Source organism: Zea mays, chromosome 2 (assembly GCF_902167145.1).
Source record: "Zea mays cultivar B73 chromosome 2, Zm-B73-REFERENCE-NAM-5.0, whole genome shotgun sequence".
Taxonomy (NCBI): Eukaryota; Viridiplantae; Streptophyta; class Magnoliopsida; order Poales; family Poaceae; genus Zea; species Zea mays.
The window spans coordinates 88,025,926-88,098,014 of record NC_050097.1 but is presented as its reverse complement, the minus strand read 5'-3'; the positions used below and the strand labels follow the sequence as shown (position 1 = coordinate 88,098,014).

At 44.6% G+C, this 72,089-nt stretch overlaps 1 protein-coding gene and 1 long non-coding RNA gene across 4 annotated transcripts; one reads left to right on the top strand and one right to left on the bottom strand.

Moving 5' to 3' along the window:
• Nucleotides 1-38,401: 38,401 nt before the first annotated feature.
• Nucleotides 38,402-39,337, bottom strand: LOC103646657 (uncharacterized). The gene is made up of 3 exons (XR_002750011.2): nt 39,296-39,337; nt 39,052-39,116; nt 38,402-38,963 (listed from the first exon to the last, which is right to left on the bottom strand). It is a non-coding gene; the product is annotated as an uncharacterized lncRNA (long non-coding RNA).
• A 2,679-nt stretch (nt 39,338-42,016) lies between these two features.
• Nucleotides 42,017-68,918, top strand: LOC100285241 (SNARE-interacting protein KEULE). 3 transcript variants are annotated; one of them, XR_002266960.3, is made up of 22 exons: nt 42,017-42,484; nt 43,930-43,985; nt 44,070-44,151; nt 44,774-44,852; nt 50,601-50,651; nt 50,733-50,829; nt 50,916-50,948; nt 51,096-51,224; nt 57,393-57,584; nt 57,663-57,746; nt 57,862-57,960; nt 58,036-58,109; nt 58,493-58,589; nt 59,067-59,192; nt 59,274-59,372; nt 65,549-65,665; nt 65,762-65,839; nt 66,572-66,774; nt 67,179-67,245; nt 68,206-68,296; nt 68,384-68,473; nt 68,554-68,918. XR_002266960.3 is itself a non-coding variant. In XM_020547796.3 (22 exons), exons 1-21 carry the CDS (start codon nt 42,412-42,414, stop codon nt 68,605-68,607), a joined length of 2,004 nt encoding a protein of 667 aa, XP_020403385.1. In that variant the 5' UTR covers nt 42,017-42,411; the 3' UTR covers nt 68,608-68,643; nt 68,722-68,918. The 3 variants fall into 3 exon arrangements, 2 of the variants coding, with proteins under 2 accessions (XP_020403385.1, NP_001151607.2); XM_020547796.3 differs by lacking the exon at nt 67,179-67,245 and having other exon boundaries at nt 68,554-68,643; nt 68,722-68,918; NM_001158135.2 differs by lacking the exon at nt 67,179-67,245 and having other exon boundaries at nt 42,173-42,484.
• The last annotated feature ends 3,171 nt before the right edge of the window (nt 68,919-72,089 follow it).

Here is a 72,089-nt window from a genome sequence, read left to right as displayed (position 1 = left end):
CAGACCGAAGGTAGTTTGGCCGGCCTCAGAATGGTGTCAACAAGCTCCTGTAAAAATTTCATATTTTTTGGACACCCGAGCGAAAAGTTATGCCCGGTTTAAGGAAGGTACCTCAAGTTATGTTTTAAAACGACCGGGATGAGACAACCGTATCCTTTCTCCTTCGTTTTCTTTTTTTTCTGTTTTTTTACGTAACCGAAGGAGAAAAACAAGGAGACGGCTGTTGACTCGGTTTGTTTTTTTCTGTTTTTTTTCGTAACCGAAGGAGAAAATCAAGGAAACGGCCACTGATTCGGTTTGTTTTTTCTGTTTTTTTTATGTAACCGAAGGAGAAAAACAAGGAAACGATGTTGACTCGGTTTGTGGCGTGATCAAACGGGAGATGGTGGCGGCGCTAGGGTTTGAATGGTGGAAGAACACAATGCAACCAGCAACAAATAACGCGAAAGCACACAAATTCAACAATGCAGATTATTGAAAGAAACTGCGAGGCTCAAAAGGGTGCTGGGATAAGGTCTAACCTGAATTTTTATGTGGTTTTGTGGACTGTAGGAAAAAAACACTCGATAAACTCACCGATCAACCTGGAAATCTGATACCACTTGATAGAGCTGGAGTGCCCGATCTTTCGGTGAGTGGAGATAATTCCGATTTGGTGGAAGTAGACCCTCACGATCCGACTACGACGAGCGAACCCGAAGCGCCAATGCAATCGCTGAACCAACTCCCAATGGTTACCGACCTTGCTGCTGCGAGATCGGCCTGATCACGAAGATCGTTTCCTGTGCGCAATCGAAGAACGAACAAGAAAAAGATGTGAGCAATCTTAATATCACTCGAGGTGGAGTTCTGAATCACAGAGGAAAGCACGTATTTGTGCGTGTTCTGGGGTAGCTAAAGCTAGATCTAAAACAAAACTCGGAAAATAAAGGAGGCGCAGCTCCTGGATAAATAGAGAGGGGGTGCAGCCCCTAGGGGCGGCCAACCCTAGGTCGTCCATTATGGGCCGCAATTAGGCTGGTCGTCTATTCTTCCGGGCCTTCGTTCTTTAACAACATGATGTAGTTCACTTCTCTTGCACGGGCCCGAGTCACTGGCCCAGGTGGAAGGGGTAGCGCCTGGACTGGGGAAGATGGTGCCTGGGCTGGAGAAGGTGCTGCTGGTGTAGATGTGCTCGTGTTGGTGTTGATGTCCTCATCAATGATTCAAAAAAATCATCCAGTGGATCAGATTCTGGGTGATATCAGCAAGGGAGTAACAACTCGCTCACGTCTAGCTAATTTTTGTGAGCATTACTCGTTTGTTTCTTCTATTGAGCCTTTAAGGGTAGAAGAAGCCTTGTAGGATCCGGACCGGGTGTTGGTCATGCAGGAAGAGCTCAACAACTTCAAACGAAATGAAGTATGGAGCCTGGTGCCATGTCCAAAGCAAAATGTTGTGGGAACCAAGTGGGTGTTCCGCAAGAAGCAAGACAAGCACAGTGTGGTGACAAGAAACAAGGCTCGACTTGTGGCAAATGGTTATGCCCAAGTCGCAGGTTTGGATTTTGAGGAGACTTTTGCTCCTGTGGCTAGGCTAGAATCAATTCGGATTTTATTGGCCTATGCTGCTCAGCACTCTTTTAAGCTCTTTCAAATGGACGTGAAGAGCGCCATCCTCAATGGACTGATCAAGGAGGAGGTATACGTGGAACAACCCCCTGGATTTGAGGATGACAGGTATCATGACCATGTCTACAAGCTCTCTAAGGCGCTCTATGGACTTAAGCAAGCCCCAAGAGCATGTTATGAATGCCTTAGAGATTTCCTTATTACTAAAGCTTTCAAGGTTGGGAAAGCTGATCCTACTCTCTTTACTAAGACTTGCAATGGTGATGTTGGGGGCCTTCTTCTCCGCCGAAGGTCCTCTAAGCAAAAAACACCTTCGGCAGGACGATATGCAAGCAGGCACATGAAGATATATGTCGAAGCTAAAATTGAAGGAGCTTCGACATAGTGGCATGCCTAAGACGAATGATGGCACTGACTTAAAGAGGAAAAGACTACATAGTCCCTGATAATTTGTATTATGATTGTAATTAGTTATTAGGGACACAAATGTAATTTTGTCTGGGCTATGTCCCGTGCCTATAAATAGATGAACAATATCCTCGTACTGTTCACGCTGACTTGTAATCACTCACGCGTCACTCCCGCTTTTTCACCTTCTATCAAGCTGAAGGTACAAATGTAATTTAAATATCGTTGATGTTTGTTCATGTTTATATAATAAATATATGAATAGTCTAATGATTTGAAATGATTATTCTTATTCCCTTCGCGTTTCATGTCTCTGTTTACATCCTTGCTTATTGAAATGATGAAGGTACGTCCTTCAAGACCTTCGTTCGAAGATCATTATATCCTAAGGGAGATAATGTTTCGAAGGACGAAGGTCTTTAACCATTAACACTTGTGTTGCCTTGTTCTTGATTCATAGCATTTGAGAACAAGTGACCAACATTGGTGCCCACCTCCGGTGAACTCACTTCCACTGTTGTGACGATGGCTTCGTACAACAACCATGTTGTAGCACCTTCGGTCATGAAGTTGGTGCTCCCAATCATAGGTGGTTCAAGCTTAGAGCCAGCCAACAAGAAGCAGAAGAAGGAAGCACAAAGAAGAGTACAACATGTTGGGGTGCAAGGACCCTTCATCAGATCTAAGTGGCCTCACATCCCAATTACCTTCTCCCAGGAAGATCTTCAGCTTAAAGATTACCCTCACAATGATGCCATGGTTATATCTTATGTCATCAAGGGATTTCTGGTCCACAATGTTATGGTTGACACAGGCAGGGCAGCGGACATCGTCTTTGCAAAGGCTTTCAGACAGTTGCAAGAGACAGAAGACAAGATACATGATGCAACAACACGCCCTCTTTGTGGCTTCGGAGGAAGACAGATTGTGGCACTTAGCAAAATAACAATGTGAGTTACCTTTGGTTACGTCCATAACACAAGAACTGAAAAGGTTGTCTTTGACATTATTGATATGGACTATCCATACAATGCAATCATTGGTCAGGGGACGCTCAATGCCTTCAAAGCCATTCTTCATCCAGCATATTTATGCATGAAGATACATTCGGAACAAGGGCCCATTGCTGTTCACGGGAGTCAGGAAGCTGCCAGGAAGGCCGAAGGGAGCTGGACGGATTCAAAGGCTATCCATAACATAGATGAAGCCGAAGCTTATCAGCAGTATAAGCACAAAAGAGAGAAGGCTTCTTCAGCGGATCAGCCGAAGCCTATGCTTCTATGTGAAGACATAACAGACCAAAAAGTACTGCTGGGATCTCAGTTATCTGGTGAACAAGAAAAGACTCTGCTAAGGTTTTTGTTCAACAACAAAGATATCTTCGCTTGGACAGCTAACGATCTCTGTGGTGTTAATAGAGATGTCATTGAGCATTCACTCAATGTGGATCCATCTTTCAAACCAAGAAATCAGAGACTTCGGAAAATGTCTGAGGATAAAGCCGAAGGTGCACGAAATGAAGTAAAGAGACTCCTCAGTGCCGGTGTTATCATAGAAGTAACATATCCAGAGTGGCTAGCTAACACTGTTATGGTGAAGAAGGCTAATGGGAAATGGAGAATGTGTATTGATTTCACAGACCTAACAAGGCATGTCCGAAGGATGAGTTCCCTTTACCAAGAATAGACTCGCTTGTAGATGCAGCAGCTTCTTAGAAACTCATGAGCTTATTGGACTGCTACTCGGGCTATCACCAAATTTGGATGAAGAAAGAGGATGAGCCAAAGACAAGCTTCATAACTCCTAGTGGTACTTATTGCTACCTTCGGATGGCCGGGGGGCTCAAAAATGCTGGAGGAAGCTTCAGCAGAATGACTGCCAAGGTTCTTCACTCCCAAATAGGCAGAAATGTGCTAACTTATGTTGATGACATTATAGTAAAAAGCACAAAACAAGAAAATCATGTTGCCGACTTGCAAGGGACGTTTGCCAATTTTAGGCAAGCTGGTATCAAGTTGAATTCAGAAAAGTGTGTTTTCAGAGTGAAGAAAGGCAAGTTTCTTGCCTGTCTGGTATCAACAAAGGGTACTGAAGCTAATCCAAGCAAGATCGAAGCTATCCTTCGGATGGAACTGCCAAATTCAAAGAAGGGGGCTCAACAGTTGGCAAGAAGGCTGGCATCGTTGAATAGATTTATATCAAGATCAGGAGAGAGAAACTTACCATTCTTTGAAATATTGAAGTCAGTCGAAGTTTTTCAGTGGGGTCCGGCTCAACAGAAAGCCTTTGAAGAGTTAAAACAATATTTGATAGATTTGACAACTCTAATTCCACCTTCATCAGGAACTCCGCTACTCCTGTATGTGGCTGCCTCCCATTCTATAGTCAGTGCGGCACTTGTACAGGAGAAGCAAGATGGCTAAGTAAAAAGACAAGCACTGGTATACTTCGTCTCCGAAGTACTCAGTTTATCAAAGAAAAATTACACAGAATTGGAGAAGGTATTGTATGATGTGTTGATGGCCACCGGGAAGCTTCAACATTACTTTCAAGCATATCATATAATAGTGCCTTCATCACAACCTCTGAAGGACATAATGAGGAACAGAGAAGCTACATGAAGGATTGGAAAATGGGCTGCAGAGCTTAATGAATTCACCATTGATTACGTACACAGATCCTCAATTGAATCTCAGGCATTAGCAGATTTCATTGCTGATTGGACGCTAGGGGCTCAGGGAGAAGAAGCAACAAAAGATGCCGAAGCTTGGACGGTATTCTGTGACGGCTCTTGGGGAATCTTCGGTGTAGGAGCAGCTGCTATTCTAGTAGCACCTCTAAAGTCAGGACATGTTATACAGTAAAGTTAGACTTTAGTTGTACAAATAACATTGCCGAGTACGAAGCTCTTCTTTTAGGGTTTTGGAAGCTAAAGGCAATGGGAATAAGAAGGGCAACCCTCAAAACTGATTCCCAAGTTACTTCTGGCCACATGGACAAAAGTAGCAAGGCAAGGCATACGAAGCTTGAAAAATACTTGGATGCAGTCCGAAGATTGGAAGCTTCTTTCGAGGGATTTTCTGTAAAAAATATCCCAAGGGGGGAAAATGAGCATGCAGATTTGCTAGCTAAGTCAGCGGCACCGAGGCTCCCTTTGCCTTTGGAAGTATTCTTTGAAACAATAAAAGCACCTTCAGTCAAACTTATGGTTAGAGCAGTGCTTACAATATCATCTGTACATAGTGAAGATTGGAGGACTGAGATTATATCTTTCCTCCAAGGCAACTGTCTTTCGGATGACGAAGTTTACAATAAAAGAATGGAAGCAAGAACAAGAACATATGTAATCATAGAAGGGGAGTTATATAAATATGGAGTCTGCTCTCCATTACTCAAGTGCTTGTCCAGAACTGAAGGTCAAGAATTGATGAAAGAAATACATGCAGGATTATGTGGGTCTCATATTGGGTCTAGGCCTTTGCTGGGGAAGGTTTTTAGACAAGGATTTTACTGGCCGAAGGTAGCTTCGGATGCAGCAGACTTAGTTCAAAAATGTGAAAATTGCCAAAGATGCGCAAGAGACCAGAAACAACCTTTGTCTTTAACCCAGCTAATACAGCCAACTTGGCCACTGCAAAGGTGGGGTCTGGATTTGTTAGGTCCACTTCCACCAGCACAAGGAAATTTGAAATATGTCGTTGTAGCAGTGGAATATTTCTCTAAGTTGATCGAAGCAAAGCCCTTAGCCACAATAACTTCAGCCACAGTACAGAAATTCTTTTAGCAAAATATTGTTTGTCGCTTCGGTGTGCCGAAGGCAATAACCGTTGACAATGGCACTCAATTTTATGCTGAAACGTTCAAAGATTTTTGTGACCGAATTGGTACAAAAATTCATTTTGCATCAGTAAGGCATCCAGAATCAAATGGGTTAGTGGAGACAGCAAATGGAGTTATAATGACAGGAATAATGAAGTTAATCTTCAATCAGCCTAGAGGAAAGTGGCCAGATGAGTTGATCAAAGTGGTGTGGAGCCATAAAACAACTATCTCAAGGTCAACTGGTTTTACACCTTTCAAGCTCCTGTTTAGTGACGAAGCAATAACACCAGAAGAAGCAAAGACAGGATCAATAAGAACCACAACTTCAGCGGAGGACGAAGTTGATTCTCAAATAACAAAAGACACTATAGAAGGGACCAAACTTCAGGCCATAGAACACATCAATAAGTATCAGGCCGAAACAATAAAATGGTGTGATAGGAAAGTTCGATTGAAAAATATCAAGTCAGGTCATTTGGTGCTTCGGAGAGTAGCCAACCCAGATACAGCGGGCAAGCTACAACTGAAATGGGAAGGCCCTTTTCTGGTAGTATATTTGTGAAGATCCGGTTCTTACAAATTGAAGGATATGGACGGCAACGACATACCCAAATCTTGTAATGCGGATGAGCTTCGGCGGTATTATGTGTAATTGATGTAATCTTCTCTATTTTTCCTATGGCACCCTTTTCCTTTCAGGAGGGGAGAAAGGTTTTTAACGGGGCCATAGTTTGTAATTTTTTATTCTTATTTAGCCCTATGCAATACAAGGGCCAAAATCCCCACAAAAATGTAACATGTAATATCAGAGCCTGCACCATCGAGTGCAAAAAGAGAATAGGGAAAAGCTCAAAAGTCGTCCCCAAGGGGATGCAGAGCTGAAATCACTCCAAGAATGACGAAGCTACAAAAAGTCGTTCCTAATGGAGCACAGAGTAAGTTCCAAAGCTACAAAAAGTCATTCGTAAGGGAGCGTAGAGTAAGTCCCGAAGCTCAAAAGTCGTTCCTAAGGGAATGTAGAGCCAAATACCACCGAAATACAAGGTGAAGAAGCTCCAAAGTCGTTCCTAAGGGGATGCAGAGCTTAAATTCCACCGAAATAGAAGGTGAAGAAGCTCCAAAGTCGTTCCTAAGGGGATGCAGAGCTTAAATGCCACCGAAATATAAGGTGAAGAAGCTCCAAAGTCGTTCCTAAGGGAATGCAGAGCTTAAAGACTCCAAAGTCATTCCTAAGGGGATGAGAGTCTGGGTGTGGCTTCGTGTGCGTTTGGGTCATACATTTGCATGTTACATTACATCATTCATTGCATTCATACAGACATTCATTAGACATTCGTAGGATCATCATCATCATGACATAAAGCATGAACAGAAACAGTCCGGCTTCGACGACAAAGTGCTTCGTTGAACACGAAGAAGCTTTGTTTCAAACATAAATACATGCAATCTATGCAAGGAAATGCTTCAATGTGTACGAAAAGAAGGGAAGGTGTTTTTCGCGTTCAGCTCAAAAGATACACGAATTTCGTCCACAACAAAGCAATACATACATGGATGGAAAAGGTAAAATTATATTACAAGGTATGGACAGATATACACAGTACTGAGTTCAACTCTCGACTACAATTTTTTGTAAAAATAATACAAATGTTCCCTAAGCTCTATACAGGAAGGCATAAAAGGAAGCTTCGGGCCAGCAACCTTCGGAATGTGATGTGGGCTATTAACCTTCAGCACCACCATCCTGCAGACAAACGATGGTATAAGGTAAAACTGATGATAAAAATCAAGGCAGACAAGAGGTAAAAGTTTCTTACTGATTTAAGTAGATTCCAAGCTTCGTCTCCATCCAACTCTTGTCCGCCTGTAGCCCAAATTTGAGTGATGAATCTATTTCCGATAATTCGGGCTTCATTAGGAGTATCAATCAAATCTGACGGCAACAGGCTGAAGGTTGGCCTGTTTATTGTCTTCGCATGCATGCATCCGGCCTTCAAGAATGCAGCAGCTGTGCCGCAAGAAGCTAGCAGAGCACAGAAGTCACCATGCCCAGCTATCACTTCATCGAGTGAATCAACTTCATTTTCAATATGCTTGAAGGTATTTGATATATCTTCAGTCGAAGGGGCAATATCTTCAGAACTGGACCCAACCGAGCTGAAGACCCCTTTTAACCGTTGCACGCAGCGGCTGCCAAATTCCAAGCATGTATTCCGAAGGTTCTTCGGAGATTTCGGCAACTTTGTATTTTTATCAGCTTCATCTTCATATTTTGCTTGCAGTTCCTTCTTCTCTTGTTCGAAGCTCTCTGATTTTCCTTTTAACGCTGTTTGAGTTTGGAGAAGCTCCTCGCTTAACCTAGCATTTTCAGCTTGACTCTCTACAAGCGAACCTTCTGTTGCTTGAAGCAGGAAGTCCTTTTCAAGAGAAGCTTCGTAATATTTAATCTTACTTTCCAAGCCCTCGATTATGATCTCATTTTTCTTGTCCTCGAGATCTTGTTGCATCCTCAATGCTTTACTTAGCAGCATACTCTGTGGAAATAGGCCGACTTCAAAAAATTCTAATATCACAAAGATAACAAAAGTTTAGGCAAAAAGAATTTAACCTTGAAATCGGAGTAGAAGAGACTTCCGACGATATGTTGCCGCCGGTAGCCGCTTATATCAGACTCAAGCTTCAGAAAACCAACACTCTTTGATAGAGTGCCGATTATTTTCGCCCCGACATGATCGCGAATACATCCTAAGGCTTCTTCGTCGATTCCACCAAAAAGCATAGCCCCTGGATGGTAGCCACATGATATCCCATATTCCTGTAGCTCCTTCTCAGCCTCGGACAATTCTTGACCCACCAGGTTCTGAAGGTCAAAATCTTTTTCTTCTGAAGTAGCATCAGCAATCTTTTTTCCTTTGTCAGGCACTACGGCCATGACCTTCTCTGCAACTGCAGCTGTCTCTTTTGCAGCCATATCCGAAAGAAGTTTGTCAATTCCTGGCAGTGTACTTGCAAGATTGGTAGCTTCGGTATCAACTGCAGCTTCAGCAGAGGTTTCAGCTTCGGCAGTGGCCTCGACACTTGCAACAGGCACTATTTTGGACGCCGAGGCCAGCGGTGGTGTCTACTCAATAGCTTGCATAACATTAATGATTCTTCGTTTTTTCTGACCTTCAGCCTTCTCCTTTGTAGCCGAAGGTTCATCCTTCTTCTATAAAAGTTTTGTCAGTTCTCGTCTCAGATGATTTAGCAGCTGGATGGGCAAGGATTCAGTCATTACCTTTAGAATTTCTGCTATTTCAGCAGCAGAGGGCATTGGAGTTTCTTCTATTGCCTTAGCTACCTTCGGCTCCGGTACCTCAGGCTTCCTCTTTTTTGACACTGCCGCCTTCAGCTCAGGAGCAGTTTTTGTCTTCTTTGAAGCCTTCTCATCCTCCTTAACCATTCTGGCAGCTTGTCTGTTTAGAATACTAACGAATCTTTTTCTTTTCACCCCTTCGGCACCTTTGTCAAGCTTCTCATAATTGGGGTATTCAAAATTAAAGGCGTCCATTACCCGGTTCAATCTTCGTTTAGGCCAGGTACCGAAGGCTGCGGTCATCAGCTGATCTTCCTTTTTGGTATAATTCCCAAGTATTTCATTGCACATGGTCTCAATCATGTCTAGCCATTCTTTGCAAGGCTTCTTGAATTGTTTTTCAAACTTAAAACGGTAAGCAAGTCGAACAAGTTCATGCTTCTCCCCCACTTCTTTCCTCTTCGGCATTCCCCAGCCACTTGATGTCGGATATGTCCTATTTGCCAAGTATTCTTGCACCAAGTCCCTAGTACTGATCTGCTCAGCTAACACTCTAAATTCTACTTCAGCCAGCTAACAGGGTGACCCTAGTTGCATATTTCACAAGGGCCTGGTCATTCCGAAGCTCAAAGTCAGCGAACTCATAACCATGGTCATCAGCTTCTCCCTCTTTTTCTCGTCAACCTTCATATAGAACCACTCACTCTTACAACCAGTTGGCCACTTCGTGCGGTAGCTGAGAACTGGTGCCTTTGTATCCTTTCGATATGCAAAATTGTAATAGCCAAAATTTTCGTGAAGGCCATCTGCCCTGGCCTTCGTCTGATAATGCAGCTCGTGCACTCGGCCGAAAGCTTCGGCATCTAGACTCATCCCTTGGCTTCGGAGGGCCCAGATATAGACGATGAGTCTAACAATAGCGTTGGGAGTCAGCTAATCAAGATATATCTCAAAGTTCTTTAAAACTACCCCTATCATTTCATTCAGGGGGAATCGCAGCCCTGCTCTGAAGAAGCTCATGAAAACGACAACTTCATCCTTCTTCGGCTCTGGGATTACCTCTTCTCCAGCATATCGAAAAGTTTGCTCTCAGTCTCTCCAAAATAGCCCAATTTCATCATCATAGGCATGTAATCTTCCGTCACAGTAGATTTTTCAAAATCAAGATGACTAGGCTTTGTTGGGATCAGAATGCTATAGTCTTCTTCACTCTCATAAACATTTTCACCCTCAACCACAGTTTGTTCAGCTTCGGCATTTGAAGCACCTTCGTGAGCCTCAACCAGACCTGATCGTTTCATTACTTCTGAAATCGGTGCTATTTCGGCGGCTTCAGTCTCGTCCCCCCTCACGAGACACTCTAGGAGTTGATTGCACTCTGGCCATTTCAATGATTTCACCGTTTGACGAAGCTAACCTTAAACGATGAAGCATTTGCTCGAGAGTGCAATGCAAAAAGCTTTGGCTATGGTCAAATTTTTTAACAGCACAACAGTGCAATGGCAATGAATGTTGTGGTAACTCCTCACCAACCCGTCTATTTATATAGTGTTGCAGGGGGGAAGGTGAACCGCCAGGCTACTCGCACTCGCTGAATGGTGGAACGTTCGATGCCTAGAATTATAATCGTTTCTCAGCAACGAGCTCAGGGAAGGTGTTTTTCGGACCTTCGGCATTCTGAAGCCTTCGAGTTTTTCACGGATCGAGGTCGTTACGAAAAATGATCTAGCACCGCGAAGGGGCTACTGTTGGGGGCCTTCTTCTCCGCCGAATGTCCTCTAAGCAAAAAACACCTTCGACGGGACGATATGCAAGCAGGCACATGAAGATATATGCTGAAGCTACAATTGAAGGAGCTTCGGTATAGTGGCATACCTAAGACGAATGATGGCACCGACTTAAAGAGGAAAAGACTACATAGTCCTGATAATTTGTATTATGATTGTAATTAGTTATTAGAGACACGAATGTAATTTTGTCTAGGCTGTGTCCCGTGCCTATAAATAGATGAACAGTATCCCCGTACTGTTCACGCTGACTTGTAATCACTCACGCGTCACTCCCGCTTTTTCACCTTCTGTCAAGCCGAAGGTACAAATGTAATTTAAATATCGTTGATGTTTGTTCATGTTTATATAATAAGAATATAAATAGTCTAATGATTTGAAATGATTATTCATATTCCCTTCGCGTTTCATATGTCTCTGTTTACATCCTTGCTTATTGAAATGATGAAGGTACGTCCTTCATGACCTTCGTCCGAAGATCATTATATCCTAAGGGAGATAATGTTTCGAAGGACGAATGTCTTTAACCATTAACACTTTGTTGCCTTGTTCTTGATTCATAGAATTTGAGAACAAGTGACCAACATTGGCGCTCACCTCCGGTGAACTCACTTCCACTGTTGTGACGATGGCTTCGTACAACAACCAAGTTGTAGCACCTTCGGTCACAAAGCTGGTGCTCCAAATCACAGGTGGTTCAAGATTAGAGCATCAGGGGAAGTAAGTATGGTCTTGTTATTGTAGATGATTTTTCTCGCTTCACTTGGGTTTTCTTTTTGCAGGATAAATCTGAGACCCAAGGAACCTTAAAGCGCTTCTTAAGGAGAGCTCAAAATGAATTTGAGCTAAAAGTGAAAAAAGATAAGGAGCGACAATGGATCGGAATTCAAGAACCTTCAAGTCGAAGATTATCTTGAGGGGGAAGGCATCAAGCACGAGTTCTCCACTCCCTACACACCACAACAAAATGGTGTAGTAGAGAGGAAGAACAAGACGCTAATTGACATGGCAAGGACTATGCTTGGGGAATACAACACGCCTGAGCGGTTTTGGTCGGAAGCTGTGAATACTGCCTGCCATGCCATAAACCGACTCTATCTGCATCGCTTCCTCAAGAAGACGTCTTACGAACTCTTAACCGGTAACAAACCGAATGTTTCATATTTTCGTGTATTTGGGAGCAAATGTTACATATTGGTGAAGAAACGTAGACACTCAAAGTTTGCTCCCAAAGCTGTAGAAGGGTTTTTACTAGGGTATGACTCAAATACAAAAGTGTATAAGGTCTTCAACAAAACATTAAGATTAGTTGAATTCTATAGCGACATTGTATTTGATGAAACTAATGGCTCTCCAAGAGAGCAAGCTGATCTTGATGATGTAGATGAAGATGAGGTTCCGACGGTCGCAATACGAACAATGGCGATAGGTGATGTGCGACCACAGGAACCACAGGAGCAAGATCAACCTTCTTCCTCTGTGTTGGTGCAACCCCCAACTCAAGACGATGAACAAGTACCTCAAGGAGAGAGGCAGGATCAAGGGGGAGCACATGAAGAACAAGATAAGGAGGAAGAGGCGTCACAAGTTCTTCCACCTCAAGTCTGGACGATGATTCAAAGAAATCATCCAGTGGATCAGATTCTAGGTGATATCAGCAAGGGAGTAACAACTCGCTCACGTCTAGCTAAATTTTGTGAGCATTACTCGTTTGTTTCTTCTATTGAGCCTTTCAAGGTAGAAGAAGCCTTGCAGGATCCGGACTGGGTGTTGGCCATGCAGGAAGAGCTCAACAACTTCAAAGAAAATGAAGTATGGAGCCTGGTGCCACGTCCAAAGCAAAATGTTGTGGGAACCAAGTGGGTGTTCCGCAACAAGCAAGTCGAGCACAGTGTGGTGACAAGAAACAAGGCTCGACTTGTGGCAAAAGGTTATGCCCAAGTCAAGAAACAAGGCTCGACTTGTGGCAAAAGGTTATGCCCAAGTCACATGTTTGTTTTTTATAAAAGCTTTTTCTTATATTGTTTGCTTTCGCGCATTTTCAATACGTTTACGCAGTTCAGGGATGTCGAGAACACAATATACTCTATCAGTCGTGGTCCTGGGGTTGTTGATGTCAGGGCATCACAGCCTATTGTTGTATGTGTTGCGCATGGTGGTTCGACCAGTTATGTTAGAGGAAGTCATGGTAGAATTCGTTGAAAGGCCACCACAAACAGGGACAGGAGACCACCAATGACCATAGATGAGAGGCAACCATCTGGATCAGCTGATACAGACCGAGCCACAAATACTAAAAGAGGTATCCCATATGGGGTTTATTCATTGGAGTCATCATTGGTTGTGTTTGTGTCGTCACTCCCTGATAAATCTTTAAGGGAGGCATTTAGAAAAACATTGATAGAGCATGACAATTCAATAAGGGTGGCGCTGACCAATATTGAAGTGATAGAAAAGCAAATTGTAGATTTGCAGGTTGAGCTGAACAAAAATAAGGAGGTCATTTGCCAGGCCCGGAACAAGCTTATTGAGGTTATTAAGTCAATTGTTAACGCTGCAACATCAATGACGACTCCTTTATGGACATTCAAAACAGAGAGGTCAAGACATGGCAGAGGCAAAGATGCCGACAAGCATAAGACATGTTTAGCACCACTGCCATCACCTAGGCCGGAGGCTTAAACGTCACCTCCACAAGAAGCGGATCAGCCACCACTCTCAGAAGCCTTCGAAACAACTGAAGGAGGCACAGACCTGCAGTAATATGATAGTGATCCTGTGACACCAGAGGAGGAAGCTCACACGGAACAGGCTACAATAGGTGAACCTATTGAGTTTGCTGTAGTGGAGCCACTGCTAGAACACGTCGTACAGATGGGAGGAGTCATTTATGTCTAGCAACATGAAAGTGCACAGGCACTAGCTGAGGAGGCATTGATGTCCACGGATTAGGTACCATGGATGTTGAGTTGACTGACCTGGCCATGAATATAGAGACCTGCCGCAGTGCACAATCCTTGGCGCAAGTAGAGGAGGCACTAGAACAAGAGGGCACCCCAAATGCCTCCTCAGTTAGAGGCTTAGAGCACACACACCTCATGCAAAGGTGGGACAATCAGATGTTGTTCAACCAACAATAGACATAGGGCACGTAAAAGATTCAAAGGAGCAAGAACCAAACGAGTGCTAGACAACAACACAGGTAATAGTTACTCGCTAAAAGTCACTCATTAATAGTCAGAAATAACACAGTAATAGTTACCAAGTAGATGGCATGGATCATCAGTAACATTCTCACTAATCATGTCTAGATAACAATTATATTTTTTTTTTGATAAGACAGGAGGGGCGAGCCCCTACTGAAAATTTTATTAAAACTTTAAAATAACAGAGTTAGAAGCAGACAGAAAAGAAGATTACAAAGGATAAAACAACCTAACTACAACGGGAAAAGAAAAAGAGACGAGGTCTACTGCCAGAGCTGAAGCCATGCAGGAATTGTCGAATCAAAACGGCCTTTAGCCCTCAGCATGACAAGATGAAGTTCCCTTGCAAACTCATTTTTGCAATGTTGCACAGTCGGGGCTTTATTCTGAAAAAACCATGCATTACGGGATTTCCAAATGCTCCAGTTCATGAGAATGACAATTTCCATAGAGAATGGAACATTGAGTTGTTGCATTAGGTTTACTGCCGCGGCCCAGGATTAGCAATTCTGGGAGACGTCAAACCAATAGAAGTCCAGCAAGCCTTTGCAAAGTTACACTTGAGGAAAAGATGGTAAAGAGTTTCTTCCTTTTGCCAGATGCAGTTCTCACAAGTGTAGGACTCGAGGTTCATATTCTTCCTTTTCAGCATATCTCTTGTATTGAGTCTGTTTTTTAGCCAAAGCCAAAAAAAGACCTTATGCTTTGGTTGACACTTGTTTTATATTACTAATATATAGATAATAATGTGTTTGTACTACTAGATAACTCCTCAGTAATAACACAGTATTAATCATTGTACACTTATATATCGACCATTCAATAGCACTCACTAAGTATATACAATTTTAAATGTTTTTATATCACAGGTACACGTAGTTGTCGAGATTGTTTCTGGTTTTCCCGAGAGCCAGTTCAATCTTGAAGATTGGAATGAAAAGGGATTGCCATGAAAGGGTTTGCGAACGACGACCCAATGACAGAGATCCAACAGGTGACTATCAGTTCACGGACAAAAAAAACTCCGAGATTTTAATTCATCAATTTTAGTTTTCATTAAATGTGTACATCATTTTTTCTTGTATGAACACATAGACTATCGAGTATGTTGGAAACAAAAGCGAAATAACTAAACCACCTACACCAGTCCCTGAAAAACGCAAAGGCACCGATGATTATGATCTTGGCGACATTCGAACAGAACTTAGGAATGACCCCACACAAAAGGAACTAATTGTCGAAGTTGAGGCTACAGAAAAGGTAGCTGATGTAAAGGGCAAAGAAGGAACGACATCTAAGGCAAAGTTGTCTGAATAAAAAACAGACCAAAAGGACGTCAGGAATTTGGAAGTAAGTTTTTCTATCAAGAGTTTTTTTTGTTAAATAACAAGGTACCGATTGTATATTTTATTATGTTACTAAAGATGCAGGTAGAGCTTGATATTGAGTACACCCCACCGATCCCTCGCCTCACCCGTGCCAGATCCAACCAATTAAAGTCACCTTTGCGTATGGAAGAGACAAGACAGATTAGGAAGCAAAAGAAGCAGAAAAACAAAAAAGAAAAAGAAAGATGTTCAATATGACATGGATGGATTCGAGATATTCGATGAATCTTTGATTTCAGCATTCGTCCCCACCCGCGCCGTGTCTTGGATGTGCACAAGAGTGGTTCACTAGTCTAACAAAGAACATGGGTACAAGGTCTGGTCTCACCTTTTGACCCTAAAATGCGTCGTAAACTTGCTGATCAGACGAACGCAATGAAGTTATTAACAGAAATAATTGAGAATAGATTCAATTTTCCAAGTAAGGGCAAACTTTGATATTTTCAGTGACTCATTTATAACATTATAGAAAAAATCAGTAACATACTTTTTATGACATTTTTTCCCGGTGTTTTCCACGCAGATTGACATATGTTCAATATCTCGAAAAATTACATCCAGATGATGTAGGACAAGGTTTGTCGGGGATTGAGTATGCAATCAGAGACAACCAAGAGATACATGACGGTTTTGCTGATGGGCAGATGGTAAGCCAAGATCACATCGATTTCTATGCTCTTTTTGTTCGATACGAAGACCAGAAGCTTACGTTTACAAAGTTTTCTTACCTACATGCTTATCTGTTAGTAACTATTTTTCGATTTTCAGACAACAACAGATGCAGTTCCTATTTTTATCAAGCTAATGTTTAGAATTTTTCACGTTTTACAGTTGCTTCTAAAAGCTCAAAAGAAAATGAAATTGATTTTGGCCTGGCATTTAAATACATAAAGATGCGTAATTCGAAAGAAGATTTATTACGTGCATCTTTAGTGAGTAATTTATTTTTCTTGCCAGCATTTTTTATTCAATCAGTGGATCAAAAATAATCAGGCAATAAGTGATATGCAATACTCACCTAGTAGTACTGACTCAGTAATATATAAACAACGTAATGGTAATATATATATTCAGTAATTCTGCCTCAGTAATAATAATACTTACTCTGTAATACGGACTCAATAATAGTAATATATGCTCAGTAGCAAGTACACACGCAATCGGTCTGTAATATATGCATTCAGTAATAATGATCTAGTAATAGTATTTTTTATATTAGTAACTTTTAAGTAGTAAGTACACGTGTCACACTCGGTTTTAGAAGGTAAACCGAATGCGAACCTATACGTTTCAGGATCAGAAATTCACATACACAACGATTACATAATTGGACATCATCACACATTGCTCAAAATAATAGTGGAAATAAGTACTTTATTACATCCTGATGTCCAAAACATTCAAAAAGTCATTAAATTAAACCATCATCAAAGTGTTGAACGAAACACAGTACGATAAGGCCTTCATAGGCAGCTCACTAGGGGTTTGCCACTAATCTATTATATAACTCGTCGAAGTTCCGAAACTCCTGAAAGTCCTCCATGTTGCCTTTATCTTCTCCTGAGCACTGGTTGCAATGAGGACAACATGGGTTTTGGTGTTTCTAAGCAAGGGTGTGTACACATCAACGTACTCAACAAATGTTCTGTTTGGCTAAAGTGGGCTAGCTATATGTGTGGTTAAGCTTAAAGTAGTTGCTTTTAGTTGGTCAGATATTTATTATAGTAGAGAGCTAAGTTTTAGTAATAATCCCACGTTATTAACCCAGGTAGTACTCCCTCCAAGAGTAAATACCAAATGCCATAAATATAATCATTATCGTTAACCATCATCATAAAAGTATACAGAGTAACTCTAATTAAAGGAGCTCCCAAGGTTGCTCATAACCGTGAGCATGGATGATATGCCAGTTTCGAACACTCTTTACCCATGAGTCGTGATCCCTTCCCAGCCTGGCTTTGCAAGACCTGATCTTCACTACCGAGGTGAATGACCGAGGATACACTACGTAGCCTTCACAGAGATTCTCCTGGTGTGTAGGGGTCGGTTAGGTTTCACTAGTCGTACAAACACAATACTCCTCCCTAAGGTGGGTGACTAACAAAACCAAATCGACTGAACCTCAGCACCCACCCTTAGCAAAGCAAGCACTATGCCCCGACCCCCATTAACGACACAACTGCGAAGCAAACTACACCCTCAGATTCATCCAATTAATCAGCTAAGGGCATCCTATTCCACCCTCATGGTTGTTTTCTCGAGTTGTCATCCAACGAAAAGGTCCTTATAGAGAGGTACTCGGGAAATAGCCCGAGTCCCCTAAAGTATCACATGTTCATCATCATAATCAATATATCATCAATGTATCATAAATGTTCATTGATTAAAGTAAAGCAGTAGAATGATACTAATCATAGTAATCAATTCCCATAGGGTAATTAAGGATAGGAAAAACAGAACACCAGTCAATCCTTAGGTTGATCATGGTATGTGGGACAATGAATTATAAATTAAGTAGAACATAATGGGTCAGAGGACACTTGCCTTCACTAGGTTGCTGCTCAGGGAAGTCTCCTGCAACATAGTAGGGAACCTTGGACTGTTCGTTGTCTACGCACATCAATCATTCATTCAACACACTTGGAGAATGGCAAAAGAACAGTACACCAAACATATGCAACCGAGTGAACACGAGTTCAATAAAAAGGGGTAAATACACACAGGTGCTTTAAAGGTTTTGGTGGTAGATCACTATGCCCAGTGGTTTATCTAAGTAAATTACTTGCCTAAATAAACTTATTCCAAGGATGGGGTCATACATTAAATAAGGTTAGGTCTACAAATTTAAGCACTTGAATATTTACTAGGGTTTCATCTTTTTATTTTACCTTTAATAAATATTCTATAACCTTGCACTAACCTAGAGACTAACCACAAAATTAAGACATGGAAACAGTGGGTGAACATAATTTAAACATATAGGGAATAACATTATGAACATTTTGCAATTTGAACCACCCAATTTAGAGTTCATATGACAAAGTTACGGAATTTACAAGTTTTGGGATTCAAAACCCTAAATTAAACCTATTTTGTGATTAAAATAAAGTTCAGGGGTCTCTCTGCAAGAAACCAGGGACTCAGGCGCAAGAAACCAGGACAACAGGTTGATTTCTAAGAAACCAGGGGTCTCTTTAACAAATTTACCACGCGAAGGGGTATCAGGCATTCTCGCCCATCCGATCGCAGATCAACTGTCAAGATCAAATCTGCGGGCGAGCGCTGACAGACGGGACAAGGCAGTTAGTGGTAAGGGCGGGCTGACCGGTTGGGCCCAGCGCCAAGGGCGTAGGCTACCGACGAGTGGAACCCAGGGACAAGAGTGCGCGCGCGAACTGGTATACGGTGACCTGGGTCGCTGGATCAGGGATGTGCGGCTGAGATCAGGTGCATGGGGGGGGGGTAATGGCACGGCGATCGGCACTGCTGCCTTTCACGGCGGTTAAGTCGCTAGAGACGAGGCAGGCGAGGGTAAGGTCTGAGGTCGCCAGAGCTGGCCAGGACTGGTGAGGGGGATCCAGCGAACCCGATGGCGGAGTTTTGGTCGTGAGAGCGGGGCTAGAAGCGGGCGAACGGTTGAGGGGGGCGCTCTAGGCGGGTCGGGGTCACTCCGGCGAGCAATCCCGGCCGCGGGGATGGGTGATCGGTTGTGCCGAGGCCGACGCAAGCTTCGGTGAGGGGTGTGGGATGCCTAGGGCCAAAGCACAAGCACGGGGCGGGGCTAAATCGACCAGACGCCGAGCGGGCGCGGTGGACCAGCGCGTAGCGACTTTGGCAAGCACTAATTCACCGTAGAGGGAAAGGAATCGGGGCAAGAAAGGTGCATGGATGGTTCCTTACCTCGTGACGGTGCTCGGGGACACTTGGCACGGCGTTTGGAGTTCCAGGTGGTCGGCACGTCGGGGGTGGGTCACCGGCGAGCTTGGGCGGCGACGGCTGAGCGCGAGAGAGGCTGGGAGCAGGTGAAATAAGGTAGGGGTGAGAGAGCGTGTGCGGACCGAGGCTCAAAAAGGAGTTGGGGGACGTGGGGTGCGACATGGCCGAGCTTCTCGGCGTGTGTGTGCGGGCGGGGTTAGCGGCGGTTGCGGGGAGGACGGAGCTGACAGGACGGGTCCACAGCATAGCGACTCAGGCGCGTAGGGCGAACAAGTAACGGCGCTGACGGGGCGGGCCCACAGCGTAGAGAGAGCAGCGCACACGTGAAGAGAGCGGTCCCGACAAATCGGCCCCACCAGGTAGAGGGAGAGAGGGAGCGGGCGCGGGCTGGCTGGACTAAATGGGCTGAAAGGCTGGGAGGGGAGGAGGTTTGGGCTGCTTTGGCTTTTCTTTTTAAATCTGAATTTCCAATCTCTTTTCTTTTGATTTTCTTTTGAATTCCAATCCAACCAAACCACAAATTCAATTTTGAATGTTCCAAACATATGCATCAAACGAAAGTAAAGTCTAAGCAACGGGGCGAGGCCAACAAAGTGGTGGAACCGTGGGCTGTACGACTGGTCAGGTGTTGGGTGCGTGGGGGAACGCAGCGCGCGGCTGTGCGACGGAGCAGGCCGAGGGGGTCTGTCTAGGTGAAGCTTCACCCTAGGTTACAAATAACGCTGGCTCACACACGTGTGTATATATATATATTTATACATATATTTGTGTATTTAATCTTGAACTGTTTGAGTAACTGAACATTTTCTAAACCCTAAACCCTAAACTAGTTATAGGATGTTATTGATATTCCACATATCATCAAAATGCGTCCTTACAATGATGGTCACACTGGTTGTAGAACAAAATACAACGAAATCTGTAAAAATGAACACAAGCATGCCCATTTTTAATATCTACATATCAAATGTGGACTCCTCTCATGTTTCCCATGTTTACATCTTATTGTGATACTATTGATTTACAATGTGTACGGAGAAACCCTGATTTTGTGTAATCAGGTCACTCTACGGTATAACACTTCAGTTCACTTCCCTAAAAGACTATTTCCTCTAACCCACCGTAAGAAATCACATAAATGTCAAGCATCTAATTACTTCTCCCGACTACTGCCCAACAAAGACTTTCAACATTTCATTTTATCAAAGACAGCATGCAAATCTTTCTACCAAGTCAATCATTGCAATGTGACTGAATACTCCAAATGTGCTAACTTAGCACCCTTTTAAGAAACAAAATCTATGCTACTTAAACAGAAAAGAGTTCGCTGACTGATGCCAATGTGGTTAGCAAAATTTAGACCTTGCAAATGCCGAGAGGGCACAACTGGTGATGGTCAGGGAGATGGCGTGGCGGCTCTGCTGAGAGATGGTTGCTGAGCAGAGAGCTATCGTGAAGAAATATCTGCAACCATCAGTCAGCAAACATATATAGGTAAAAAAACACTCTTACCTTTGTCTCACCAGCTGTTCTCTCGCCTCGTGGAGTTGTTTCCTCATGACAGCCTCATCATCAAGTACTAAAAAACCAGAAAAAATCAAATCAAAATTAGCACGATCTACCCCAGTGTCATTACAACCACTTAATCCCTGAAGCATAGTAAGAACCGAATGCAAAATTAAATAGCAAAAGGATTTTAGCTCATCGAATATCGAATTACTTTCGATGTTCTTGTTCCCAAACAAGCTCTAAGATAAATCTATTAAACCTAATTATTACGTAATTCACTTAAAAAATTTATCTGATCATTTAGTATTTAGTTATATAATTAGTTTTGTAATTAGATTAAACATCCTATATGTTCTACAACCAGTGTGACCATCATTGTAAGGACGCATTTTGATGATATGTGGAATATCAATAACTTTGCCTATGTCCTGCATGTTAGTGAAATTTATTAGAAGATGTTAAGCAACTTCAATTCAATAGACTCGACAGGTGGATTCAACTGATAGGTTTTATTCTTCTGTTTGTTCTCTAACACACGAGTTTATTGGTTGTGAACAACATTCAGTTGATCTTCATCCAGTCTTAAATCTTTTTTTGTTCTTAGCTGATATCTGAATATAACATATACAATAACCTGAACTCAGATGGTCTGAAAAATAATCAGGGTGGTGCCACAGTATGTTTAACATTATCGCTAAGCTTATCAGTATTCCATTTTGTTTCTGAGGTTTGATTGCCCATCTTCTCTTTTCCTACATAACAGTGTTCTTGTCACACATAAATGTTTTTTTAATCCCACACGTAGGATGAGCAAGGGATAAAAATGAGTTTTTTTTCACTGCACCACAATTGGCTACAGTTGCTAGATGGCAAGAAGACATATCTCTGTGGTTTTAAGATCTATGGTTGTAGTTCCACCACTGCATTTTTTAAAGATTTTTTTGTTATCAGTTTCTTACTCAATCGTTCAGCATTTTCTGTTAAGGGTGTCTTCATATGTACCGTTCTGGGCAACCGACATACATTTCTCGTATTGTTAAATCTGTAAATGACTTCTAAATTACTTGAAAGCAGAACCGGCAAACTATTCTTGATCAATTTTCCAAGTTGTATTTGTATATATATGTGGCTCATGCTGTTTACCATTGATTTGCTGCAACTTGAGATTCTGTAAATAGAATACAGTGAGCCTACACCAAATTCATTAAAGTACCTGATTAAAAATCTCCAGTATGATAAAGCACCACAGCAAGAAGGTTGTATGCATTAGCCGTCAGTCGATGGTATGGACCACAAACAACTATAATTTTGGACAATGCCTTCAGTAAGGAAAACAAACAAACTTATTTAGTAAATAAATACATGATTTCAGTAAACAAAATGTGGACATAATTCTAAAACAGAAGTTAATAATGAAAAGACATAAAGGTTGACCATATGCACATTTGTTCCATAGCTCACAGCATCATCTAATTTTCCTTTATCCAATGCCATCTTCGATGATTCCAGTAAATTTCGACCATCAATAGATGAGTAGACCACATGCTGAAACAGAACACACCAAAAAAAGTAATGGAATCAATAATTTATCCAAGAAACAGACAATAAGCAGTTTCCTATGTTTCAGTAATGTACTTGTTGGGGACTTGTTCTCAAATGCTATGAGTTAAGAACAAGGCAACACAAAAATGTTAAATGTTAAATGCCCTTCGTCCTTCGAAACATTATTTCCTTTAGGATATAATAATCTTCACACGAAGGTCATGAAGGACATACCCTCATCATCGCAGCATACGATAGTAAAAGGAGAATCATATAAAATGTAAGAGGTAACATGAACAAGTATGTAACATTATCATCTCATTTCTATTTTATTATCATGGAAAAATAGAAATGAAATCAAATTACAAGTGTACCTTCGACTTGATGGAAAATAAAAGTACAAGTGTGACGCGTCCGCAAATACAAGTCAGCGTGAACAGTACGGGAGTACTGTTCATCTATTTATAGGCACGGGACGCAGCTCATGTAAAATTACACCCATGCCCTTTACATGTACTAATGACTCTATAGTGACCCATCGAGGTCTAAATAGCCTTTTCCCTTTTAAGTCGGTTTCCTTTTCTGCTGTCATGCTGAAGCCCCCTTGCGCGTAACTTCGGCGCTGCATCAACCTTCGTGTTCTTTGTGCTTCTCCCACTGTGGTTCTGATTCGAATCCGAAGATACATGTTCATATATCACAACTCCAGAAATATTGTTAAATCATGTTTTTGAGGACCTTCGGAAGACGAAGGCCCCCAACAGTAGCCCCTCGCAAGGTTAATTTGTTAGAATAACAAATTCAGGTTGCGATATGGACGAAGGCCCTAAGCCGAAGGTCCGAAAAAACACCTTCCCTTTGCTAGAATAGCAATAGTTAATGACAGACGGGGCCCTCCAACTTGGAGCGCACTGGGCGTATAAATAAGAACCCACCCCGAGCACATTTGGTACGCTACTTGCCGCCTGTTTTGCTTGCTCAAATTTTTAGCTCTTGTCTACCAACTCTTGCTTGGTTTTTTAGACTTTCTAAGCTTTGGCTTTAAGGACACATTTTCACCATTTCCGAAGAGAAGATGTCTCAAAACAAAAAAGTTGTTGCTAAGACGAAGCTGAGCGAAGAGGAGAAGCTCCTTGAGGAGAAGACTGCTAGATTTATTGAATCAATAGCAAAGACAAATACAGAAAAGATTACTAAGGAGATTCTAGAAGGCTTATCTGAAGATATTAATGACAGCGACAGTTATGATGCAGAAGTGGGGGCGAAGACTCCGAAGATCGGCCCTGGCGACCAAGTCATGCAGTTTTCGGGAAATCGACTATCAGACAGAGTCATCTTGATAATATGAGAGGAAGGTATTTTCGAGATATGTCTATTGTGAGGGCTGACAATGGAGACAGGAATGTTCCTGTTCACGAAGAAAATGAAGTCGTAATCTACCGAAGCTTCTTCAAGGCTGGACTTCGGTTCCCCCTAAGCAGATTTGTGGTTGAAGTTTTAAAGATATATCAGATTTTCCTTCACCAGATTACTCCCGAAGCAATTATCAGAATGAGGATCTTCGTCTGGGCCGTGAGGAGTCAAGGTTTGGAGCCAAGTGCAAAATGTTTTTGCAGCATGCACAAACTTTTGTATGAGACGAAGCTCTGGGGTAAAGAACAATATCATAACAATTTTGGTTGCTATAGCTTCGTCGCTCGTTCTGGCTCAAGCTGCCCAGTGCCAACTTTTCGGAAGAGATGGCCCGGAGACTGGACGAAAGAATAGTTCTATGTGAAGAATGATTTAAAGGCGAGGGAAGACATTACAGAGATCATCATGTGCGCCATTTGGTCTCGCTTCGGCCTTCGGAAACCAAAGGTAGAAATTGATGAAGCAGCCGAAGGATGCCGAAGGGCCTTCGGCACAGTTTGCTCTTTCATCGGGATAAGGGATTTAGTCCAAGAACATGTGGCCTACAAGATATGGCCATTGATAGACAACTGGGAGATGCCAAAAGAGACCATCAGTAACCCTAGCGAAGGTGGTTTGGTTCGATTAAAATATACCTTCAGGTTTAGAGACCAATTTATCGAACCAGACGATGACTGGCTGAAATGTGTTGAAAATACTAGTGATGAACTACTTGGAGCATACTCCAAGTCTGAAGATAATGCATTATCCGCGGCCTTCGGGAGCCGAAAAAAGAAAAGACTAAATAGGGTTTTTGACGCTATTGGAATTGTGTACCCTGACTATCGGTACCCGCCGCGGGGGCAGAAAAGAAAGGGTGCAACTTCTGGGAAGGATGTTGCTTCAGCTGCTCCAAGCGAGCCCGCGCCGAAGAGGAAAAAGGTGAAGGTTCTTACTCACCGACCGTGCTACATTGAACCGGCCACAGTGCCTGAATTTGGCGGTGAGACCTCTTCGGCTACTAAAGCCAAAGGACCTGCTCTTACGCAGAGGATTGAAAAGTCGGCTACAATGCCGAAGGCTGACAAAATTGAAAAACCGAGAACCGAAGAGACGAAAACATCATAAGTTCTAAGCCCTTCGGTAGGAGTGGAGGCGCCGAAGACACAAAAAGATCTGGCAGCAACCCCCAAGAGAAAAAGGATGGCTAGTGTGTTAGATGTGCTGGAGACGATAAAAACTTCAAGCTCTACTCCAGGAAAAATTGCCAAGGCTTCGAAAACACAGGTTTAAACCGAGACAAAGCTGACCGAAGCTGAAGCTACAATGAGCCGGGCCGACGCCGAAGCTGGGCCTTCAGAGCCCACCAAAGAGAAATCCTCGGAAATTGGAGAAAAGGCAGCGGAGGAAGAAGCTATAAAAAATTTTTGCCTGAAAAAGCTGCCGCTCCTACTCCCGAAGCTTTGAAAGAAAATACTGAATATATTATCCGTCATGCTTCGGGAAAAAATCTCTCTAAAAAGAAGAACGAGAAGCTCAACACTATGCCCAGAAGCTGAAATATCCAAAGGGGGCATTGGTATTCACGACAGCGGAGAAGAGGATTTCTTGTATTGTCTCCCAGACAGCAGGGAGATTTCTGTCTGCCGGGAGATGAGCAGAAGCTTCGGATTCCCGACATTAGAAGACGGGCTTTCAGTGCTGTCGAAAGATGAATTGGCCGACAGTTTAGCATATAATAGTATAAAGGTGTGAAAATGAATTTTTTGTACTTAAAAACGAATTTTTTTATTTGCTTATACTCAATATCGTACTTCTTTTGCAGGGCCTGATTCTTAGCAATGCCCTCAGGGCGCAGAAAAGTGCCGAAGATGAAGGATGCACTATAGCTCTGAACAACCTTCGTTCCAAAGTAATTGAACTAAGGAACGAAGATCTTGAAAAAGATAAAATATTAAATTCATTGGTGAGCAAAATAAAAGAAGACGAAGCTACTTCCAAAGCTCAAGCTGAAGCCCAGAAATGTGAAATTGAAGACCTTCAAAAACAGCTGGCTGAAGCCAAATTAAAATGCGATGTTGCCGAAGCTGAATGAGATGCCAGTGATTACTGGAAAAATTACTGGGAAAAAACAGTTGTAGAACTTCGCACATCAAAAGAAAGATGTTTTGAAAAATCTATAGAATGCGTGAAAAAGATAAAAACTAGCTTTGCCAACGTTGGCGCATATTCAAGTGAAGATAACTTCATACGGGGCGACCCCGAAGGCCCAATTGAGTGGATCAGCAACGAAGCCGAAGCTTTTGAAGAAATTTTGAGCGACCGTGGGGACATCTGTGCCTTCTCTGGTGCGATAGGAGTTGCAGCTATTTTGGAGAAAGCAGGGTGCGAACATGTGAAAATTTTGGCCCAAGCCGAAGCTGCTTTCTCTGTTGACGATACGAAGGACCCCTCGGCCGAAGCAAGCTTAATTGGCTGAAAAATTTTCACTGACATCTGGGAAAATGGCGGCCGAGGGATGGTCCACGAAATAATAAAGAAGAGCGAAATAGATACTCATGACGCTAGGGAAGCAACGAAAAGAGCTGAAAAAGCTGCGGAACTCGAAAGGCGTATAGGTATTACTTAATAGCTTTTAACTTTATTGTTTATTTTTGTGACTTCGAACTGATTTACGTTTTCTACCGCAGCTGAACTATCTCCTCCCCTAGAGCCCTTCGAGTCACTGGCCGACCCAGAGGCAAAGGAGTCAACAAAAATTATTAGCATGGCCGAAACTATTATGGACGAAGTCATTACCCAACTGCTGACCGAAGCAGCAGATAAAGTTTTGAAAGAAGAAGAATAGCTATTGTAAAAACATTGCTAGATTATTAATGTAACATTTGCTGGACTATGCTTGTAATATTTGGTGCTCATGGGTTTTGAATGTAATATATGAAAGGCTTTGTAATTCATTTCTTTGTGATGCATGAAACTTTTATGTACATACCGTTTTTGAGCCTTCGGCGAAAAAACACCTTCCCTTCTTTTCATGCTTCGTAAAAAAACCTCCAATCGTGGCAAAAACATTACTGCTTCGTCAACAATAGATTTTTTCCTCCACATCAGAGCTGATGAAGTTGTATTTCTTCAAAACTTATTTTGTGCCTTAGCACAATTTCACTTTTTCGAAGCATTCTCCGAAGGTCAACATTGTACCCCCTTCTTGTGCCATTGATGCAATATGATGTATGATGTTATGTTATGCGAAATGATGTGATGATGTTATGCTATGCAAAATGATATTTGTGCCGAAGACACACACTCACACCCCCATAGTGGAATACACAATCTCTTTGTCGTTTATTTTTCGGCTTCACCGTATCAGCGCTGACTTCTCGCTGTAAGTTCTGCATTCCCTTAGGAACGTCTTTTGAACTTCTTCGCCTTCTATTTCGGCGGTATTCGCGTTGACTTTTCGTGCTTCGCCTTATATTTCGGCGGTATTTGGCTCTGCATTCCCTTTGGAACGACTTTTGAGCAGAAAACTTACACTGCGCTCCCTTAGGAACGACTTTTTGTAGCTTCGGCAAACTTACGCTGCTTTCCGTAGAACGACTTTTTGTAGCTTCGGAGATACTTGTAACGTGATTTTTAGCCGTGCATTCCCTTAGGAACGACTTTTGTGCTTTGGCGACTTTTTGAACTTCGTGAGTCTGTGGAGAAGATATATTTCACTATGGCAAGAACGAAGTTATTACAAAAAATGGAAAATGACAAGAGAACTAAGTTTTCAATAATTGTTCCTTATTAAAAAAAGAAAACGGCAATAAATGTGAAAACTGTTTCAGGGGTAGGATATCTCTCAATAGATATGCTTCGATTCTGGCACAGTACTGTTGACTGTACGAGCTTCGGACTCCTCCCTGAAGTCTCGCTGTTGATAGGTCTGTTGGCTCCCTTCTGGCTGCTGGCTTCGTGAATATACAGGTTGCAGTGGTGGTGGAGGTGGAGGTTGTTGCCAAGATGCCTGTGGCTGGCTAGCCGAAGCAACAGAAGCTGCAGGATGGTTACCCACATACTCTGGTATGTAGGGTGAGTGATACGAAGCAGTGTGCATGACCTGCTTCGGCTGGTTCTGTTGAGCTGCGGCTTCTGCTATTTCCTTCTGTTTCTGAATGGTGACATGGCACATCCTTGTAGTATGGCCCTTGTCCTCACCACAGAATAAGCAGTAAATTTTCCTAGGTTGATCCCCAAACCTTCCTCCGAAGCCCCTGGCGCCTCTGCCTCTTGGAGCTGGCGACCGAAGATAGCTTTGTTGCTGCCCCGAAGCTTGCGAGGAATATTGTGGCCTCTGTTGTTGACTATCTTTGTAGTCACTCTGGGTGGAGTGGATTGACCTGACATGCCTTGGGTGAATTCTCCCTCCGAAGCCCCTGGTCATCTCAGAGAACCTGTAGGCTTTCTCCCTTCTTTGACGAAAGTCATTGTCAGCGCGGATGTATTCATCCATCTTTTGAAGCAACTTCTCCAAAGTATATGGAGGCTTTCTAGCAAAGTACTGGGCAGTAGGTCCTGGACGAAGCCCCTTAATCATGGCCTCAATGACAATTTTATTGGGCACTGTAGGCGCTTGTGCTCTCAGGCGCAAGAACCTTCGGACGTATGCTTGGAGATACTCCTCATGATCTTGCGTGCATTGAAAGAGAGCCTGAGCTGTGACTGGCTTCGTCTGAAAGCCTTGGAAACTTGTCACCAGCATGTCCTTGAGCTTTTGCCATGAAGTGATGGTCCCTGGCTGAAGAGAAGAATACCACGTTTGAGCCACATTCTTGACTGTCATGACGAAGGACTTGGCCATGACAGCTGCATTGCCTCCGTATGAAGATATAGTTGCTTCATAGCTCATCAAAAACTGCTTTGGGTCTGTGATGAGGACATCACTATGAGTACGACTACACCAGCAGCACCTCCACATCAAGCGCCACTTCCTTCATTAGCTGGGCCAATCACTCGGGCCCGTGCCATAGATCTTAACTTCGTCATGCTACTGAAGAATGGGGGCCCAGAAGAATAGACGACCAGCCCAACTGCGGCCCATAGTGGACGACCTACGGTTGGCCAACTCTAGGGGTTGCGCCCCCTCTCTCTATTTATATAGGAGCTGCGCCTCCTTTGTTCTTTGAGTTTTGTTTTACATCTAGCTTTAGCTACCCCAGAACACGCACAAATACGTGCTATCCTCTGTGATTCAGAACTCCACCTCGAGTGATATTAAGATTGCTCGCATCTTTTTCTTGTTCGTTCTTCGATTGCGCACAGGAAACGATCTTCGTGATCAGGCCGATCTCGCATCAGCAAGGTCGATAACCATTGGAAGTTGGTTCAGCGATTGCATTGGCGCTTCGGGATCGCTCGTCGTAGTCAGATCGTGAGGGTCTACTTCCACCAAATCGGAATTATCTCCACTCACCGAAAGATCGGGCACTCCAGCTCTATCAAGTGGTATCAGATTTCCAGGTTGATCGGTGAGTTTATCGAGTTTTTTTTCTCCTACAGTCCACAAAACCACATAAAAATTTAGGTTAGACCTTATACCAGCACCCTTTTGAGCCTCGCACCTTCTTTCAATAATCTGCATTGTTGAATTTGTGTGCTTTCGCGTCACTTGTTGCTGGTTGCATTGTGTTTTTTCTCACCATCCTTCTTTCTTCCTTGTTTTTCTCCTTCGGTTACATCAAACCCTACCGCGCCGCAACCATCTTCCTTGTTTCTCTCCTTCGGTTACATCAAACCGAGTCAACGCCACAAACCGAGTCAACGCCGCTTCCTTATTTTTCTCCTTCGGTTACGTAAAAAACAGAAAAAAAACAAACCGAGTCAACGTCGCTTCCTTGTTTTTCTCCTTCGGTTACGTAAAAAAACAGAAACAAAAAAAAGAAAACGAAGGAGAAAGGATACAAAGCGGTTGTCTCATCTTGGTCGTTTTAAACATACCTTCCTTAAACCGGGCATAACTTATCGCTCGGTTGTTCAAAAAATCTGAATTTTTTACAGGAGCTTGTTGACACCATTCTGAGGCCGGCCAAACTTACCTTCGGTTTGTTTGGGTTCGACAAAATTGTCAAAAAAATTCAGGAAAATAAAGAAAAATAATTCGTCAAAGTTCTCGCACGCTTTTCAGAGAACTTCCTGATTTTCTGTAGACCACATCTGAACTCTGTTTTAGGTGAAATTTCGTGTAGCTCCTAGTTGTTGCTCCTTGTGCTGAGAAAAATATCAAAAAAAATCATACAAAAAAGAAAAACAAAATCACCTGTGATTCCTACTAGTGCCTTTTTGGCCTCGCTAGTACAATATTTACGGTACTGCCATTCTGCTAGTTCCATCCATCCTTTGCACTTGTGGCCAGCAATATAGTTTCGTGTTTTGCACTATAATTCAACTTTGCATTATTGTTTGATCGTGCTAATCCTTGACTTGAGTGCAGCCTACCCAAAACTCCACATATTTCTACAACGAGAAGGTTTCTGTTTCTCCAGGCAATCGCTCATCCAATCTTTCACCGGTTCCACCTGTTGGTTGCAGTTCACCACTGTAGCTTGGTAAGAACGGATAAGAATTTGATAAAAGCATTCCATTGAGCGAGTTGTCACCACCATTTCCCTGTTGTCGTCGGTTTTTCTCCTTTTGGTGTTTTGGTGTTTGCGCTAACTATGGCAGGAGCACACGACACGGTGGATGCCCAGTTGCTGGAAGTAAGGGGACAAGTTGATGGACTTGCTGCTGACATTAGGACGATGCATGAACAGCTTGATTCAACGGACACTTCGACGACCGAGCGTTTCAACCAGCTTGACCTTGCTCAAACGGCGACTCGCACCGCACTCGACACCATCCTAGCACGCCTTGATGCGTTGACCACAAAGATGGAGCAGGACTACGACGGTGACACTGAGCAGGACGATGGAGATCGCCGTGGTCGTGCACGCCGTGTGGTTCGTCATCCCCCTAATGACTTATTTTCTAAGATTAAATTTAAAATTCCACCTTTTAATGGCAAATATGATCCTGCTGCATATCTTGATTGGGAGTTAGAGGTTGAACAAAAATTTTCATGCCATGATATTGCTGCACATTCTCAGGTTAAAGCTGCTATTAGTGAATTTACTGATTTTGCTTTAATTTGGGGGCGTGAGTATAAAATGAAACATTCCACTGCCATTCCAACCACTTGGGATCAGTTGAAAGCTGCGATGCGACATCGATTTGTGCCTTCGTATTATGCTCGTGATTTGCTTAATAAAATGCAGCGTTTTCAGCAAGGTTCTCAATCTGTTGAGGACTATTTCCAGGAGTTACAAAAAGGTATGATTCGTTGTGGGATATTGGAGGACAACTACGCTGTTATGGCACGTTTTCGTGGTGGTTTAAACCGCGAAATCCAGGATATACTTGATTATAAGGAATATTATGATATGACTACTTTATTTGAATATGCTTGCAAAGCTGAACGTGAAGTGTAGGGATGCCGCTCGAAGACATATTCTAACCCTTTTGCAGGACGAAGCTCGACATCCACCTCAGCACCAGTTCCCCCTGCGCCATCCACGTCCACCACTACTCCACGCGAGAAGACGACCAAACCAGCCAGCACTGTCCCACCCACAGGTCGTACACGGGATATTCAGTGTCATCGCTGTAGAGGATTTGGCCATGTGATTCAAGACTGCCCAAACAAGCGCACTTTGCTCATTCGTGACGATGGTGAGTACTCTTTGGCTAGTGATTCTGAAGAAATTGAACATGCACTACTTGCCACTAACCATGCAGCTCAGGCAGAGGTACATGTCAACCCGGGCGACGCTGATAGGTATGAAAGACTTGTTGTGCAGCGTGTTCTTAGTACATAGGTCGCTTTGCCCGAGAAGAATCAGCGACACACTCTGTTCCATACAAAGGGTGTTGTGCAGGAGCGGTCAATTCGCATCATTATCGACAGCGGCAGTTGCAACAATTTGGCGAGTGCCATGTTGGTCGAAAAGTTGTCGTTACCCACTCGTAAGCATCCAAACCCATATCACATTCAATGGCTTAATGATGGTGGTAAAATAAAAATCACGCGTTCCGTGCGTGTTCTTTTCTCCATGGGTGCTTATTCTGATTTTGTTGATTATGATGTTATTCCCATGGAAGCATGCTCTTTGTTACTTGGTCGACTTTGGCAATATGATACTGATAGCTTGCATCATGGTCGTTCGAATCATTATTCTTTCATTTTTAAGGGTCAGAAAATAATTATACATCCAATGACACCTGAACAAATTGTTAAAGATGATCTTGCCCGAGCTGCTATAACTGCTAAACAACTTGATCCATCGCCCTCTGTTCCTTCTGAAATCAAGTTGAAGGCTCCTGTTTTACTTGCTACACGTGCTGATTTTGATGATCTACACGGTGCTCATTTGCCATGCTATGCACTTGTATGCTCTAGTGTCCTCATTTCACTTGATGATGCACCATCTTTGGCTATTCCCCCTATGGTTGCTAACCTTTTGCAGGAGTACGCTGATGTCTTTCCCAAAGACTTACCACCGGGTCTCCCACCGCTTCGTGGCATTGAGCACCAGATCGACCTCATCATCGGCGCACAGCTTCCGAACCGCGCACCGTACCATACAAATCCGGATGAGACGAAGGAGATTCAGCGCCAGGTACAGGCATTGCTTGACAAGGGATACATTCGTGAGTCTCTTAGCCCTTGCTCTGTTCCTGTGTTACTTGTTCCCAAGAAAGATGGGTCATGGCGTATGTGTGTAGACTGTCGTGCTATTAATAACATCACTATTCGTTATCGATATCCTATACCACGCCTTGATGATATGCTAGATGAGCTTAGTGGTGCCATTATTTTCACTAAGATTGATTTGCGTAGTGGTTACCACCAGATTAGAATGAAACTGGGTGATGAATGGAAAACGGCTTTTAAAACGAAATTTGGTTTATATGAATGGTTGGTTATGCCGTTTGGATTGACTAATGCTCCCAGCACTTTTATGCGAGTGATGAATGAAGTTCTGAGGCCCTTCATAGGATTGTTTGTGGTTGTTTATTTTGATGATATCCTTATTTACAGCAAATCTAAGAAAGAGCATTTGGAACATTTAAGTGCTGTTTTTGATGCATTGCGTGCTGCCCAGTTATTTGCTAACATGGAAAATGCATCTTTTGCACATGACGTGTCTCGTTTCTTGGTTATGTTGTTACTCCACAGGGCATTGAGGTGGATAGCAGCAAGATTGCTGCCATTCGGGAGTGGCCTACACCGACGACGGTCACACAAATTCAGAGCTTTCTTGGACTTGCCGGTTTCTACCGCAGATTTGTTCGTGATTTTAGCTCCATTGCAGCGCCTCTACATGAGCTTACAAAGAAAGATGTGCCGTTTGCTTGGAGTGATTCGCAGGAGGAAGCGTTCAGCACTTTGAAAGATAAGTTAACCCAAGCTCCTCTATTGCAATTGCCTGATTTTAATAAAGTGTTTGAGCTTGAATGCGATGCTAGCGGTATTGGGCTAGGTGCTGTTTTGTTACAAGAAGGAAAACCAGTTGCTTATTTTAGTGAAAAATTTAAGCGGTGCTAGTCTGAAATATTCTACTTATGATAAGGAGCTTTACGCTTTAGTGCGCACTTTGCATACATGGCAGCACTATCTTTGGCATCGTGAGTTCATAATTCATTCTGATCATGAGGCTTTAAAACATATTCGTACCTAAACAAATCTGAACCGTCGTCATGCTAAATGGGTAGAATTCATTGAGTCTTTTCCTTACATTATTAAACACAAGAACGGGAAGGACAATGTTATTGCTGATGCTTTGTCTCGTCGCTATACCATGCTGTCACAGTTAGATTTTAAAATCTTTGGTTTGCACACTGTGAAAGATCAATATGTTGACAATGCTGATTTTAAAGATGCTTTCGGCCATTGTATTAATGGGAAACCATGGGGCAAATTTCACATGCAGGATGGGTTCCTGTTTCGCGCTAACAAGCTGTGTGTTCCAGCTAGCTCGGTTCGTCTCTTGTTGTTACAAGAATCGCATGGAGGTGGTCTCATGGGGCACTTTGGCGTCTACAAGACACATGAGGTGTTGGCTGCCCACTTCTTTTGGCCTCGGATGCACGCTGATGTTGAGCGCCTTGTTGCACGCTGCACTACTTGTCAGAAAGCTAAGTCACGGTTGAACAACCATGGTTTGTATATGCCTTTGCATGTTCCTACTTCCCCTTGGATTGATATTTCGATGGATTTTGTTTTGGGATTGCCTAGAACTAAGAAGAGGAGGGATAGCATTTTTGTGGTTGTTGATCGATTCTCCAAAATGGCTCATTTCATACCTTGTCATAAGACTGATGATGCTAGCAATGTTGCTGAATTGTTTTTTAGAGAGATTATTCGTTTGCACGGTATTCCCAATACAATAGTCTCGGATCGTGATGCTAAGTTTCTCAGTCATTTTTGGAGATCTCTATGGGATAAATTGGGAACTAAATTGCTGTTTAGCACCACTTGTCACCCTCAGACTGATGGTCAAACTGAGATAGTTAATCGAACTTTGTCTACCATGCTTAGGGCTGTTTTAGACAAAAATTTGAAACGTTGGGAGGATTGCTTGCCTCATGTTGAGTTTGCTTATAATCATGCAACACATTCTTCTACAAAGATGTGCCCTTTTCAAATTGTTTATGGTTACATTCCTAGGGCGCCTATTGCTTTGTTTTCGCTTGATGTTGCGGATGCCCCACACATAGATGTTGTTGCACATGTTGAACAAATGATTAACCTCCATGAACAAACTCAACAAAACATTGCTGCTACTAATGCAAAAAATCAGGTTGCTGGTAGTAAAGGAAGAAAACTTGTTACTTTTGAGCCAGTTGATATGGTTTGGTTGCACTTGAGAAAGGATCGGTTTCCTACTTTGCGCCGTTCTAAATTAATGCCTCGTGCTGCTGGTCCTTTTAAGGTGCTAACAAAGATTAATGATAATGCTTATATCCTTGACCTGCCTGCGGAATTTGGTGTTTCCACTAGTTTTAATGTTGCAGATTTGAAACCATATATGGCCGAGGATGAGGAGTTGCCGTCGAGGACGACTTCACTTCAAGAAGGGGAGGATGATGAGGACATCACTATGAGTACGACTACACCAGCAGCACCTCCACATCAAGCGCCACTTCATCCATCGTCGTTGAACAAGCCCTCTTGATGAAGCTCCCTGTGTTGAGGCCTTCGATCTTGCTCGTCTTGAGCAAAATGACGTACTTCTTCAGTGGCTTCGTCAATCTGCCTCTGAAGGTCAGCTAGTCGGGCCATCTTCTCCTTCTTCTTTTGCACTTGCTGATGAAGCATTTCCATGTTTCTGATTTCTTGGTCCAACTCGTCCTCCTGAGGTGTTGGACTAGTGGCCTTCCTCTTCTGGCTTCGAGCCTCTCGAAGAGAAAGGGTCTCTTGATTTGGGTCCAGTGGCTGCAGAGCAGCAGCCCCTAGCGCTGAAGCTTTCTTCTGTGGCACGACGAAGGTCAGTGCTCGCCGAAGGTGGTCGAAAAGGATTCACCGGAGGTGGGCGCCAATGTTGGGGACTTGTTCTCAAATGCTATGAGTTAAGAACAAGGCAACACAAAAATGTTAAATGTTAAATGCCCTTCATCCTTCGAAACATTATTTCCTTTAGGATATAATAATCTTCAGACGAAGGTCATGAAGGACATACCTTCATCATCGCAGCATACGATAGTAAAAGGAGAATCATATAAAATGTAAGAGGTAACATGAACAAGTATGTAACATTATCATCTCATTTCTATTTTATTATCATGGAAAAATAGAAATGAAATCAAATTACAAGTGTACCTTCGACTTGATGGAAAGTAAAAGTACAAGTGTGACGCGTCCGCAAATACAAGTCAGCGTGAACAGTACGGGAGCACTGTTCATCTATTTATATGCACGGGACGTAGCCCATGTAAAATTACACCCATGCCCTTTACATGTACTAATGACTCTATAGTGATCCATCGAGGTCTAAATAGCCTTTTCCCTTTTAAGTCGGTTTCCTTTTTTGCTGTCATGCCGAAGCCCCCTTGCGCGTAGCTTCGGCGCTGCATCAACCTTCGTGTTCTTTGTGCTTCTCCCACTGTGGTTCTGATTCGAATCCGAAGATACCTGTTCATATGTCACAACTCCAGAAATATTGTTAAATCATGTTTTTGAGGACCTTCGGAAGACGAAGGCCCCCAACAGTACTACCTTGCATACAGGAATAATCCTAACAATGTCAGATTTGTCAAATGGGTTAGGGCTATTCATATCATAATTCTCTTGCGACTAACTCCAGTCCAACCTGAGCAACAAACCATATTACTATGCCTGTTTGGAGTAGAAACTATGAAACCTCCCATAATTCACTACACAACCCAATGGTAAGCAGTTCACATCTGATAATTCTAGAATTTATGCTAGGCATGCTATCCAGCTTTACCAAGCTGTCCTCAAGTATGTCACGTGCCAGTGTGTTTGCAGTCAATTGCAGACACATGATGATCATGTGCGTAGGCTAGATCTAAATGTTTTCCATGCACTCCTATTCAAGGCTAAATTTTATTTTTGTTACAACTATGTTCAGTAGCATCTCATTTGTTAGCATTAAGGAATGGAATTAGTACATAGAAATGCTGACCAGGGTCTGGGGAAATAAGTATTGCTCTAGGAGAAATCTTGTAGAACAAGCAACAAACTGCAAGTGATATTATTAAGACAACTCAACATGTAAACTTGTGGAACTTTATATTGTATTTACACATCTTCAGTGGGTACTTATTATTTTTGGATCCTGAAAATAAAGTTTCATCGACTCATGGTTAGATTATATAAACCATTGTTAGCCTCTGTTGCAGGAGGCTCATGGTTAGATTAACGTTAAGCTCAGACTTTGTAATAAAACAATCTAATCTTTTTGGTTGTAATACTTGTTCTTGTTCTTTTTCAGATTGTAGAGCAACTCATGGTTAAATAACACATCCAAATCGAGGCCGACACCCCATCCACAATCATCACCGTGTTCGCTGCTCATGACGAGAGCCGTTCTCTTCAATCGCTTCAACGTAGTGAGTTCTCTACTTCAAACTAAATGGTTATTAAGGATTGCACATATGATTCATCAGTCTTTGAAACGTTACAAGATAGTAATTTACAAGAACAAACTAAATTCAGTGGTGGATTAGATTGTTTGATCTGTCAGAAAATCCCATGTGTACTGATCATTAGAATCTGGGTTTAGAAGGAGCTTGTTAAATTACACTAATTATTCAAACGGTGCGTGAACTCATATGATGCAGAGCTGTTTTGTATTTTTAAGTACCTCTGTTGTGAATAGTATGATACATGGACTGCCTATTTCTGTTTGGAAAAATTGGCAGCCTACTAAAAATACATTGGTCTATTAGATGTGTAGCATTACCCATGTCGCTTCCAACTCGCTCCTGCCAGCGGCTTCTTCAATGCTACTAGCTGGCTGTCCATGGCCATGGCCGCCTGTCTCTCTACCACCTGTCCATTGCTACTAGCCGACCACCTGTCTCTCCTCCTCTACCTGCCATTCATGTATCAACCTACCTTTTTAGTTCAGGCATAGTGCGTGCACTGTGCTTCGAGTTCCATGTCCAACTCTGAGTCACATCGGACTCGACTAAACTCCAGCAACTACAATGCAACCAGCAAAGCCAATTCATTCCTAGAAAGCAGAGACCATCAACATCCTTACCATTCTCTTCTTCCATCTCAAACAGGGCAGGTACTCCTGCAATGCAAGCCACTTCATTCCAGCTGATCACAAACAGTGAATCAACATCTTTCCCTTAATCTTAATACGTGATAGTATTCTATACAACAACTTCCTGTCAACAAAACAACTCTACATCAGTGTTTCTAACTATCGATTGTATGTTTTGTTTGTCTTTAGTCAAGTTAACTGTTGTGCTGGTTTGGTATAATTCAGACAACATAGAAAAAACATGAAAGGATCGGGACCTACTAACTGAACAAGACCCTAACAGATACAACCTTTTTTGTATAGATGAACAATAAGCACACTACATCACACTAAACTGAAATCAACTATACCTAAAATCACTTAATAAATTATGTGTGTATTTTTAGAACTGAAAGGCAGTGTGTTTGTGTATTTTTAGAACTGAATACAGAATACCACAAGGAGGTGGATCATCAGTAAGTACAATGAACAGTAAGGGAATAAACTTCATAGTGTTCTGACTGTCCAACCGAAAATTTAAGAGGAAGATCACACCTAATTTAAATATTTCTGTTCCCAACCGAAAATTTAAGAGGAAGCTCATGACTGCAACAATGGACAGTAAGTGAATAGACTTCATAGTGTCCTGGTCCTTTCATGTTTCTAACAATGGACAGTAAGGTGAAGTCTGGTGTATTTTTACTTCCGTCCCCAAGGCCTATGAAGATCTCATTGATGTTGTTATGGTTCACGTAGAATAATTAGCCCCATTTGACAATAGTTGAACCCCAGGTAAGTCCAGCGCCAAAACCTGATGTGGCAATAATATCACCAGTCTTCACCTTGCCACTGCGAACAGCCTCATCCAATGCTAATGGGATGGATGCCGCACTGGTATTGCCGTAATTAGCAAGATTTGAAATAACCTTGTCGGATGGGATATCTAATCTACTAGCAGCAGCATCAATAATACGCTGATTAGCCTGTAACACAGAAGATCATTTAGAACACCGATGATTCAGATCAGGTAAATTTTCAGTTAGGACACCCACTTGATGTAACAACAACCAGTCGATACTGGAGGCAAGCAAACCAGCTTCTTGGAGTGCCTTCTCAATGGATTGTGGCACGCATCGGACAACAAAGCGAAAAACTACCTTTCCGTTCATTTGAATGCATGACTAGGTTGCCTTCTTTGGCGGAAATCCTGGAACACCATTGGTATTGGACAAGATAGACTCGTCATTAGCCGCTATGGCACTTAGGTGCCTACATGTATATAAATAGAAACTATGTAAGCCAACATATATTTAGAATGGATTCTCAGTATCTCAACATTCTAGAAAGGAAGTCGCACTTTTGTCCATTGCCATCACTTTGAACACAAAAACCAAGCATGCCATCTTCATCAGCACTGCATGCCTGCAAAATCCTAAATTAAGAAGGTGGACAAGAGAGTTTGGATAAAGATCTTGTAATTAATAGTGTCACATCACCCAGCATGGCTTATCATGTTTCTTACTGAACAATGCACCCATCCATATTTCAATCAGATTTAGCCATGGAACATTAACTAAATATTTACACAGGGAAAGCTATACCTGTACCAACACAGCACCAGCAGCATCACCAACAAGGGCGAGGCTGAATTAGTTACCTCTAGGAAGCTCTCCATAAATTTCTTGTCCAGTGAGCTACTCTTGTTGGGGTTCGGCCTCGACCTTGTTGCCACAGGCACCTGACTGCTTCTGGACCGACCACTTCCTTGGTGTACCCATCCTAATTAATAAGGAGATATCTTTGCTACCATTCAACATAAAAAAAGAAAACTCACTACTGTAAGCTAACAAAGGATTTGATATCTTTTATCATGTTGTTTTCTAATATTTGTGATATATGCTATTTAATCTTGTATGGTCTAACAGAGACTTAGAGAGTGGGTCTTTATTCATCATATTTGTGATATATGCTATTTAATACTTTTCATTTTCATATTGTGTGTCTCTTTATAATGATGCTTTTTATCTCTACTATAAGATTAATGGCACCGTCAACACTTAACCAAAATAGGACGATTGCCTCCAATCTGGTAATCGCTATCAGTCCGTCTAGATACAGATTTGTGAGATAAATATTAGAAACCAAACTTTTAGATTTAACTGTAGGCTTTCGTGTCCTCATTTTCAACTAAAAAAAATTAAATGTATGGTGCTATATTATACATGACACCAACTACTATTTTCATCTGTTTGCCTTGGAGAATCATAGACATCAGCTTTGGTTTACCAACATCCTATTTATGCATATGTTCTTATGTGTGCTCTGTGTCAGCGTGCCAGCCACACCAACCCCCATCATGCTCGGCGCTATGTTTATGGAATACTGCCAATAGACAATTTCATTTGCTGCACCGGAGACGAACCCATCACACCCAGGTATCTCCTACTACTCTATAGTACCATGGATTTTTTTACTTCCGTCGCAACGCACGGGCACATACCTATAACAATATAACACACATATGTACATAAGTTATCGTGTTATTATACGGTTCCGTTGCAACACACAGACACTCACCTAGTTAGTAAAAAAATTATCAAATGTTTCCCGCTGAGTCATGTTTATGCGAAGCAATAGAAATACGATTCGTGGAAAATATTCTTCTTAAATTCTCCAAATAATTCTCCAAGGCATAGTGATCTACCACCAAAACCTTTAATGCACCCATATGTATTTACCCCTTTTATTGAACTCGTGTTCACTCGGTTGCATATGTTTGATGTACTGTTCTTTTGCTATTCTCCAAGTGTGTTGAATGAATGATTGTTTTGCGTAGACAACGAGTAGTCCAAGGTTCTCGACTGCTCGTTGTGCGTCTAACTGGTGGGAAAAATATTCTTCTTAAATTTATCAAATGTTTCCCGCCTAGTCATGTTTATGCGAAGCAATAGAAATACAATTCGGAAAAAATATTCTTCTTAAATTCTCCAAGTGTTCACGTTATAATTCTCAAGAGTGGCAATATTATTTGAACGACACACTTCTGTAGCGAATAATTGCATATTTTTTTACAGACTTTGTAAGGTGCAGCGTATATCGACTATCAACCTTTGAGTAGGTTTATATAACTTACTTTTTAGACTAAATACAAACACACATATATATGCGTATTTAATCTTGAACTTTTTGATGGTTGAGTAATTGAACGTTTTTTAATATTAGTCGAAAAATTTATCAACAAATGTTTCTCCACGAGTGGAGTTTATACGGAGCAATAGAAATACGACCCGGGAAAATATTTTTCTTAAATTCTCTAAGTGTTCACGTTATAATTCTCAAGGGTGGCATTATTGTTTGAAAGGCACATTTCTGTAGTGAATAATTGTATATTTTTTACAAACTTTGTAAAGTGCAGAGTATATCGACTATTAACCTTTAAACATGTCTATATAACTTAATTTTTAACTATATATATATAATATTAATACATATGTTTAGTTATTATAGATCTGGCACTGTTATTCTAGATGGATCCATGTTAAGTTATTATAAGATCTTCATCCAAAATCTTTAGTAGCTGTTAGCATCTAGTATCGTGTGTTTTAGTAGATCAAACTTCACTAGCTAGCTACAACACAGCACGTCAAAACCCTATAGCCCATTGTGTATTTGGTGTATTGTTTCTTCAGTTATTCATTAGCACAGTAGCGCTACAGAAGTACAGAGGCTATGCCATAAACAGTGCATGTACCAAGGCCACTGTTGCACAGTGCAGTAAGGATTTGGTCGCTGGCGTGAGATAGGCCAGGATTTGGTCCTCATGTAATGACGGTCCGTCTGCCATGCCTCACCGCGAAAAAGTCGAGCGGTGATTTTAGTTTTGCAGCGTGAAGAAGTCGGCTTTTATAAAAAACTTCTTTCTAAATTTAACTCTTTAGTTTGATTTTTAATATTTATAGGACAAAAACCGAAGCTAAAAGTCAAACCAAACAAATCTATATATTATGCGTAAAGTAAATAATTTTATTTGGCAACAAGCTCGGCACTACAGATCACGGTGTCCAACTCAGCATGAGGAGTCCAATGTATGCGATATCTCGGCGCCATAAGTTATGACGCCGAGATGTGTTATCTTGACGTCGTGGCTTATAACGTCGAACAAAGAGTAAAAAAATGTTAAGTCATTTATGGGTTTAAACATGTTTTTTTAAAAAAAGCTAAAGTAAAAAAATAATCGGCCGGGTTGCTTGCATCCGAAGGTAAAACCCCTCTTTTCCTTCCATCCTTCTGGAACTAGAACACGCATTCGGCGTTCTCCGTTCATCTTCAACCGCGCTTTTCTTCAGAATCATCTGAGCACCCGTCCATCGCACGAAGACCTAGGCCTCAATGACGCGTGGGTCTAGAAACCTAATACCGCGTCGCGGTCCCATCTGCCATAGACCTACTCAAAACCCCACACCACACCGTCTGGTCGTCCATGGAGAAAACTCGTTGAGCAGATTCCTTGTTCCTGCAGTAACCCTGTCCAACCCCCGCAGCGGCGGCAACCACAGAAACACTGCCTGTAAATTCCATTCCTCCGCGTTCGGCCTCCCTCATCGCGCGACCGTTCCCTCTGCTCGAATCGGCAAGCCCGCATTTCGAGCCCCGGAGGTGGCCGCGAACCCTAACCCTACAGCGAGGCGTCGCCGGAGTTGTGGGGGCTCCGTTGGCCATGTCGATGGACTCGGACAGCTCGTCGCACAGCGGCGCCGACTACAGGAGTTTCCGCCAGATCACCCGAGACCGTAAGTCCGGTTCCCATTCTCAGCTTGCCGCAATCCTTGGTTGGTGGGAAATGATGTGGACGAGGGAAGGGGGACGGAGATTGTGTTTGATCCTGGGAAATGTTGATACCCTGTTAGTATTTTTATGCGCTTCGTTGGACAATTAGTTGACGGCGGGCAGTATTTTCCTTTTTTTTTGCTAGGACTAGGACTTACCGTTTAGTTCGTATCCGTATCACAACACAACTGAGGCACATTTAGTGTGAAACTGCAATGGAATTAAACTGGCGATGTGGGCGACACAACACCACTGTGCTAGAGTCTTGTAGTTCAACAGATTTTGTACGCCAAAGATTGAGCTCATATTTATGGCTTCATTTTCCACTTTATACATGCACTGGAATTACTTCCATTCGCTTTGTTGTAATCAGGAACTGCAGTTGATTTGATTGGTTTCCTGTATAAAAAATACAGTTGCTAGCATTATTGCTGGAAAGCCTTTATTACCTTGCAATCCTTAAATTTTCCTTCTTTGCCTTTTGAAACTTTGGAGAGGGATCTCCAGTAAAAGCACCGATGATCACCAAGTCAATGATTTTTCAAATATAAAATATGAATCAGAGTACCGATTATAGTTACTTATAAAAATTCATAGCTGGCAACTTAACTATATTTTTATTGTCACATGTTTTATCTTTACCATTTGCCTAGAACTCTTATGTGTTTCTGTACAATCACATTTTGTTTTACCACTTATCTTTTCTGACCCTATATGTGTACACAATTTAAGTTAGCTTAGGGGCTGTTTGGTTCTCATCTCCTAAACTTTAGTGACTAAAGTTTAGTCACTTTTAGTTCCTAAGGGCGTGTTTGCGACCCTGTGCCTGGCCAGCTCGGCCCGTTCAACTGGTCCAGGCTGAGGCTAGCTTGTCCCGGCTACTGCAACTCACTTTGTTTGCGCACTTGTACCATATGAGCCTGGTTCAGACGAGCTGGTGTTTGTCACCCAGTATGCAACCGAGCTAGAAGACTAAAATTACCTAAATATGGAATCCTTGCACCACGAGCAGCCAGGCTCCCAGGAAACGGACCTTGATCTCGTTTCTGTGGAGCCAGACTGAGAGGCTAAACTTGCACGCGGCCAGCCAGGCTCCCGAGCAAGCCAGACAACGCAAACACGGGAGCTGCAGCCCGGGAGCGCAGCCAGGCTGCTGGGCCATGGCGGCAAACACACCCTAAAATGCTAAACAGTATGACTAAAGGAGGCCTCCCAAATAGAAATTCTAGCGGCTAAAGTTTAGTTCCTAAAGTTTAGGAGAGTGACTAAACGAACCAAACACCCCCTTCATATGGTGTGGACCTTTAAATTTGTGACCTACTGGTACCACTTCTTTTTATTTACTATAGACTAGCTACCACGTTTATAAATTTAACATTGTTTTTTTATTGTTGTTACAATCATATAGGTTTGTTAGTTGAAATGCTGAGATCGACTCGAAAGAGCTCAAAATCATCATGGAAGGTATTCTTGGCGAATGGAGGAAGATGTTCTTCTAGTTTCAAATGTTCCATTTTCATGCACATAAAATTGTGTCATGAATTTCAGGTTCTAATCATGGACAAACTTACTGTCAAGATAATGTCATTTTCATGCAAGATGGCAGATATCACAGAAGAAGGGGTTTCATGTAAGTGGCTCATCTAAATATGTTCTGTTGTGTTATATAGTTATTTATTATGAGATTTGTTGTATCCATAGATCTCAATTTTGTTTTTTACACTCAATAATCTGGCACCTATACGTGAAAGTAAATCTGTAGAGTAATCTATGATTTATATAATAATCTAAATAATTATGTTATCTTCTAAAGGATTTCTTATGACATCTCAGATTGTGTTAATAATATATATTTTTCTTGTGTGTAAAACCTTTGAGCTGGCATCATGTGGTGATTGGAGTATGACTTGTTTATACTTGAAACTTGAAAGTGTACAGTTTATCTGAAACCATGATATTTCTATACTGATGCTAAACTGCATTAGTTTCTAATGAAACTATACTGTTGTGACAAACTGTTAAATTAGTAGAGTTATGCCTAAATTAGTTGTGTAGTATCCTTGCAATTTTTTTATTTTAACATTTACTTTTGTCAAATCTTAGGAGCCTTGAAATTCCTTGAAACATTAGTTCCTTTTACTTGTACCAAATATTTGCAGTCATTTTCTTCTAAAGGCAACTTTACAGTTTCTTACAAGCAGTAATGTATATACATACAACCATACAAGTTCAGCCTTGACAATTCTTTGCAGTGGTTGAAGACCTATACAAACGGAGGCAGCCATTGCCTTCAATGGATGCAATTTATTTTATGCAGCCTACTAAAGAAAAGTAAGTTATGATATAATTAGTTCTCATTGACCTGGTTGGTTATTGTTGGGACTTGGGAGAAAGAAAACCCTAGCCCCAAGAGCGTGCTGAGTATTGTATACATTAGAAAATAGAGTTAGAATACAATAATCTAACACCCCTACAATCAAAACTCTAGCTGCGTCTGCGTCAGATGTTGAGATTGGACAAAAACTCTGAGAACAGTGAGGAGGGAAGACCCTTGGTGAAGATGTCTGCAAATTGCAAGCTCGTAGGGACGTGATGGACACTAACGTCCTCGACAACACACTCACGGACGAAGATCGCTGTCTTCGTTAAAACACCCACGTTATTTTACGCACCTGACTAGTGTACCCTAGCAGCATATATGATCGGAATACCCTTTGCGTCTGTTTAGATTGTCCTGTCCAGGTCTCCTTCCCTTGCAACACGCTCCTCGTATGAGTGGTAGCGTGGCCCATGGCGAGTGGTGGTTGTCGCAAGTCAGCTGTCCTGCCTTCTCTCCCCCTTCATGAGTAGGGGCCTAGCGTACCTCCTCGGCGGCGTGTGTAGGTCGAGCATGGGGTGACAAGCGTTGTACGAGCAGGCGGTGGCGTGGAAGTTGGTGGGCGACGACGACGCCCTACAGTGCCTGGCGCTCATGCTCACCAACTGGACCTTCATCTGATGCTCCTTCGCCCCCGTGGCTCATAGCCTCTGTTGTGCCTGTGCGCTACAACTGTTCCTGAGTTACAAGTTGCAGTTGCAGCATTACTATTTCTAGTTCTGCTTGCTCGTGTTGGCTCGAGTAGTACTCGCATTGTAGGTTGCCGCATGCAGCGACAACTCAACTAGACAACTACAACATTAGAGAGGGCAGTGGCGGGCTGGCGGTAGCATGCGCTTCGCTTCTCGAATGTGTGTGTTGCAAGGGAAGGAGATATGTATGAGACAACCTAAACGGACACAAAGGGTATTTTGGTCATATTCGCTTTGGGGGCCCATTAGTCAGGAGCGCAAAATAACGAGTGGGGTGTTTTAACGAAGATAGCGATATGAGCGACTCATTTTGACCAGTGTCACAGACAACGACCTGTTTTGGAGAGCGACACTATAGTGACCCATTTTGAAAATTTTCTCGCTATAGACAGTCTCAGTGAGAGTTCCATGGAGAAGCATTCTTAATGTCCAGATGATGTACTGGCCAAGAATGGGAGAGAGCGAGTGCAAGGTTCAGCTAGGCGCTAGGCGGAATCTAGGCGGTGACCCATTGCCTAGCGCCTAGTCGGGAGTACTCGGTCTTAGGCGCTTCTAGGCGCTTTTCTAGGCGTTTTGGCAATATAGCCATAAATTATATATATATTATGTATATAACTATATATACTATATATATAACTACTATATATGACTATATAACTACTATATACTACCAACCAGATTTTGACCTGGGAACCCCCCGTCTAACCACTGCACCAACATATTGGAATTCGAGTGAAGAGTATAACATACCATTGTGCTATCAGCTGTAAAAACAAAGAACTCAAGCACTTCCAGTCAGCATCTATATAACAAAGCACAAGCAGAGGAAAGACGGGGAAAGAAACAGAAGAGGAGGGAAACAGAGCTGCAGAGGAGATGCGAACTGCAGAGCATATCCAAGTCGAGCAGATCATATCCAAGATGAGCAGGGAGGGGAGCAGCCGACGGGGGAGGAGAACTCACCGGCGGGGGAGCAGGGAGGGGAGCAGCCGGCGGGGGAGCAGCCGGAGGGGATGAGCGCCGGAGGGAATGAGCAGCGAGGCAATTTCCGTGACCATGTGGGAGGGAGACCGAGCGGCAGCACAGCGCGCGCGCGCGCTAATACTCCCCCGCGCGCGCGCGCTAAAAATTGCCGTGCGCTCGCCTGCGCGCTCGCCCGCGCGCTCGCCTGCGCGCCCGCTTAGGCGCCTGCGCGCCGCCAACTCGCCGCCTAGGCGCGGCTGCGCGCCGCCTAGTCGCTGCGGCCGCCTAGACGCCGCACAGAGCCCTAGGCTACGCGGCAGCCTGGCGATTAGCGCCTAGGCGCCTAATCGCCGCCTAGTCGGCGCCTAGCCGAACACTGAGCGAGTGTGAGAACGACACGAACGTTAGCGGGCTTCACGACGAGACTGAACGTCTCATCTTAGTCAACTTCAGGACGATGAGTGAAGCCCCGGAGAACCCAATGGGCCTTATACTGGTCCATAGAGCCATTCACCTTTCGCTTGTGGGTTCAGATCCACTTGCTGGTCACCACATTGCCACTTGGGGGACGGGGCGGCAAATCCCAGGTGTGATTGGCGAGCCTGATACTCTTCATCCATAGCGCGATGCCATTGAGGATTGGCAAGCACATTATGGACGGAAGATGACACGCGAGAGACTGTTGGGGAAGAGGTCGCGGAGAGAAGGCGATCGACAGGGCGAAGGACCCCAACGGCTTATCGAGTCACCATCGGGTGAACATAGCGAGGGTCACGATGAAGAAGGGAGGATGGTACACCGCTTGCTCATCGCGGGAGCGGCGCAGAGCACCCACCCTGGCACGTTGCTAATAGATGCATGGGTTGGGCATAGCGGCGATGAGCCGGTATCGTTGAGTGCATTGGGACGCGTTAGCGTCGTTGACGAAGGCGAAGTTGGGGACATTGAGGGTGAGGGTGGGGCCATGGGGGCCTCCGGGGAGGCACACGAGCCGATTGGGGGTGGCAGGACAACCTAAAGGGAGTCCGAGAGGAGGTGCCGTCAGGGGTGTCGGTGCCGTTGGTGGGAGCAACGAGGGTGAACCTATAGGGAAAAACAAAGGCTAGTGGTCTAGAGGGACCCACGAGGTCAAGAAGAAAGTCCAACTCGGGAAGGGTCGACTGTGGAGTGGGAAGGGGTCGAGAAAGGGAAGTCCGTCTTGGCAAAAACGACGTGACAAGAGATCAAGAGACAATTAGTGGCAAGGTTAAGGCACTAGTACCCTTTGTGATCAGGGGAGTGGAAACCCAAGCGAAGAAATGTAGAAGAGTCGCAAAAGTATTAAACTTCGAACACAAGGGAAAGTCGACGAATAATGAAAGCAATCATCAAGAACCACCAAATAATATTTATAATCCGAAACACTAGTAGGAGAGGTCCACAAATCATAGTGTATGAGATCAAAATTGTGCATGGCCTAAGATGAGCTAGAGAAAAGAAAGTCGAACATGACGACCTAGCTGACAGGTGTGACAGATATGCTCATGAGTGCTCCTAGTACAAGAAATGAGTGAACTACTACACAACTTGGACAACACGACGGGGCTGGGATGACCAAGTCGATGATGCCAAAAGTATTGAATGTAGTGGAAGTAGTCAAGAGTTATCGACGGTAGATTGGTGAACAATTAGAAGATTTTGAATGATATGTAGGGCAACAAGAACATTGCGGAGATGAAAGGGCCCATGAAGAATCGAATCACCTACAGAGGTCACAGGGAGAATGTTCTTATTACCCACAATGATAGATGGAGTGGACGAGAGAGGTGGGTGGAAATAAGAAAGTAAACTAGCGTCCAGAGTGGTGTGGTAAGAAGCACCAAAATTAGCAACCCAGTCGTTGACAGCAAGAGGAGTTAGGGTCATTGTGTTGAAGGAGCTAGCAAGGGACTGCTGATCTCAACCACCAGGCCATGGGTTCCAGACGGAGTAGAGTGGGTTGGTAGGGGTAGAAGCGGTAGCTGAGGCGCCGGTGATGTAGAGGTAATGTGGCCGAGGGGATACCTTGGATCAGGCATGATCAGGTGAGCCGACTGCGGTAGATGAGACATTGGGGAAGGTTCACCCAGGGACGGGCTAGGCCACATGGATATTTGACCGGTCCACGAGTTAGATAGAGGGCCAAGGGCGCCCCTTGGCCACCCCACCACCATGGCCGCCCTTCCTCCGATGACAACCACCAACCCTAAATTCTCGCACCCCTCGTCCCCAGGCGGGTGAGGAGGAAGCACAGAGCCAGAGATAGGAGGGGCAAATGAGCCTCCCAAGGTTGGAGTGGAGGAGGGCGAGGGGGTGGGGTTGTAGAAGCAGTAGCAGTGTTAGAGCGAGGAGATGGCCCTTTGGTGGGCTCCTCGAGGATGAGGTTGTTGCAGACTTTGTGGAAGGACAGGCAGAAGACCGAGCCGAGTGATTTAAGTGCGGAGATGATCGTAGCGCTCATTGAGGCCACAAAGAAGTTTGAGGACGAACGTGCGATTAGAGACGACCCCCTTGAGGTCACAGCGGGGGACGCCATGCCCTTCATCTGGTGGTAGTACTTGGTGACAAAGAGGTCCCCTGGAGTCTCACGGTTGCTGAGGAGCTGCTCCTCGATGGCAACCTAGGCCTGACGAGCAATGCCACCACGTGAACATCTTGCAACTCAATAGTAATGGTCCAGAGGATCCACGAGAGGACCACACTATGCATTTGCCGCTAGGAGGGGATAGTAAGGGACACATTGTCGGTGAGGACATGGTTGTCCAGGGCGTAGCGTTGGAGGGTGAGAAGGACGAGGTCGCACCAGCGGGCGTAGGTGGAGGAAGCTAGGTTGAGGATGACGGGAATCATAGAGCAGATGTTCTGGACACCTGCCGCTTGGGCGTGGAGGTTGGCGATGACAATGGTCTCGTACTTCGAAGGAGGCCTGGCCATAGGGGGCTTCAGGAGAGGCTCGAGGTAAGGAGAGCCAAGCAGATGGCACTCAGCCTCGGTAAGCTGCACGACGAGGGTATTGACAACAGTATGTCTGTGCTCACAGGCGAGAGTAGCGACACACTCGTGCTTTCGGGCAACAGCCTTAGCAGCCGTGAAGGCCGCTGCTAGGGTGGATTGAGCAACCGCCACATTGGAGGGTGGCAGAGCATTTAGTGGAGGCGCGAGAGACACAGGGAGCAGTGCCGAGGGCAGGACCGGTGGCCAGGCGGTCTAGGGCCATGCTGACGGCGTCAAGGTTGGTGGCAGCAAGGCCCTGGTTGACCAAGCCTAGGCAAGACCTGGCCATGCTAGGGGGCGGTGGGCCGGCAACGGTGGCCAGGCCATGGCCTTGGCTAGCGGCGCTTAGGCCAAGGACGGCTTGGCCCACGACGACGGTGGCTGACAGAGCCTAGGAGCCGCTAGCCGCCAGGGGAGGGGGCGAGCGGGCCGATAGCTGGAGGTGGAGGCGGTGCAGGGTGCCTAGGACCCATGCCAGACAAGGGCGGCGGCGGGCAGATGTCGACACAGGTGACAGGCTCGATGCTGGTGGCTGTAGAGGAGGGGGCAGCGAACAAGAGTCCTAGCGGCGAGGATGGTACGATGGGAGGAGAACAGTGGAATTGGAGGGAAGGTGGAGTAGGACCAGCCATGGCGTCTGGGACAGCTGGCCGCTAGCCTGCAGGAGGAGCCAACGGCTAGGGGAGGTGAGAGAGAAACCCTGGCTGGATATCATGTTGGGAGAAAGAAAACCTAGCCCCAAGATTATGAAGGTTTAAGTTTATCACTAGGGCTGGTCCCTTATGCATCTCCAATCATCTTTAGGTGGATAAAACAGATTTCAAATCTAATATGTTTTTTATTATTTATATTTTATAAAGTATTATACACTGGTAGGTGCTATCCTTGAATGTATTTTGGGAGAATAACTTTTATTTTGTTTCCAACCAACAAGACATTAGATTGTTGTGGCATATGTACCTGGTATTTCTCTGGTAATGTTGAAATTTGGTTTTTCTTCCAGTTCTGTAACCATTTTTTGTGATGATTATGCAGTGTTGACATATTCATGTCGGACATGTCAGGAAAAAATTCATTGTACAAGAAGTATGTGATCAACACAAACTTTTTTGTATACATTTGTTCTGTAGATTAAGTACTAATAGCATAATGTTAAATGTGGTGCAGAGCTTATGTATTTTTCAGTTCTCCTGTACAGAGGGAGTTGGTAGCTCATATAAAAAAGGATTCGACTGTGCTAACACGCATCAGTGCACTTAGTGAGGTTATTTGGCCACCGTCTATTTATTGCATGCTCATTTTTTTAACGTCACACTTATGCTATATCTGACTTTTTTTACATGCTTTCAGATGAACTTAGAATACTTTGCTATTGACAGTCAGGTACTTGATACTTCTGTTTGCAGTAACACTTTTTTATTTGCCTATTTGCTTGAAGTTGTTAGAGTCGAACTTGGAACAGAAACTGATATTATCTCTTCTTTTAACATTCATTTTGATGTTCTGATAATACTTAAATGTTGTGTCTAGGGCTTCATAACTGACCATGACAAGGCCTTGGAGGAGTTGTTTAGTGAAGATGCAGAAGGCTCACACAAGTACAATGCATGCCTTAACACAATGGCTACAAGAATTGCTACAGTGTTTGCATCATTGAGGGTACTGCCTTCCCATTTTATGTTGTATGTAGAGTCTTCATACCTTCATGTTTGTTTTGGCATCATCGACTCAGTCATGTTCGGTTGTTCTTCAATCCATGTGGATTGGATGTTGTCGAGTCGGTTTAAATCCATAGTAAGTCAAAATCCATCCCAATCCCACTCCAATCCACATGGAATGGCAATAACCGGACAAGCCGTTAAGTAATTCGGCGTGAAATGTAACCGGGTGGGGAATCGATTGGGAGGTGTTAAATCGAGGGTACTGAAATGGGCAGGAATTGATTGCATATATGCGCATTGAGAGGGAATCGACCATGCACAGCCATCTAGGTGTGGGTGGGTGGGTGGGGGGGGGCTTCATGGAGAGAGAAGGCAGTGGACCTGCATCCCAGTGATGTCCATTCTTCATCTGCTCTGCGCCCGCCCACCTACCTGGTAAATGAGCCCGCACGCTGCCTCCTCCTGTGTTTCCCTCTCCCAACTCGTTAGCTGGAGCAGGTATTCCTCTCCTCAACAACTCCGTGCCTAGGGGTGGTAATGGGCTCTAAATTTTACACTATAAAATTTAAGGATTAGATCGGATTAGTATCAGACTCTATTTCTATTCATTTTGGAACTAAAATTAGTTAAGGGCCCAAACAAATTGTGAAGAGACATGTGGATCATGATCCATTACCACCCCTATCTGTGCCTGTACATGTGATTTTGATTTGGGGGTACATAGCACAGGTGTTCCCTCCCCCAACTCCCTTGATATTTGCTTGTTCCTCTGAGGATCTCTTTCTCATGGTTGATGTGCATCTCCTAGTGTTCGGTGCTGGTGTGGTCTTGTGGTGTGTGCTTTTCATTTGCTCTGATTGTGCCTGTGCCTTCCTCTGCTTACTGTATTGCTTTTGTATGTATATTGTATATGTTCTGAGAGTGAAAGGACCTGAACGATGCCTAGAGGGGGGATTGGCTTTTATAAAATTAATCCTGCAAAACACAGATTAAAAGTTAAAACTTACTGCACACAGCAAAACTGGTCTGGCCAGTTTTCCTGCAGAGAAAAAAATTAACAGTCTCCTTTGCCTTCTATGCCCCCCTTCAATCTTAGGTGCTTGGTGATGCTATTGGGAGATTGATGACTTATGATCTATACCACAAACAAGCACAACCGAGTAGCCACAAGCAGAAATTCACAACATATGACAAATATGCAATGGAAATGTGAAGTGAGGCAACCAACAAGGAAGACACAGTGATTTGTTTGACCAAAGTTTGGGCCTCACCAAGTAAGCCCTATGTCTCCATTGTAGAAGCCGTGAGTGACTCAACAAATGTCTACTCTAGCCAGGTCCAAAGCGGTCCCTTTCCATTCTACGCTAAGATGATCTTTTCCTTTTTCGGAGGCAAGGTCAGCCCGCACAAAGTGTCCGGCCTTGCACCACACCTTGGCTACTCGCCGGCAACACCTAGCTGTTTAAGAGCAAGCTCCAAGAGTAACAAATGTTTCACACCGAAACTTGATGTCACCATGAAGTGCTCAAGGGTTGCTTAACTCTCTATTGCTCAAACACAATCTCACAACGCTTAAATCTTGCTCTCCAATCCAATGGATTTGACTAACTGGAAGCGGTGAGGACGATGTCATCCACGTAGAGAAGCAAGTAGGCAGTCTCTGCTCCATGATGGTGGACGAACAGAGACGTGTCTGACTTGGCCTCCACGAAGCCCAGTGTCACCAGGAACGTAGCCAGTCTAGAGTGCCACGTCCGGGGGGCCTGCTTGAGGCCGTAGAGGGACCTGTTGAGCCGACAGACCATGTCAGGGCGAGAGGAGTCTACGAACCCCGCCGGCTGACAGCAGTAGACGGTCTCGGTGAGGGCGCCGTGCAGGAAGGCGTTCTTGACGTCGAGCTGGTGAACTGGACAGGAGTGAGCAAGGGCCAGCGAGAGCACCGTGCGGACGGTGGCCGGCTTCAGAACCGGGCTGAAGGTCTCATCGTAGTCGACTCCGGGGCGCTGAGTGAAGCCCCGAAGAACCCAGCGAGCCTTGTACCGCTCCAGGGTACCATCGGCCCGCCGCTTGTGCGTCCAGATCCACTTGCCGGTGACGACGTTGGCGTCGGGCGGACGGGGCACCAGATCCCACGTCTGGTTGGCGACGAACGCCGCGTACTCCTCCTCCATCGCCCGACGCCAGTGGGGGTCCAGCAGGGCGGTGCGGACGGAGGAGGGCACCGGAGAAACCTGCGAGTCCCCGGGCGTGGCCGCCAGGACCCGGGGCGGCAGGGTACCAGCCGCGTGCCGCGTCACCATCGGGTGGACGTGCCGCGGGTCGCGGTGAAGGAGCGGTGGGTGGTACATCGGCGTCTCGACACGTGCCGCGGGTGGCCACGATGGAGGTGTAGGTGTCCCTGGCGGGGACTGGGCCACCGGCGGTGCCGCCGGAGGAGAGGTCACCGGTGGTGGCGACAGCGGAGGTGGTGGTGCGAACCCCGGCGGCGGCAGCCGGCGCTGGTAGATGCGCACCGGCTGGGCGAAGCGTGCCGGAGGGACCGGCGGCGGCGGTCCCGCGGCCGGCGACGTGGGCACCGGGGGCTGGCGCTGGTAGACCCGTACCGACTGTGCGAAGCGGGCCAGAGGGGTTGGTACTGACGGCCCCGCAGGCGGTGCAGTCCCACCACCCCCGCTCGGCTCGGGGGCGGTCGGAGACGGGGCCCGCGGAGAGGCGACACCACCGTAGGCGACACCACCGGACCCGGGCAAGGCACTGGACCGGGAGTAGGACCGACAGGCGAGAGAGGAAGGATAGGTGGCTCGACCACCGCGTCAGTCGGAAAGAGAGTGAAGAGGTCAGGGTCGGAGGAGGGTGGTGGGGTGGTGGTGGAGTAGGGAAACATGGACTCATCAAACATCACATGGCGAGAGATGAGGACCCGACGAGAGGAGATGTCAAAGCAGCGGTAGCCCTTGTGGTCTGGGGAGTACCCGAGAAACACACAGAGGGTGGAACAGGGTGCTAGCTTGTGAGGAGCAATGGCAGCGGTGTTCGGGTAGCAAGCACACCCGAAGACACGGAGGTGGTCATAGCGCGGAGGGGTACCGAAGAGTGCCTGGTGAGGAGTGGGGGCCGGGCACGCAGTGGAGGGGAGACGGTTGAGGAGGTAGGTAGAGGTGTGGAGGCCCTCGACCCAGAAGCGTGCCGGTAGGTGCGCGTGGAGAAGAAGAGTGCGGATGGTGTCATTGGTCGTGCGGATCATGCGCTCAGCCTTGCCGTTCTGGGAGGAGGTATACGGGCAAGACATCCGCAACTGCATCCCGTGGGAGAGAAAGAAGTCGCGGGAGGTGCTATATAGAGTTCATACACGGGCCTCATGGGCCTAGCCACATGGGCCTAATCCATATACTCTAATAGAAACCCCAGTACAACCCCCACCATCGCCTCATCTTTTGTTAAAAATAGTGGCGAGCCGTCAGGGGAAAATGGACAAACTTACAAACTACCAACAACAAAACTAAAACACCAACACCTAAAATGACCAACACCTGGGCTAATCCTGCTAGGAATTAGGATACATCTAGCACTTAGTGTTGCATCTTCATAGTACATCATGCCTATACTAAACAAATAGAAATTTACAATTAATACCACTGGAGCTTGTCATTTTTCAAATAATGTTGCTTTCTTGACTTCGATCATTTGAGGGCTTTTGACACCTTCTTCAATGTCTTGAGCAGTTTATCAAACCAATTGATCAAGACTATGCTTATCAACCAAAGTCACCTTTCCAATGATTTGATCCTCCACATCAACATGACCCTCATAGCTTGATTAGTACCTTAATTAAATGCAAATAATTTATCGCTCACCTTAGCTAGGTTCTTCAGCCACCACACTGTCAATTGCCCTTCACCCTTGCTTAGTACCTTGAAGCCCTTTCCTTACAATCACCTTGTCAAGCCATCAACGAGTAACATCTTGTTTTGAATCAACTATTAAGCACACATTGAATACCATTTCATTCGTATTGTTGTCATCGTTTTGAAAACAATCTTTGCTTAGAACAAGCGAGCTCCAAGAGGGAGACCATTTCATATATAGATTCTTTTTTTTTCTCGAACACGCATGAGAGCTGCATATATTAAGAAGAAAAAGGAGTCTAAGAAGACTCAAAACAAGCCCATTAGGGCATGAGTTTACGTGAGTGATTAGCCAAGAAAACTAGAAAGTCCACTAGCAACCTAAACTCCGCATGACATTACAACCAAATACGTCTAAGACCTTTAGCCCCAGCCATACACTACAAATTTTCCTCATCTCTAATTTGTTGCATGAGAGCATTAACATTAGGTGAGGTTCCTACAAAGACACAAGCATTCCATTGTTTCCAAATCCACCATGCTATCAACACTTCTAATGAATTGAATCCCTTGCGATGTTGCTTTTCACTTTGCTGCATTGCATGGCGCCACCACTCAATGAATTGAATCCATATGCAGATTCTCATGTCTTATTTATACTTGATTCATATGCTTGCTAATTCATGTATTTAATCAATAATATTGGACTCATTTCTTCATATTTCAGTGGCCTTCACAATATGAGCCCAATCACATAATAATAGTACCTGGGACTAAATACCTATAAGTCTTATGAAATGTATTAGTTCCTTAATCGTGTTGTCTTTCAATCCACCAAAACCCACTTAGGGTCTAGATGCACTTTGAGAGAGTGATGTGTAGTGCTCTTTGCTTCATGGACTAGCCTGCCATATGGACTAATATCTGCTTGGCTCTTTTTTACACTTCTACATAACACAATGCACAAGGTGATGACTGATTAGTATTAAATGTATATGCTTTTAGTTCGTTGCTGTTGTGAACTTCTGATTTGTATAATCTTTCTGCTCAATTGTCAGTGGCAATTTGATTCTTACCCAGCTCTTCATGTCCACCCAAAATATACGCATGGTGTCGGCCATAAACGCCTAGGCATTTGGTGTGGGGTGGGGGGATAGGGTGCTGTGCCTTGTCTCAACGCCTCAAAAATAGTGAATAAGGATTGGAAAATTTTGGCACCATGTTAGGGCTCATCTGCATAGTTGTTAAGGTGTTGCCTAGGCCGTAAGGCGCCCCGGCGACGTTGGGCATCCTGCTCGCCTTACTCCCGCACCTAAGGCGAGTGGGAGAAGATGCCGGCGGTTGCTGCAGCGGGGCCGCGGTGGCTCCAGCGACGCGGCGCAATGGTGCCGGCACAGGAGAGAGGGAGAAGCACCAACGGGAGAGAGGGAGAATCTCCAGCGTGGAGAGAGCTGGGAGAGGCGGCTGGGAGGAGGGAGTCGCCTGGGACAGGGAGGTGGCTAGGAGGAGGTAGAGAGAGAAGACTGGGAGGGAGGAAGTGGGCTTAACCTAATTTTAATGGGCTAGTTGGGCTGATTTGTAGGCTGACAGGACTGTTTGAGCTAGTCTTTTTCTTTATCTTTTTTCTTCTTTATTAATATTTTGTCCTAAATACTTTCTCAAATGCCAATTTTTTCTTCTTTTAAATATATTTAAGGCGTCGCCTCGCCTTATGCCTTGCCCCTTAAAAGGTAAAAAGGGGGTCAGTCGCCTTACCTCGCCTTGGCGCCTTAACAACTATGGCATGCCACTCTTTATTTGGATAAAGATATGGTTGTTATGGCCAGACACATGAGTAGACAACTTTAAATGGAAGCAAGATAAATTAAGTCTCCTAGTTCACAAAGTCATGTGATCTTCTTCTTACAGGCTATTCTATATCCATCCCTTCTCCAGTTCCCTCCATCTAGGTGCTGTTGTACCTTAAGTTGTCCGACACGACCTCTCCAATAGCTGTTTATCCTCCATATATACTAGCATACATCACATGTCGTGTATCATTTCTGGAAACCTGCGGCCTATAAAACTACTTTACACTGCAACACACAAGTGACATGGTGTTGAATTGGTAGTGGTTCTGCCACCATAGAAAAACTAGCAACAAGGAACATCAGCTGAAATGTTTTTCCACTGAATGGAATCATGCATGGAAGGAAATTGACTGAAAAAGGGATAAATTTGGCTCTGAAGTATCACTACAATTTTACTTTCCTCTAACTGGAATGCTGATTCATAATGTTTATTTCATGTTTTTTAAAGCTGAACATATTGAACTATTCTAGGAATTTCCTCGTGTGCACTATCGTGTAGCCAGGACAATCGATGCATCTACTCTGACGACACTACGAGATTTGGTCCCAACAAAGCTTGCTGCTTCCCTGTGGAATTCCCTTGTCAGATTTAAGTCAACGATACCTGAATTTCCACAAACAGAAACATGTGAACTACTTATTGTTGACCGGTCAATAGATCAGGTAGGTGGTGAATTCCAGTTTACACATTTCCATATTGCTGATGCATCCTTTGATATCATGTTTCCTTGAGCACTACAGATTGCACCAATTATTCATGAGTGGACGTATGATGCTATGTGCCATGATCTATTGTGTATGGATGGCAACAAGTACGTGCAAGAGGTGAGTACATCAGCAGCATACAGTCTTACACTGTACCTCACTAGTTTACCTTATTCAGTTCTTACTATGTTTTTGATGCATGACTCTTAAAATTTATGCCACCCTCAAACAATAGGTTCCAAGTAAGAATGGTTCAGCAAATGAGAAAAAGGAGGTTTTGTTGGAGGATCATGATCCAGTATGGCTTGAGCTGCGGCATGCACATATAGCTCATGTAAGATTGTTGCCACTTCCATCTTTAACTATAGTCATATGCTTTGTTGACATAATGATGAAATCAACATTTCAGGTTAATGAAACGCTACATGAAAAGATGACCAGTTTTGTATCAAAGAACAAAGCAGCTCAACTACAGCAGGCAAGGTTTGTTCAAGAAATGCTACTTCTGCATATTAGAGTGTCCCGTGTGTATTTTTGCAACTGTTACAATAATTTTTACCATTGTTCATACTATGGACATTTCTGTTGTTCTGTCTTATCAGCAGTTTGCTGCGCAGACTAAGACCTGGGTGCTTAGTGTATGTGTGCAATCTTTAAATTCGATGGTTTAAAGGATACTCAAAATGGTTAAATTTTCTTGTCTGACAGCATTTTCTGCTAAATGTCCCTGTGAATTGTTGTTGCCAGTTATGTTTACAAAATAACTAAAGGGCCAAGCAATGCTGTTAGCTAAAGTATTAGCTGCTTGATAGCTGTGTCAATGGATCTGGTTAACATTTATTCATAGGATCTATTTTGAGTGTCAGATCTGGTGGAGAGTTATCTACCAAGCAGTTGCAGAAAATGGTTCAAGCTCTTCCACAATACAGTGATCAAATTGACAAGCTCACCCTTCATGTTGAGGTTAGTAGTTTTGTTTTACATGACATGCATCTGCAAACTCAACAAACTAACAAAGACAATATTTCTTATAACTGTTCTATCTACTTCAGTAGATTTGTCTGTTGATATATTATAGTGATTGCCATTAGCTTCTCATTTTTTGCCTTCTGCTCCTTGAAAATTCTGGAGTTCAGGTATCAATATACAAATGTTGATAATTCTATAAGAAACAATTGTATAGTTTAGTTGCACGGTGAGCTCTACAACCAGCAAGAGTTTGATTGGATAGATTTAACACCTAACTTGCTTACTAACCATTTGGGTCATCAGATTACATTTGGATGCATTCATTTGGGCTGGGGAACATGTCCAGTTGTCCACATGAATCGTCATTTTGAATAACACTTACTAGAGGAAGAAATCATAATCTGGTGTTTTCCAAGAAGAGAATAGCAGTGTGACATGAAATACAATATTTACCGTTTCATGTTACTACAGATTGCAGGAAAACTCAATAACATAATCAAAGAACACCACCTTAAAGATGTTGGACAGCTAGAGCAAGATCTTGTGTTTGGTGATGCTGGGACAAAAGAACTAATCAGTTTCTTACGAACCCGCATGGTAATTGTTGTTTGAACTACAGCATATAAGATTCTGCACTTGTCTCTACACCTCTCAAGATATTTTGCTTAACTAATTCAGGATGTAAGTCGTGAACATAAGCTGCGTTTGCTGATGATTTATGCTTCCATAAACCCAGAGAAATTTTTCGAAAGTGAGAAAGGTGCAAAGCTGATGCAGGTAACTTTGGTTTTATACTTTTATTATTTCACTATAAATTTATTGTGTCATTTTCAGAAGTACAAGCATTTACTTTTGCTGACTTGAGCATATTTTCTCCAATGCCTCTAGCAGTATCTTTTACTATGTCTTTATATAAGCGGTATTATGTACTGCTGAATGGTTTTGTGTCTTACTCCCTTTATCGAATCGGTTAGTTGCTGAGATGTTGTGAAGTACTTCTCAAAGCATGATCCCCTGATATAGAATGCTTTCATGACTGGTACCATGATATTTAGTCTCTACAATTGCATGGAATGCAAGCCAGTATTGAAAATAAAGTATGACATACCGTGAATAGAATCAAGTATGAATGGTTCTTCTCTAGTAAAGTTACAGATAGAATCTTCCTGTTCTTCAGATTATTCAATGCTATAAAATAAATCATAAAGTGGCCATTTACAATAGAATCAAGTTTGTTTTACCCCCTGAACTCAAATACCAGATGACATACCCGCACAACAAAAAAAGTTCATTGTGGTTTCAAAAGTGGCTTGTTGATGTGGTGCATATGTGGCATATTGAGCCCCACATAACCACATTAGCCATGCCATTTTTATTGAGTATTTGGGCTCCTAAAAGATCTAAAATGAAAACAATCTCAACTTAAGAAGTTTTAGAGCAAATCAAGCCCCACATATTTGGTATAGAATGTGTCTACATCCGAGGTCATATGAAAAATTCAATAATTTTAATTTCAAAATATAAAAACTTAAAACACATATTTGGGCCTCTAAACGATCTAAAATCTAAAAGTTGTCAACCATAAAGTTGTGGATCACGTCGAGAGATAGAACTTTGTTACAAACCATGTCAACATCCAATGCTGTTTGGGAAGTGCAAATTTTAAATTTAAAATTCTGAGAACATAAAAAAGAATATTTGGGCTGCTAAACGATCTCTAATAAAAAAGTTGTAGATCATGTTACCGATAGGCTTGCGGACCTCTTACCTAATTGGAAGGCCGACCTGATGACTCGAGCTGGCAGAGCTATCCAAGTGCAGCATGTTCTCACGACAACAGTTATATATCACGCCATGGCTTTGGATTTACCTAAGTGGGCTATCAAAGCCATTGACAAGATTAGACGTGGCTTTCTTTGGAAAGGTCGAAAGGATGTGCTCGGTGGCCACTGCTTAGTTGCTTGGGGCAAAGTGACACGCCCAAAAGAGCTTGGTGGGCTTGGCATATCAGATTTACAAAAGCTGAATTGGGCCCTTCGGGTTAGATGGTTGTGGTTGGAAAAAACAGATCCCTCGAAGTCTTGGGCAGATTTACCTCTCCAGAGTTCCAGCATTCTGAAATCTATCCTCTACAACTTTGATTACAGAAGTTGGTGATGGTCGTAACACCTTGTTTTGGAGGGACAGATGGTTGATGGGGCTGAGGATTGAGGATCTAACTCCTCATATTTTCGCCCTCGTCCCGACCAGGATTGCCAATAGGAGAACGGTGGCAGAAGGTATCGTGGAGATGGCTTGGATCCGGGACCTGAAAGGCACCATCACTTGGGCTGTCCTCTCTGATTTTTTAACTCTTAGTGAAGTCATTGCAGATTTCTCCCTTAGTGTTGGAGTGCCAGACAAGCATATCTGGAAATTCTCCCCGACAGGCCAATACTCTTCAAAGTCGGCTTATGATATGCTATTTATAGGTTCCACTTCTTTTGGAGCATTTGAGCGCGTTTGGGAGTCTTGGGCACCTTCAAAGTGCAGTTTCTTCATTTGGCTTGTCATGCACAACAGATGCTGGACCACAGACCGTCTTGCTAGAAGAGGACTACCCCACCCCAGTGTGTGTCCCCTTTGCGACCAAGAAGAGGAAACAATACAACATCTTCTCATCTCTCGCGTCTTTGCAAGACAGTTCTGGTACTTGTTGAGCAGGTCTGGGTTGCCTAATCTTTCACCAGATAATGTTATTTGCAGCCTTGATGACTAGTGGAGCAGGGCTGTGGAGAAGATTCCCCGTGATCTCCAATCGGGCTTCAATTCTCTAGTTATTCTTGGCGCTTGGAGCCTTTGGCGTCATCGCAACGACTGTGTGTTCAATGGGAGGTCGCCGAGCCTTGCGAGTGCTCTCACCCTCGCTGGCGATGAGCTCAGGATGTGGTGTAGTGCCGGGGCAAAAGGGTTGAACCTGCTTTCAACTCTTGTGTTTATGCTTGGCCCAGGGGGATAGTCTTGTGTCTTGTTCAGAATGGGTGTGTGTGGTGGCTATATTGCGTCTTGTGTGTCGTGTGTGTTGTGTTGTACCTTCTATCTATTAATGGAATGATACGCAGATCTCCTGCGTGTTCGAGAAAAAAAATGTTAGACAATGTGTTCTATGTGTAGATTGTCTGGCACCACTGTTGGGCTACCGGTCCACTAGGGTTAGGGTTTCTCCTCTATATATTTGTATCCATCCTCTATGCAATACAACAAGGGCATTCCAGTTTCTTTCACGGTATCAGACTAGGTTAGGGTTCTCTCCCACCTCATAGTTGCCGGCCTCTTCCACCCAACAGCCGTCTGCTACCCGTCGTTGTCTCCGGGAGGCTCCTCCTCCTGGGGGGCGCCGTTCCCATCCTCCCTAGGTGGCCTTCTGCTCCTCTTCCACTGCTAGCCGCCACCCCTTCTCCATGGCGCCTACCCTTGTGACCTCCCCTTCCTCTGCTCTCGGATGCTGCGAAGACATGGCCGCTCGACCTCAGCTCCGTGGCACAGGCAATTCACTTCCCATGGGTGTGCCCCTGCTCCCTTGCGCCCCCATCCCCGACCATGGTGGGCGTGCATAGTCCCTTCCTGCTCACCCCAAGGCTGGCCCCGCATCCCTTGCATAGCCTGCCCATCGGTGCACCCCTCCGCGCGGATATGCGCTCGCCAGTTTCATCGGCTGCTCACCTCCCCCATGTTGGCCGCGGGCGGCCTCTCCACGGCCTCGGCCCGCGCCTGCTCGTCATGGCGGCGTGGGTGCGCGCCTAATCGTTGTGGCGGTGGTGGCCCGCGCTCATACGCTCACCCCTCTCCTCCCTGTCGACGTGGCCGCCCTTCCGCTGCTCCCCGGCAAGCCAGCATGGCCCGCAGTGCCACCGGATTTGGTCCACGCCGTCGCGTTGTCTGGAGCTCACGCCTCCTCGCCGCGCCCCTCCTTGTGCTGTTCCCGTCCACGACGCCTCCTTTCCCGGCGTGGGCGCCCTCCACGACACAGGCTTCCTCGACTCTATGGGCGAGCCGGCTGCCGCGCCGCCGCGCGGGCGTGCAGGCAGGCCGCCACCGCCTCTCGGGCGTGCTGGCAGGCTGCTTGTCATGTGGGGCCACCAATATACCAGGCACCGACGAGCGCGCGATGTGTGCCTCGCGGCCGAGCGTGCTGGTCAGGCGCAGTTTGCCGCCAAGAGTGGATAAGATTAGAGAGGGAAAGATTAGATTAGCTCTTATCTATTTCCTTAAAATAGGAGTAGCGGTTAGGATTGCCTTCCTTGTAACCGATCGGCATTATCTCCTTAAGAGTAGGGAGGGCGGTTGGAGCTAGGCCTATTTATTCATGTAATCATTTCTATGAAATCAAGCAAGAAGTTTCTATCTAATCTCCTCTCCTATTCCCGTTAATCCACCAGTAGAGGGGTAAAACCTTGCGTTGAGGACTGGAGCGCGGCTACGAGTTGCGTAGTCGCGGTCCGGCGTCGTTGGGTGCCGAGTCACTTGATATTGCCGCCGCCTCGCGGGTGCGCGTGCAGTCCGGATCCGCGCAGGCATTGCTCAAAGGCACCCCGCCACCGACCCTCGCCTTCTGCGTCTTCGGTGTGAGCAGCCTTCGTGCGGGCCGCCGTTGCGAGCCAGCCATGCGCGGGCTAGCCACCGTCCTGCCCACATCGACGCCTTACAACACCTTCCTATTCTTCGCGCTTCTCCCGTTGCCGGCGTCAACCCCTCCTGCCAGGCCCGTCGTAGTCCCCTGCCCGGCTGGACCCGCCCCGTCGCCCTCCCCCTTCATCGCTATTGTCACATTGGAGGGCACGGACCGGGCGACGGAACTGGGTGGAGATCCAAGCGAAGAAGTGGGTGAGGGTGGTGAACATGTCGGACTTCAGCCGGAGTGGAAGAGTCCAAAGAAAGTGAGAAAAATCATCAAGTAGTATTTATATCCAGAGGCTGAAGACGGAGAAGTCCAGAGATCACAATGGACAAAATCAAAGGGCAGAGCATCCCTGGACGTGGAAGTGGAAAAAGGAAGACGTGAGTGACGACCCAGCTGGCAAGCATGACAGAGGCGCTCAGAGGAGCCCCGACTATCGGAGATATCTAAGTAGCTGGAGAGCTGGGACATCACGTCATGTCCATGGTGCCCGAGACAATGATGGCAAAGGACGGAGGTGGTGGTGGTAGCAAGAGCGTGGGGGGAGGCTATGCTGGTGGGGGAAGTGGATGGCAAGCGAATGGAGTGGGGGGGGGGGCGAAGCTGCCACAGTAAGCGAGCTCGACACGAGTGGGAAGGTGTCGTATGGTGAGCCCGCAGGGATCGAACTCTATAGAACAGTGGTTGTCAATAGTGAAGCGACGAACCGAGAGAAGAGGATGAGTCAAATGGGAGCAACAAGAACGTCATTAAGATAGAAGGGTCTCGAAAGAACCAATGCACCTAATGAGGTGACCACGAGGGTGGAACCGTTCCCTACCACGATAGAGGCAGTGAGAGGATGGTAGTGGGATAACGAGCTAGTGGTAGGAGTGGTGTGGAAGGAGACTCCGAAGCCGACCACCCAATTGGTGAGAGAGGAAGGGGGTGGTGAAGGCACGGGGTGCGAGGAGAGAGCTAGCGGAGGCGGTCCGAACGAGCTGCTAGGAGGGGAGGGAGACAACAAGGTCTCGATCGCCAGGGGCAATCATAGCACGAGGAAAGACATGGGGTCTAGGAACATGTCGGACAACCTGAGGGTGGAGCTCGACCCAATCACGGAGAACAGGGTTCATGGCTCGATCGAAGGCCACAAAAAAGCCCTGGATAGTCTGACTGTCGTGAAGAGTGACGCGCACAACGGTCATGGTGACACCGGGCGAAGTCGGGAAAGCGGTGGCACTGGAGGCCAGGGCAGGCCCCCTGGTGGTAGGAGGAACACCATGGAAAGTCGGGGCATGTGCGCTGGGGTAGTGAGCTGACACAGCAGCAACGACGAGGGAAGGAGGCTGACCGCGGTGATGATCCCCCCTTGTGAGGACACCGGCGTGGAGGCCGCGGAACCAAGGACGATGTCAGAGAGGCACTCATGAAGGTGGCAGGGGAAGTTGTAGCTGCCAAGGGGAGGGGGGTACGACCGGAGTAGAGGGCAAGGGTATGGCCTTGTCGCCGTGACGGGTCTCTGCACGAGTTTGGATTCTCGTGCACGTGGGAGGCGGAGCCATCGAAGCAGTGAGAGAGACAGCTGCACAGCAGGCCGGGTCGGCGGCGTGGACGAGGAGGCGTGGACCAACAAGGAGGAGACGATGCAGGGCTGACTGGATCAGCAGCGCTGTGCGACCAGGGGGCAGCGCGCCCAGGCGAGGCCTGCGGCCGGGCAGGATGCAGCCGATGGAGACGGGGCGCGCAACCGGCGTTCTCCGGGCAGAGGTGGCCGCGAGCAGAGGTCGCGAGCTGCGTCCCGGCGCTGGAGAAGCCTGACGACAGAGAAGAGGAGTGGGACGACGGCTGGCCGAGGGAATGCCTGGGCGCTGCTGGAGCTATAACGGGAAGAGCAGCCAAGCAGCAGCCAGTAGATGCGGGGACCTCGGGGGCGGGGCTGCACGGGGGTGTGCCGCACGTCGACGGGGAGGGAGGGCCACGCGCCGGCGTCAAGTGAGAGGGCCGCACGCAGGTGCAGGCGACCCGCGGGGGAGTGGGCTGGCGGCTGTTGGTGGGAGGGAGGGGAAGAGAGAGAAATCTGGCTCTGGTACAAAGTTGGAGAATGAAACCCTAACCCTAACTCAGGGTTGGGAGTTGTATTAATAGACCAAGTTGTTGGGCCTGGCCCATTATACAGGTGTATGACGGCAATTACAAGGGGCTAACCCCAAAACCCTAAACGGGTATTCTAACTACTATGTTTTCGTTACATTTTGACTTTGCCCCTTTGGCAACAGTCTTCGTTGTGGTCGCTGATGGTCATTTTCTTTGACAGCTTGCAGGATTATCTGCTGATGATATGATTGTAGTAAATAATATGCGCTGCTTACGTGGAGCTGATTCTAAGAAGTCTTCAGTTGGGGCTTTTACTTTGAAATTTGATCTTCAGAAGGTAATTAGATTCTGAAACTTTGATATCAATTTATTTTTTGAAAAAAAAATAACTTTCTAGTAGCTTAAAAGCTTTAAACTTTTACATGACTATCAGAAAAAGCCTGGTATCAGGAAGGAGCGGACTGGAGAAGAGTCAACATGGATGCTATCTCGATTTTATCCCATCCTGGAGGTGCAAAAAAAATCCAGAACTTACAGTCTAAGTAGTCATCTCATTATACTTAACGTAATGGCATTTTTTTTAAAAAAGTTCCCTCTAATTGTTGATGACATGATATTTTTGTGTTGAAAATGTACTTTGCTATTTTATTGTTCTTTATTTGTTAACTACTTTGCATATTTTAGTGCACAGAGTATCACTTCTTGTGTTCTATTATAGAGGTGTTGCATGCTTTGATGACTGTCCAATACCTATCTTCATTCACTGAGGTCAATCGACTGATTAGCTCATGTAACCTCATCATTGGTGACTGGTCCATTTGTTTCAGCTATATCAGTCACCAGTCTTTTCTCTCATCATTTTTGTGCAGTCATGTGAGTAGGACATTCCTATTCCATGTGATCTCTGTAGTCAAGGACTTAAAAGGAAAAGTTCAACCTTTAAGCACTTAAATTTTGTTGAAAAAATCAGAGAATTTTCTTATTGTTTCAACATAGTTCATACAGTTTGGATGACATGGTCCCTGCAGCCTGGATGATCTGTTTTATGTCTAGCTGGCTTCTGTAAGCAAGCTTTCTATATTGAGCTGGTTGCTGTAAGGTCGCCCATGCTTGCAACTTAACTTCTAAATCAGAATCTGAGTATCTGACTGATATAGTGGAAGTCATGTGGCTTCTGGCTCTATGTTTAGTTAGTACACATTTTCTTCTGTATTTACGAGTGCACCTTTTGCTTTGTCTGTAGGACTTGATTGAGAAACTTAGTAAGGGTGAGCTACCAAAAGATGAGTACCACTGCATGAATGATCCTAGTCCTAGTTTCCGTGGAATTCCAGGGAGCACATCTGCTCGAACGAGCCCAGCTCATCAGCCAGCCCAATCCATGAGATCTAGACGAATAGGTGGCACATGGGCTAGACCTCGGAACTCCGATGATGGTTATTCGAGGTTAGTAAAGGCAACCTAGTTAGCCTTCCTTTCTCTATCAACCATGTCCTGATGGACATGAGCAAGGTAACTTGTTTTCTGTTGCCTGATGGGGTATTCAGGTACGTGCAACCTAGATGTGTGAAAGGTTATCTTCTCCAGTTGTTTGTTGTTGTATCTATACATTGACAGTGTCTTGCTCTTCCAATAAAAAATTCCCTCGATTCCAAATTGTAAGTCGATTTTTTTGCTTTGTCCTAACTCCTAAGCCAAACTTCTCTAACTTTGACCAAGTTCATAGAAAAATGCACAAACATGTACTACATCAAAGTATCAAACTATGTTCATTAGATCACCATGAAATACATTTTGATGGTGGATTCATTTGATATGGATGTTAATACATTTTTCTATACCTGGTGCAGCGGTAGAGCCTACCGTCTGTAACCGGAAGGTCCCGGGTTCGAGCTCCAGCCTCTGCATATTATGCGGGTAAGGTTTGACGCTTAAAAGATACCCTTCCCCAGACTCCGCACAGTGCGGGAAGCCTACGGCACTGGGTACGCCCTTGGTCAAAGTCAGACAATTTAACTTAGGACAATCAAAACAACTTACAGTTTGGAACTTTGGTTTCAAAAAACGGAACTCTTTTAGGAAATTTACGGGGGCTCTCGCCAAAATTGAACCCCCCTGCACCCCAGTCACAAATAGCTGAGCTTTTTAGGTTACAAAGTAGCACAGAAGCAATTTTGCAGCACTTCAGTTCTGTTGTCTGTTGGTTACCAATTTACATGGCAGAAAAAATATGGCTAATATAAAATGCTGTGCGCTTCACAATGTTAATGTTCCTTTAAATTAAGGTCAGCTATGGATTGGACAAAAAAAATTAATTTAAAGTGCTCCCACTTTTTGGACCTAATGCACTCCATCCCTGCTTTATATTGAGCAAAATACTCACCCTCAGTTTGCCAGCTTACAGAGGTTTATCACACTTAGCTACCCTCGGTTTGCCAGCTTACAGATGATATATCTGATTAAATCAGATATTCGATGGACACTGGTTATGTTGTATTTGTGTTTGGTATCTTTAAAAATGTCCGTATTTGTATTTGGTATCTGAAGGAGAATGCAGATATTCAAAAATAACTATTCGACCCTCTTTGGCTGGACAATAGGTTGGAAAATATGGGTAAATTTTATGTTGAAGTATATAAGTGGATTTGGTTGCCTACGTATTATCAATGGCTTAAGCTACATGGTAGCAAAGGCAAAGGTCTCGCATTTATGCTTTGTATGTGGCTGCACACGAGGGAGAGTGTTGAAGTGTATAAGTGGACTGTCTAACTTTTTTCAAGTACTTTATAAGCTTTGTTTAAGCTTTTGGCTTTATCTGGTTAGTGCATGAAACCTAACTATTTACACCTTACTGATGATCAATGTGGATTTTTACAGTGACTCTGTACTGAAGCATGCATCAAGTGACTTCAGAAAGTTGGGCCAGCGCCTATTTATCTTTGTAATTGGAGGTGCTACTCGGTCTGAGGTACATTCGTCCACTTAAAACCAATCAACACAGGAATGATGAACTTTTTGTTTCTAACTATGTGTCCTCTGTGAACGACTACTACAGTTGCGTGTTGCCCATAAGCTGTCAGGCAAACTGAAGAGAGAAATTATCCTTGGCTCCTCTAGTCTTGATGACCCACCGCAGTTCATCACTGTAAGTTCATCGGCTATTTTTTTTGCAGTCTCTCTTGTGTTGATTAGTCATACTTGGTAACTTGATACGTTCCCGTGCAGAAACTGAAGATGTTATCAACCGAGGAACTGTCGCTTGATGATTTGCAAATATAACAATTCCAAGGACGATTGTCCGTGGCATTCTACACTGTAATTATTTATTTATTTGCATCTCTACAACGGGTTTAGTTTTACTCCCTTAACCGAACCACAGGTGCTCTTACACAGGCTAGAGGGGCATGATATTCATTCGGTAGCCAATGTCAGTTACAATCGAGTGTACACACATGGCAGCGACCAGAGACTGTAATATAGGTGGCGTCTTTATTAGATTGGTGGATCAGTGAAGTTCAATGTTCCGAGGACTTCTATTTGTCCTCAGATTGCTGCTATTTTGTGGGGAAAGTGTATATTTTTTCCTCAAACCGGTGAGATTAATTCGTGTAATAATAACAACAAAAAGAAGAGCTAGAGTAAGAACAAAAATAGTAATAATACCAGTAGCAATAATGATAATAATATAAGAGCAATGAATTTACAACAAGAGTATGTCTGAGACATATAGGGGTTTTTAGTTTGAGTCAATGTTTACAAGTCGGGCGACCAGCTGGTTGAGCGAGAGGGCCGACCAGGCGACTAATCGTGATTAGGGTGATGATTAGTCGACCTATTTGTCCTGGTCGACCTCTGGTCGTCCTATAGATTTAAGGACATATGTATATGTATGTAACTATATATTAACTATTTAAACACTGCATTTCTGCAATAATATAGGCATAATTAGTAGCAGACTAACAGTAATTCAATAAAAGTGTAAAACTAAAACCATCTAAAGTCCAAACTGAAAGTAATATTGGATTACTTGCAGTAATTCAGTAAAAAGTACTGCATTAGCTGCTGGCTGCTACCTAAAGCAGATCAGCATCCAAACAAAATGCATCAGCAGCAACACCATCTTCGTCCATGTATTCATTTGCTTCTTGGGTTTGTTGTTGTTCTGCTTGTGCTGTAGCAACACCATCTTGATCATCACTATCCTCTTCTCCAATATCTTGAGCTGTTGTATTTCTTGAACGCTTTTTTGTCCTAACATATGTTCGTTGAGGCTGAGAAGACGAACCAGCACCTGCAGCAGCTATTCTTGGCATGTTTCTGCATCGAAGAGCCTGAGTTGCTCTTAATGCCTCATCCACAACATGCTGAAAGCATCTAGGGCCCTGGTTGGTTTTAGTGATTAATGACAACGTAATGTTATATGTGACTAACGTGTGTTTTGCAGAGACAAATGGTAAGTTAGGTCGCATTACAGGTAAAAGTACTACAACAGTGAAAACAATCCCGGAGATAAGAACTCGAAGCGACGGCTAAAACGACGAAACAAAAGGTGAAGGACTACGGAGTCCGAGTGTCAAGGAGATGTGGACACTCGTGATTTAGTTAGGTCTTTTATTTTCTTTTAGCCGTACTATAAAGAGGGGTTGTCGATGAGTAGTTTGACCAAGAGAGTTCTAGTGTAGTGTTGGTGCACAATCACACTCACATACAGTGCTAGGTGTCACTCTAGAACTCACTCACAAGTTAGAACGAAAACCGATTTGAAAATCAGCTGAAAAACAAGAGATAAGGTTTCTGGCCCTGAGGCACCGGACTGTCTGGTGTGCACCGGACTGTCCGGTGCACCCTCTGCCAGGTGGGGCCAGGCTGGCCCAGGGAAGAGCCTTCCCCACGCAGAAACCCGAGAGCGCAGGTTTCAGAGTTAAATTATAGTGGCGCACCGGACAGCGCACCGGACAGTGACTGTTCACTGTCCGGTGTGCCATGATTCCAACGACTAACTGTCAGAACTAGCCGTTGGAAACGACCGTTGGCGCACCGGTGGCGCACCGGACTGTTCGGTGCGCCAGTGCGCAGTGAAATGCCTGTAACGGCTAGTTGGTGGGTGAGGGCTATTTATACCCCCTTCACCCACCATATTCAATGTCTTGCACCCCACATTTATTCCAGCACATTGCTAGAGCATTGCAAGCACCAAAAGCCTAGTGAGGAGATTAGAGAATCTTAATCCACATTTGTTCCTCATTAGCGCTAGCGAGAGCCACCTAGACAGCACACCACTTGCATTAGGCTTCTCTTGGTCAAGCGAAAGTCTACGGCTTGTTACTCTTGGTGATCGGCATCACCTAGACGGCTTGGTCGCGTTGGGAGCTCGGTGATCACCGTGAAGATCTTGTTGGTGACACGACTCAAGTTTGTAAGCGGTCTCGAGGGATCCACCGTGCCGGAGTGGCAAAGGATCATCTCGTAGTGAGCACTTGGTTCTTGCGAGGACCAAGGGGGAGCGATACCCTTGCGCGGGTGCTCCAACGAGGACTAGTGGAGAGTGCCGACTCTTCGATACTTCGGGAAAAATTGGAGGAGTCTTCTAAACCTTGCTTTACATTCCGCACTTAATTCAAGCACTTTACATTGTGTATTTGTTTAACAAGTATTTGAAGTATTGTCTTAGCATTATTGTATTTCTAGTATTATTATCTTAGTGCTAGTTGTTGGGGTGAAGTTGGGCTCTTGCTTAGCTCTTGCTTAGCTTTTAATTAGTGTTGATTTTTAGAAAAGCCCAATTCACCCCCCTCTTGGGCATCGTGATCATTTCAATTGGTATCGGAGCCTTGTTGCTCGTAGATTAGCTTAACCGCTAGAGTTACGATGTCCGGTGGGGATGGACCTCCTCCCGTTTTTGATGTTGACGATTTTCCATATTGGAAAATTCGTATGGAAGCATATTTAGAGGCTATAGACATGCCAGTCAGATTCGCCAGCTCTTTGGATTTCCCGAGTCGTCGACTCGACTTCACAGTTTGTGCTACGGCACCTCTGACCCTCCTCGTCGCCCTCACGGCGGTGTGGCTCCGGGTACAGCTCACGTCGCGGCTCTGTTCCGCCCGCCCTTATCAGATGGGTCGCGACGTTCACCGGCAGATTTCACTACAGCAGCCATGTACTTATTTGAGCTTATCAGACGGACTCTTCTGCCAAGGATGGGATACATGGAGGCTACCAAACATATCCAGCTCTAGCTCCTTGGTGCCCTGGTCTCTCACTCTGAGTTTGACGTCGTGGATTTCCTTATTTGTGAGATCGAGGACACCGTTTTGGATGGCATACGTGCTCGTCGACAGTTGCCATATGCTCACTACGTGTGTCACATTTTTGCGCAGCTGATTCGGCCTCCATAGTTCCAGGGTACACTTGAGGCCTCACGACTTGTCTTTGGGTCCTACCATCCTGCACCTGAGGCTCCTGTGCCAGCTTCTGCTCCAGTTTTGACTCTCAGGCCGAGGATGCTGCTCTTCATCAGTTCGAAGCTAAGGATGCAGCAGTTGATGATGATGATGATGATTTTGGGATTCTTCCTCTGCCTCCGCCTCCTATGCCTCCACGCTCACATGATCATGAGGCTGGGAGCTCTAGTGCTACCCCTGCTGCCCCTCCTGCTATTGACCCTGCACTTGCTTCGATTCTTCAGACACTCACTCAGCAGTAGGCTCACTTGGCAGCCGAGCAGACCCGCCAGGCAGCAGCTCATCAGCAGTTATCCG

Coding starts and splice junctions, on each gene's coding strand:
- LOC100285241 (XM_020547796.3), top strand. CDS start 42,412: ATGTCGATGGACTCGGACAGCTCGTCGCACAGCGGCGCCGACTACAGG. Junction 57,747..57,861: donor GCAACAAGTACGTGCAAGAG/GTGAGTACATCA, acceptor CTCAAACAATAG/GTTCCAAGTAAGAATGGTTC. Junction 57,961..58,035: donor GGCATGCACATATAGCTCAT/GTAAGATTGTTG, acceptor TCAACATTTCAG/GTTAATGAAACGCTACATGA.